General features: G+C 43.3%; 2 protein-coding genes and 1 pseudogene across 6 annotated transcripts; 2 read left to right on the top strand and 1 right to left on the bottom strand.

Annotated features, from left to right (window-relative positions):
- Positions 1 to 13641: 13641 nt before the first annotated feature.
- SFXN1 (sideroflexin 1) lies at positions 13642 to 44591 on the bottom strand. Of its 5 annotated transcripts, none has more exons than XR_010793762.1 (12): positions 44541 to 44591; positions 33381 to 33557; positions 32030 to 32200; positions 31408 to 31506; positions 28787 to 28862; positions 28110 to 28195; positions 25848 to 25975; positions 23865 to 23914; positions 22213 to 22262; positions 21574 to 21621; positions 16822 to 18296; positions 13642 to 15146 (listed from the first exon to the last, which is right to left on the bottom strand). XR_010793762.1 is itself a non-coding variant. In XM_066614946.1 (11 exons), the coding sequence occupies exons 2-11, from the start codon at positions 33542 to 33544 to the stop codon at positions 18200 to 18202; spliced, it is 969 nt and encodes a 322-aa protein (XP_066471043.1). In that variant the 5' UTR covers positions 33545 to 33557; positions 44541 to 44591; the 3' UTR covers positions 13642 to 18199. The 5 variants fall into 5 exon arrangements, 2 of the variants coding, with proteins under 2 accessions (XP_066471043.1, XP_066471045.1); XR_010793761.1 differs by having other exon boundaries at positions 13642 to 17181; positions 18111 to 18296; XR_010793763.1 differs by lacking the exon at positions 13642 to 15146 and adding an exon at positions 19275 to 19348 and having other exon boundaries at positions 18227 to 18296.
- Positions 44592 to 53262: 8671 nt separating this feature from the next.
- Positions 53263 to 53382, top strand: LOC136643442 (5S ribosomal RNA; annotated as a pseudogene).
- Positions 53383 to 68725: 15343 nt separating this feature from the next.
- Positions 68726 to 70084, top strand: DRD1 (dopamine receptor D1). Its single transcript, XM_066616947.1, has one exon. The coding sequence runs from the start codon at positions 68726 to 68728 to the stop codon at positions 70082 to 70084; it is 1359 nt and encodes a 452-aa protein (XP_066473044.1).
- The last annotated feature ends 2005 nt before the right edge of the window (positions 70085 to 72089 follow it).

Below are 72089 nucleotides of genomic sequence, written 5' to 3'. Positions count from 1 at the left end.
ACCATGAACACTGGGTTCATATCCTACGTGTGTTTGTGGGTCAGAGAGTGGCTCTAGACTTTCAGTCTTTGACAGTGCAAACCAATACAAGGTATATAGGATTGCAGTCTTCTGGGGGGAGTGGGGAGAGGCTCCTAGAAGATGAAATATGACTGCAAAGTCTGTGATCTAGCATTTAGATGATCTGCTTTTTAATTCCTGTTATATATTCCTCCTCTGTAATATTATTTGTGATTTGAGCACAATGGAAGAACTCGGGGAGAGAACAATGAAGTACGGTTTGTCTTGTCTATTCCTAGGTTCAGAAGCATGTTATTTATATATAACTTCTAAAATGCAATTTCATAAAGATGAGAATCCTTTAAGCAAGGACTAAAAAAAAATCAAAGAAAAAGCAAGAAACATAACAATGCATTTGAACAGCTGAGGAAAATCCACTGAAACTAGTGTCATTATCTGTAGTCAGTCAGCAAAAAAAGCCACTTAAAAGCAAGGTGAACTAAAAATGGTCTAGTTTTAAAGTAGCCCATATGTAGGCCTGGATGTATATCCCTTGGGAGCGAATTGCACAACCATGGCATCATCACTGAAATGGTCCAGTCCCTGGAATCTGTCAATCTGTGGAAGAAATGAGCCTGATGGCTCAATCCTATTCAGGATTAGGCTGCTGCACAGAAGGATTTAGAACAGTGCAGCAGAGTTCTGCTGTAGTAAAGTGGCTTTCATGCTGTACATGCTGCTGACAGCCATTCTGAGTGCACTACTGCAACCAACAGCAGAATGGAACAACCACCACTGGCTGGGAAAGGTGAATCCAGTGACAGTGGAGGAGGAACACAGTGGGGATGTTCCCAGGTGGGGTGAGGGGGAGGGAGGGATGTGGACTAGAGGCCAGGTTGGCTGCACTCTCATGCACCCATATCCTAGCCCCTTCCCTCTCTCCCTTTCCACCTAGCAGTGGCACAGCTAATGATCATGCAGACTGCTGCCAAGCTCACTTGCTCTGCTGCGTCTCCCCAGCCAGTGGCATAGCTAAGGCATCTATCTGCTACCTGGGGTCAAAGAAGATTTTTTAGCCCTGCACGACAAAATCAAATATAATTAATTAAGCAAATAAATAGAAAGTGTGCCCCTTTTTCGTTAGAGACACTGTGCTAGGGCGAAGAGGGAAAGTTATTCTCCCCCTGCTAAATATAAGAGGAGCCCCGCTTGTAAAAGTGTCTCTTTACTCAGTTAGCAGGGGTAACTGTATTATGATACATGGAAATGAGAGCTGACTCATATTAACACCATATTGATTCCATGCTGTATCATAATAACATCTAATTGGCTCCCAGAACAATCAGTCTCATAGATCAGTTTTGAGTTAAAGAAATCCACTTTTTGTTCCATAAGACAGTTGTGTTTTCATTTTCTGGTTAATAGGCCATAACCTTTGATAGAATACAGATGTTCCAATGAGGTTTGTTTCATTGCATTCCTCATTAAATTACCTTTCAAATGATATATAACATAGTGGTATTATTTGTACAAACAACTATTTTTTCCCCCCACATTTTGGCCACTAATGCCAAGCTCAGCTTGTTGCCCCCTAAAGTTTGTTACCTGGTGCAACTGCTACCCGTGCACCCCCTTAGCTATGCCACTGACATCTAAGACATACACCTGCAAAGGAATCCCATGGTGGTGATAGAGGCTTTCCCCAGGGAAGTTCACTTACCCCAAGGAGACCTCTGACCCCTCTGCAGATGCAGCACACTCTCCATTGGTGTGCCTGCATTGGCATGGGAGTGGGATTTAGATAGGATTGAATTGTCTGGGTAGGCTGAGATGAATTACAATGTTTCGAGATTTGCACTTTTCTCCCACAATACCTGAAACTTGAGAACCTGAAAACAGAGGTGTAGCTAGGTCATTTGACACCCGGGGCCCATAAATTTTTGTCACCCGATATGACTTAATTAATTGATTGATTATATTGTTTAATTAATTGATTGATTATATTGTTTAATTAATTGATTGATTAATTAATTATATTGTTTGATTAATTAATTCACTTTTTATACCACCCTTCCTCTCAGCAGCTCAGGGTGGTGTACATGGTTCCTCCCCTTATTTTGACCTGACAACAACCCTGTGAGTTAGGTGAGACAGAGATAGTAATAGTCATGACATGGAATGAATAATAATAATGGCCAGAAAAATAAATGCAGTGAATATTTCCCACAAGCAGTGGATGAAATTCTGCATCAAATGGTATATAACATGATGGTATTATTCCTAAAAGCCATGATTTCCAGAATTTTGGTCACTAGGGTGTCACCTAGTGTCTCATTGGCCTGTTTTGAGTTAAGGCAGTGGTTCTCAAACTTCCAACACTGGGACCCACTTTTTAGAATGACAATCTGTCCAGGACCCACCAGAAGTAATATCATGACTGGAAGTGACATCATCAAGCAAAATAAAATAATTATAAATAATTAAATTAAAGAAAAACACATAAATAAGGGGAAGCCAGCCCTGTTTCACCAACTGAATTTTCTCTGTAGCATGCCTGCAATAACAACCCCCCCCCGCGCACGCACACACACACACACACACACACACACAGATAAAGCAGTGAGATTTTCAGCCCTCCCCAGTGCCCACCTTACCAGCTCAAGCCTCTGGTTTATTCTTTTGGGGAGGGGGGGTTACTGCCTGCAATAACACCTCCCCACAAATAAATCAGTGAGATTTTCAGCCCTCCCCAGTGCCCACCTTACCAGCTCAAGCCTCTGGTTTATTCTTTGGGGGGGCGGGGCCTGTCTTCTGGAGCATTTGTTGAGCTCCACTTTCATTAGATGGGGACCATGCAGCTAGCCTTGCATTCCTCTTTGCCTGACTTGACCAGGAGCCAAGGCACGTTTGCTTACGCGACCGTGTGGCTTGCTTTCACTTTCCATAGGGCCCAATACATTGGTCTGCTTGGAGGGAGGAACTTCCTTCTTGGGTGTTTTTTAGGGACTGCTTTCAATGAATAGGAACCATTCTGGTGTCATTGGATTCCTCTCAGCCTGCCCTTTTCGACGAACTATGGCAAGTTTGCCTACTCATGAGTAAACGCACAATATGGCTCAGTTTCATTTTCCATAGGGTTCAATGCATTTTTTGGTTTCCAGTTTCCATTTGGTTTCCATTTTTTCAGCCATAACCTTTGATGGAAAGGAGATATTTCAATCCCGTTTTTTGCATTGCATTCTGCTGGAAATTCCACATCCAATGGTATATAACATGATGGGGTTACTCCTAACCTTCATGATGTTAGCGACGTTGGGGCATTTGTGGTGTTACACCCCTCCCAAGGGTGGTACCCGGGGAGGACCGCCCCCCTGCGAGCTATGCCACTGCCTGAAAAAAAGTGTTGAAATGGAAACAACTGCATTTTCTTTCCTTGCTTACTCAGGTCTCCATTTTTCTTCCTTTCCTCTGCTGTGTCCTTTGGTAACTCTGCTGTGGTCTATGGTAAGCCCCTTGGGGCAGGGACTGTATAAAGTCCCATGTAGACTGATGATGCTATTCTAAGCTGCTCTGGAATAGGCAGGCCAACTGGCCTGTGCCATATCCAGCACAGGTTTGGAGGTAGCTGTGGCACAACTAAGGGAAAGGGGAAAGGCAATGGCCCAGACACCTCAATGGGACTATTCGAATCTGCACCAGCTAAATAGCTGGTGCATATCCAAGCAGCCCAGTGTAAGGCGGGGGCTGCCCACTGCCAGCACAAACATACTGGCACAGGTCCTGGTCCTGTGCCGGGAGGCTGGCGCGCATCCTTGCGCTGGCCTCCCTTATTCCAGCCATAAACGTGCTTTATGGCACATTTGCAACATCTGGAAGCCGGCGCAAGGGACTTGCGCCAGCTTAAGTGCAATTCTGGATTGTGCTCCAATAATAGTAATAATAAAACTAATAATAAATAATTATATACAGTAAATATTATGTAATGTAAATATTACATAAATTTATAAATATTCAATAATATATACACATTTATAGTAATAACCATAGTCATACGTTGTTTGCAGGAATGCTTTGTGACATCCAACGTCTTAGTTTCTCAGCAATCTGCCCAATATTCCTAGCAATATACTGGCTGTATGTGATCTTTTATACTGTGAACAAAGTAGCCGTGACACTCACTTCCCCTCCTCCCCCCCCCCCAATTGACCAAGGTGTGTGTGAATGCTCCAGGCTTATTTCCAGTTCCTCTTCCCTACTTTGCTTGCCTTGAAAAATCTTCTCATATGAAATTATACTGTGTAGAAGACCACACTGGAAATGAAGTGCAAAGCCAAATTGTTTTTTATCTGTACACTTGCGATGAATAATTCAAGAGCTCAGACTCCTTGGAAAGCTGAGAAAGTGGCTATTTAGAGATAGCTAATTAAATTTTTTTTCTCTCTCTCTTGTGTACTTTCGCATGCTGTCAGAACCCGGACCTTCAGCTGCATCAGAATTCCTTCAATACAGCTGGGTTTGTGTAGGGAAACTGGAGGCCTAAATACTACCTTGCATAAATTAAAACAGTTGCTTGTGCTGTAGTTGGAAAGTACTCCCAAGGGCTGCTCCAGACACCAGATATAGCTGAAGCACATCACATTCCAGCTCCCTCTGAACCCATGGGTACCAGGAACTTGTGTGAGCAACTTATTGCCCACTCCCATTCAAACACTCTGCCAACATTGCACAGATTGCCCTACATCCATCATATTCTAAGCCTTGTTAGGCAAAGCCACTCCAGCTTAGTCTTCCAGTAACGCCAGCACAGCCCTTCCCAGTCACTCTGGCAGCGTCCTTGGAAACCACCACACAGACTGCAAGGGTAGTCTCAACAGTGCACAGGCAAAGAAGCATCCTGGTAGCTCACTGCACAAAGACACTGACTGGAACCCAGCAAGATGGGTTTGAGCCCAGACAAGGGGTGTGCAGGAACTAGCAAGGCACTCACCTTTTTTGCATGACTGGCCAGAAGCACCCATACTAGAAACAAGAGAAAAGCGGGTTTAGAAGTCGCACCACTTATTCCACAAAGCTGCTAACTACCCAGCCACAGGAGAAGATAATGTGCTCCTCATCCAGCATTTAATACCTGGCTGGGAGACTGTAGCCAGCAGCACAGCTGGGAGAGGGGGAAGCTTGAGCCAGGGGATGCAGTGATGTCCCCTTCACATCATCGTGTCACCCTAGTACCTGTGCAAACACCCTCCCTCCTTCGCGCATGGCTCTGGAAATGGCTGCATTTGCAACTGTACAGGACTCGGGGTGGGCGGAAGGGCGGATTTCATGGCACCTCCACACAGCAGCTGTCACCCCTAGCAGAGACGGTGGAAAACTGTCACAGAGGTGGGGCCATGGACCCCCCCGGCCCTGGTCTAGCTACACAACTGGCTGTAGCACATGGAACTATCATAGGGAACACTGCATGGACAAATCATTGGGCTGGTATGTGACCAGGGCACCTCCTGCAGGGGTTCGCCAGCTAGCCAATCACACACATGCACATGCTTGTGCTCTTTGCTTCATTGCTGGTACCTGCAGGTGTGGCTGTTGTATGCTGCCCCCTCCTGTCCCCCTGCCACTGCCTACTATATATCATGGCTGCAGAGAACAGGGGGCTCATGATCACTGAGGAGTAGCCCCCTGGAGCCCAAGAAGTCATGAAGTAAGGATGCTGCAGACTCTGAGAGTGGAGAAGACCCTGCACAGACCCACCCTGAGGCCAGCTGGTAAGAAACAACTCAGGTGGGAAAAAGGGATCCCTTAAACCAATCAAGATGCTATCCTGAATCAATACTTCAAATAAAAAAATCATGGAGAGAGTTGGAGGCATTGGCAGATATACCTCTCACTTGCTGAAGAGCAAGTTAACAATGAGTTGCTAGCATTGCAGGAGGGGGAGGGCTACTTGCTAACCAAGTAACAACAAGTGTGATCCAGTCAGGTTTTTATTAAACAGCTTCAGTGATAGACCAGCATCTGAAAGAGAAACATACCAATGTAACTCTTAGAGCCCCATCCTGTCCATATCTACTCAGAAGTAAGCCCCATTATAGCCAATGGGGCTTACTCCCAGGTAAGTGAGGATAGGATTGCAGTTTTAGTTTATTTTGGCTTTTTTATTCCTAAAACCATCAGGCAATGCTCCTCTCCCTGCCTTCCCCCTCCCTTGTCTGCAATGCTAGCAACTGATTGTGAACTGGCTCTTCAGCAAGTGAGAGCTCCATTTTCATGGGTATACAGAACACAGACAATGTCTCTATGTTATTTTTTATTTAAAGTATTGATTCAGGATAGCATCTTGATTGGATTAAGGAATGCAATTGCAGAATAGCTGGATTGCGTATATTCATTCAAATCAGTCATTCCTCCATCTGGCAATCATCAACCACGGGCTTATGAGAATTACTGCATTTGTAACTGGTGTGTGAAAGATGTTGTTGTAAAAGTATTAGATTATTAAAACATTTGCCCTTTGAGGAAATTACTGCTATATATTATGGTTTTGGAAATGATCAAGAAATAGAACATACAAATTATGATTCAGGGAACTGAAAATAACTATCAGCAAGGGGGGGCACATTACTTTTACATATTGCGTATTCTGTCAATATGTAGTGTACATACAATGAAAGGCAGAACTGGGCACAGTCTGTTAACCACTGCAGTAGATACAGCAGTCATCCAGGTCTGCCTCACCTGCCTTTTAATTGCTCCTCAGACTCCCTTTCTAGCGCTTTTTCCTGGTGCAATTTAGTACCTCTAGCAGGTGTAGAGGGGTGTCCCTGGCTCTTAGAAAGTTGCTCTAATTCTTTCCCCCCTTTAATGTAATTGCTACAAAACTCTCATGACATGACTGAGCTCTCGTGATGATAACCATTGCTAGTCTAGGGCACAGGTATGGATCAACTCCCAGCACCAGAGCTGGGAGAGGATGGGGCTGGTACTGATACTCAAATATATGCGCTACAGAGGACTAGATCATCCCACCCCATCTTCATTCTTGGTAAGACCAGGTGGTTTTGCAAACTGTTGTCCATGCCAGCAGGGTCATTTTTGCCAATGTTCAGGTAGGTTAAACAGCATATGAAAGTGCCGCGGAAGTCTGCACAGTTACATTCTACATATCTCCTTTCTCACAGTGATTCTAAAAAACAGAATAGCAGCCTTTCCATTTTCCCCTCTCACATCTTCATAGGAAACTGATTTTTCCAAGGATTATCTGCACTTACAATTTTGTTGCCACCTTACAGCCCAATCCTATGCATGTATACTCAGAAGTAAGTCCCATTAGAGTCAATGGGGCTTACTCCCAGGAAAGTGTGGATAGGATTGGGCTGTTATTCATCAGCGAATTCTGTATGAGATTGATGGTGGACACTGCTGCCAACACTGCTCACACACTCTCTCTCCCTGCCTGTTTGTATGTGTACCTGTGAAGAGAGTCCAGAATTATACTAAATTGGGGGAATTTATAACAAGAGAAGCTGAAATGCAATGTATGGTTGTTTGAGGGGAGGCTTGTTGACTGATAGCGGTGCAAACAACCTCAAAGTGCCTTTTAGGCTACCAGTAACTACAAGGCAGAGTTTTCCAAAATAATATAGATTTTATTAACAGGAAAGAGAGAGCTTGTATATAAGACCAGGTACACAGAGTTTCAAGTGGTTGTGAATGAAAGAATACTGTGTTTCATACTGTACTTTCATACTGTAACCAGGGCTGGCTTTAGGTGCTGGGAGGCTCAATGGGAAACTTTTTTGCAGGGCCCCAGGTTCACAGCCAAAGTCTGTAGAATCTTAGAGATATAAATAACATTTATTGTAGACTTTATTTCTCTGTGGTAGCATAGAGAAAGCAATCAAAACGTGCACTTAAAGAGTGCATTTGAGTTTATGGACCAAAGGGATCTAAGCATATTTTAACATAAAATTACATATATGTAAGCCTGAAAATAAACAAAATGTGTTATATTTGAAAAGCAAATAGTTGCAAAACCACTTATTTTAGTGACTGTGAAATGAATTAGTGAACATTTTAATTTTATTTTTATCTTAGCAGGAGGGGCCCTTATGTATGGGGCCCAACTGAGAGCAATTAGTCCAATTGACTTACATCTGGCCCTGCTTGTAACTAGTGCAGTTTGGACAGGCACAGGTTAAAGTGAAGGAGGGAAATAGAGTGAAAGTCAGGTTGCCAGCTGAGTTTCCTTCACCAGAGATGACCCAACAGTAGAAAAGGAGATTAATAGGAGGTTTAAACAGCTACTGAGGAATGGAGGATTTTAGAAGGAAGGAGGCAATGGTACAAGGGTTAGAGGAGAAATTACCTATCTTTAGTCTTGCTGCATGGCTTTGGTTCCCAGGAGAAAAGGGAAAATGCAGCCAAAATGATAATCCTTGGTGAGCAGAGAAGGTAGCTCCTCTGGAGGGGAGGGCAGCTAACTGAGGCAAGAGGCTCTCCAAATGGGAAAAACCTCACTAAAAATGGAGAGTGAAAGTCACTATTGGAGGGAGAGACCACCACAGCAGACAGTGTGGATGCCTTCAATGGGGCAGAAAATGCAAAAATTCTGCTTCCAGAGGAGGGATCATCTTAGGACTTTGTACAATACAAAGACATTCCTGAGTGAATAAATGGTAACTGAAACATCTCCAGAGCATGCATCCAGGATGCATGGGCTGTACTGAGTTAAGGTTTGTCCTTCCAGGAAGGTACAAATGCTTTACTTTACCCCAATCTGAGAGGTTCCTGAAGAGAGTAAAGGTATGGCAGAGTGTGGGCTGCACCTGTGTTTATGTTGTTTGTTGGAGAGACAGCCAGAAGGAGAGATGAAAAGTCTTCCAGGTAGCCAGGCCACTGGGCAGTTAAGTTTAATTTGTTCTTCAGGAAGACTTGTACTTGCAAGTGAGATTATGCCAAGGTGGAAAGACTGAATTTTCAAGAGTTTAGAGCAGTGTTTCTCAAACTGTGGGTTAGGGCCCACTGGGTCACAAACCCATTTCAGGTGGGTCCCCATTCATTTCAATATTTTATTTTTAATATATTAGACTTGATGCTACCATCGTATCTGATTGTGTTTGGGGAAATGTTACAGACCTGTACTTTTAACAAGCTACTATGTATATTCTTTTAACAATTATAGTCAATGGGACTTACTCCTAGGTATGTCTGGGTAGGATTGCAGCCTTGGATTGTTAAAAATTTTTCCTGTTTGATTATGTCACTTTTGGTCATGACATCACTTCTGTTGGATCCTGACATTCTAAAAAGTGCGTCCTGCTGCTAAATGTGTGAGAACCACTGGACTAAAATAATAATAATAATATAGGTATTTCTATACCGCCTTTCTTGGTCCTCAGATTTCTCCTTAGACTTTATTCAAGGTGGTTTACATAGGCAAATTAAATCGCCGTAGGGATTTTTACAATTTTGAAAGAAGGTTTCTATCTTTCAAGAAACCACAACATTCAGATGTTACTTTCTTGATCTGGTCGCACATTCTGGCCCCCATCCTCCCATGCTCAGAGCAGATGGAATAGCTCGGCTCAGCTTGTCAGCTGCTTCAAGGTCGCACGGTGCTGGTGGCCTCGAACTGGCGACCTTAGGATGTTATCTTCAGGCAAATGGAGGCTCAACCCTCTAGACCAGACCTCTAGACCAGACCAGACTAGAGCAGGGGTCTCTAAACCTTTGGGGCAGAGGGCCACATCAAATATCTGGCATGGTGTCAAGGGCTGGAAAACTAAATTTTAAATATAAAATTTAAATAAATATATTAGAAAGCCTCAGAAAACGTACGGCCTTCAGACAGCACAAAAATGTCATTTCTGGTTTTTAAGGAAGACCTGGGAGTGACATTTTTAGGTCTTTAGAGGGCATTCTGAGGGGAGGCACATAGCCTCCCTGGCCCTCAGAACACCCTCCAGCTGTAACTGGAGCACAGCTCTGGTCATATTTGGTTGAGTGGGCCAAAGGCTAGCAGGGGACCAGAGGCTTGTTGAGGGCTGCTTCTGGCCCCCAGCCCTGGATTTGGAGGCCCCTGGACTATAGGAAGGTGACATGCAGCTTTCCATTCTGATTTCTGGCCCTTTATTAGCGTGCTCTTGCTTAGAGGCAGCTGTGTCTCACCTCCTCCATGGCAAGGTCCTGGCTGACTCTCAGGACTGTTGGATCCTGTAAGCTAAGGAACCAAGATGGAGTTAAGAGACACTGCACATTTGGAATCTGAGGTCATTGGCAACAATACAGATGGCCATTTTACCACACATCTGCTGCTAATGTGTTGTATAAATCCTCCTTGCCATTTGACAGGATGGTGCAAGCCACAGAGTGTAGCCTAAGTGAGTTTTCTCATCTCTACAGGCTGATAGAGTCAATTCCATTTTATTCTTAACATGAAAGCATTCCCTGGCCTTTAGAGATTTAGAAGAATCCTTTAGAAGTTAGGTGTTGCTTAAGTGAGGCTAAGAAGCAGCAATGGACCTAAATAGCCAATGCTCTCTGCAAGCTTAGAGATGCCCATGTTCTTTTGATTTTCTTTAAAGATCCTTTATACTGAAGCTCAATTATAGGGTCTGCTTGACTGCAACCTAAAATTCTGAAATAAAAGTGTGAATCATAATACACTATCAAAATAAAGAGACAGGAATGTCAGTTGTTTTAATTACACTTTACTCATAACCGTGCTACTATAGTTTTGTGTATCGGTGGACAGTATACATGCTCACTTAGCCAGAGATCCCTTCTGTGAGCAAAGTAACTTACAAGGCAGCACTTCGTGTCATCTCTCCCTCTTAAGTAACAGAGGACCAAATTGCATGAAAAGTGGACAATGTGAGAGTGACACAGATACACATCTAGAGTTGGTAGGCCTGACTGAAGCTGATCCTGGAGATGTTTTTTCCCAACACAATATAATGTTAGAAATTCCTAACGGCACTGTTAAAATCTTCAGGATTGCTTTCAGTAGTCACCTGGAGATCATTGGCTAAACCTTAAGACTCCACACCAATTATGGAGGGTCAGCAACCCTACACAGCCTCTTCCATGGTAGTGAGGAAAAGGAGGGAAGCATGATTCCCACCTTCCCCTGGATTCATATGCTGAGAGTGTGAGCCTTGCTCCTCCAAAAAGATAACAGTAATTCACGATCAGGCTTATTTCCATGAATGTCTAGGAAACACACATTGTGCAGAGACCAAGTCACCTGCAAAGCAGAAAACCAGGAACACACAACAGTAGATTGTGCACAGATAAAATGTGGTACTTTGGAAGATGCTGCCATCTAGTGCCTCATCTGAATAAGAGCATTATGTCTGAAGTTGGACGCATTAGAACTGCATGGGCAGATTTGAGTTTCACAGGAAGTGAGCATGCTTTCCACAACAAGGGAAAGCCACGTGGTCAGTTCACAGGGGAAAAGCTGCGACAGCTGCTTTTGGCAAATTGTCCTCTTCTCTCTAGGGCAGCATTGTTTATGTGTTCAAACACCTCTGGAAGAGTTACAGGAATGTTGCCGTTACTGATAAAATATTACTCCATTTGTTTTCTCACCATAATTTCTTCTTTTCCCCAGAAATTGTATCAATTTCCTCTAATAATTAAAAACAGAAATTAATTTCCCATCAAGCCCTTGAAAATAAATTTATCATGAGAAGTGTGGTTTTTATATGTTGGACGCAAAGCAAACAGATGTTACCTCCTTTGTAGTTATTTGTCCCTTCTCCACAAAATGGCTTTAGGCAGGGACACAGTGATTTGTGAAATATTCCAGAGCTATGAGCTGATGCTGGCAAACGAAGGACAGAGCTATTCCTGTTATTGGCTTCCTTTCAGAATATAAGAAAAGTCCTGTTGTATCAGGCCCATCCAACCCAGCATCCCATTTCCCACAGCAGTGCACTAGCTACCTCAGGGAAATCTACAAGCAGGACAGAGAAGTTTTCCTGTCATTGCTCCCTGGTATGCATCAAAAGTTTGATTTGTGTAAGCACCAGCAGTCTATGATGTTCATTGAAATGGGCATCTAAGAACAGAACTTATTTTGATGCTCTGGTGGGAAAGCCTTGAAATTTCCCAAGGACCTTGGAATTCTGACTGACAGAAAGTAGACTGGGGTATAAATGAATTCCCAGTTCAAATCAAGGAAGAAAAATGTACACACTGTATATGTATAAGCCTTTGTATACACTCGGATATCTGTACCCAAATATATGTCTGAGAAGTGACCTGCAACATAGTCTATACAAAAGCTGTAACCTTAAACACATTTAACCCAGAAGGATTTGCCACTGAGACATACTTACAATTGAGATGAAAGTTGTAAGTACATCACTCTGTGCGTACAAACACTTGTTGGAAACTTGTTTGACACAGACCACCTGTTTTGCCAAATCCCAATCCACTGGGCCTTGTAAACCAGTCCAATCAATCAGAGTTGCCAATAAGCCAAGTTACAGTTCACAGTCAGGTTCCAGGTAGGTCAGTCCAATCTGTCAGGGTATCCAAATCAAAGTCCAAAGCCAAAGTCCAGTCACAATCCACAGTCTGATTCCCAATTCCATAAACCAAGTCAGTCTCCTCTCCTTCCTCCAACCTGCACTCCTTCAAAACCCACCAAACCCTTTCTGCCTCAGGTGCTCCCTATATACCTGAGGGAACTCCTTATGCTCTATTGGCTGCAGCTGTACAGCACACTTCCCGCTACCACCAGCACCAGCTGTGCAGCACACCTCCAGCAGTGAAGAAGGCCAATTCTATGCTTGGGATCATTAGGAAGGTTATTGAGAACAAAACGGCTAGTATTATAATGCTGTTGTACAAATCCATGGTAAGGCCACACCTGGAGTATTGTGTCCAGTTCTGGTCACCGCATCTCAAAAAAGACATAGTGGAAATGGAAAAGGTGCAAAAGAGAGCGACTAAGATGATTACGGGGCTGGGGCACCTTCCTTATGAGGAAAGGCTACGGCGTTTGGGCCTCTTCAGCCTAGAAAAGAGACGCCTGAGGGGACATGATTGAGACATACAAAATTATGCAGGGGATGGACAGAGTGGATAGGGAGATGCTCTTTACACTCTCACATAATACCAGAACCAGGGGACATCCACTAAAATTGAGTGTTGGGCAGGTTAGGACAGACAAAAGAAAATATTTCTTTACTCAGCGTGTGGTCAGTCTGTGGAACTCCTTGCCACAGGATGTGGTGCTGGCGTCTAGCCTAGATGCCTTTAAAAGGGGATTGGACAAGTTTCTGGAGGAAAAATCCATTATGGGGCACAAGCCATGATGTGTATGCGCAACCTCCTGATTTTAGAAATGGGTTATGTCAGAATGCCAGATGCAAGGGAGGGCACCAGGATGAGGTTTCTTGTTATCTGGTGTGCTCCCTGGGGCATTTGGTGGGCTGCTGTGAGATACAGGAAGCTGGACTAGATGGGCCTATGGCCTGATCCAGTGGGGCTGTTCTTATGTTCTTACCACCTGGGCTTTAATCCTGCATTTACTCAGAGCAAGGGGCACTGTGGACACCACACCCTATCTCCTCAGTAATATCTTCCGCAATTCCAATACACCACCACAATCATTTCAGTCACCAATTTTAATATTTCATCCAGGTCAGTTTAAATAGTACATTAAATGCCATCAACACAGTCAAGACATTGTGCTAGTACATTTTAAATGTGTCACAATAGAATCTAGAATCATTTTTGAAAAGTGGAAATATCAATAACTATACCATTGTACTATTTGTCAGTTTATTGCACTTCATTGGAAATATTAAAAAAGAAACATTCTGTTTCTATTAGATCAGTATAAATTTGCTGATCTTAATACTATTTTGTTCTGCTTAATAACAACAAGAAAAATGTACAATTATGCATGTGGTAGAAAAGCATTAATAGACTTTTTTTTTAAAAAAACAAACCCCACTTAGCATTTACTCCTTTGTCTTTAGCTGTATGCATGGGTCAAACAATCCTCTTTTATCATGACAAAATCCTTGTGCTAGGATTGTGTATATAATACTAAGTGCATCACTTACAAAAGCCAACTTTTCCAAAGATGCTGAGGTCTCACACAATGGATTCAACTTGCATCAGCTAAAACAAAAAGACCAAACAAAACTATGGGAAACATTGCAGATTTTAAGAAAAAAAAAAGTCAGGCCCTTTAAACCAGGGTGACCAGATACAATGGAGGGCGTAATGCCTATATGTATGCCTATATCTTATACCACTGTATAGAAGAGGGAATTTTAGCAGGTGCAGCTCAACAAGGAAGTGTTTAAATAGCTGCACCTGCCAAATTTTCCTCTTCTATGCAGTGGTTAAAGGTAAAGGTACTCTGTTCCAGTGGCGAGCCTCCCCAGTCCTGTGCCCCAGGACAAAGATCCTGGATGGCACCCCTACGGGATGCTGCTGCTCCCCGTGGGCAAATCTGCCCTCCTCTTACCTGGAGCACATAGAGCCTCATGTGACTCCAGGATGCACTGGGGAAGCCTACTGAAACTTCCCTGGACTCTTCCGACCATGTCGGGAGCCTCAGAGAGGCTTATGCATGGTCGTAGAGGCATGCAAGGCTCCACACCTGGGGCATTTGCCCCTTTCCATTAATGGCAGGTCCGCCACTGCTCTTTCCTCCATTGTATCTGGTCACCCTGCTTTAAACAGAAACTCAAGCCTTTCCTATATTCTCTGTTTTACTTGCAATTCATTCAAGAAAACTGTACAAACATATGAAGTACATTTCCACCATTTCATTTTACACCAAAATACTTATTGCCATGATTTTGTTGGCACTCACCAGAGAAACCAAGTCAGTGCAAGTTAAAGTAAAATTTCAAATCTTGAATACTAGGAGATAAAATCCACACTGAACTCAAATAGGACTTACTTCTGAACAGACGTGATACGATCAGGCTGTTAGAAAATTTTTTTAAAGGCCATCTGCACAAATCTGGATGTCCGAGGACATCCACGCTGCAAAATCGTTTGATCATAGGGTAGATTTGCCCAGAGCCCCCGACTGCACTGCAGGTGGGTTCAGATGTCATTCACCAGGCCTATGTTGTCAAAGGACCAGTCTATTTCTTGCCATATCACTCCTGTTTAAAGGCAAACAATTTTTCACGCTATCATTTTTTCCTGATACATTCAAAACAGAAGTGCAATAGAAAGGCAGAAAAAGTGCAGGATACTCTAGGAGTAGCCCCAATAAGCAGCATGAAGTTTAGCAATATTAGCAGGAATGGAGGAGAGGTTCTCCATACACACCCAAGGCTACAATCACCACTTACTCCAGTGGTTTCAGATTTTGACATTTTGGGATCCCTTTCCACTTCAGCGTCTTTGCTGTAACATTTTTAGCATAAGGAAGGAGATTCTGGAGGATGCTCCAGGACATACAGTAAGTTAATGTGGGGCTTTGACCTGCCTTTCAAGCCTCACTATTCCTCCATGTAGCCAAAATCAAACCTTACAAAATATCTCTTCCATGGATCCACTTCAGGGGAAAACAGATAGTGGCTGACAAGCTTTCAGGAAAGCTTGTCAGCTATTATCGATCATATCATGACAATAAGCTTTCAAACAACCCCAGGGCTTCCTGGAACACAATCTGAAAACCCACAACTGAGACTGTATCCCACTTTCTAGTTGCCTTTCAGAGCAAGTGTTCAGATCATGCATCAGATCTTCTTTTAGCATAAAGGTGAGGATCAGCTGCCATCAATGAGCATGAAACCAGTCTCTGCAATATGGCATGTTTCACTCTGGTATTACAATCCTGGAGAATCAGTTGTGTAAAACACATCTAGACACCAGCTATGCTATACAGTTACTACCACATTGGTAGGACAACACTCACCAATTGAGTGCATTATTTTGAATGTGTATGAAGGGGAAGGTTTATGCTGAGTCACAACAGAATACAGAGCTAGGTTCACTGAATACAGAGTTAGGTCTATTCATATCGGAATAAAAGATCTGCACTGCAACATACTTCTGGGACACTGTCTCCTGATAGTAGAGTGTTGGACATGCTGAGGTTACAGCAGAATACTGACATAAATAATTTTTTAGTGATTTATGCAGCAGCAAACCAGCATGCTTCAAAGGACAGAGTACTAGAATTGGGCTTTAAACTCCAGGTCAGCCATAGACTTGCTGGATGGCTCTTTTTGGAGCAAGTGATTTTGCTGGTCTGGTTTTTGCACCTGTACTACGGGAAACAGCAGCAACCTATTTCACAGGGTTATTGTAGAAATAAAGGTTGCAAAGCATACCATGTAATCCAAAAATCAATAAGCAATTGATTAAAAGTGCTGTGAACGTATGCTTTGTGCTTCCTAGAGAGTGAGACAGTTGACCAATAACTGTAGAAGTTTAAAAGGGTGCTGTGAGAACATACCTCACTTGGGAAAAAAAAATCCAGGGCACCCATACAATAGATTTGTTGCATGATCTTTCTATGTGATTGTATTTTAAAAGACTGTCTCAAGAATGTCACATGAAGCTTTACGATTGTCAGATATGAGAAACTAAGGCCATTATTATGGAATAATTAAATAATATAGTTTTAATTATGGGGGGAAAAAAACACGACAAGCAAGGCAACTAGAACTCCCAGCCAGTGTGACTCCATAGGTGGGGAATGGGCTGGGATCCATAATCTCACAAGTGTCCACAACCATAACCTGGCAAGTCCTCAGGCGGCAAGGGGCTCCCGCTGCTCCCCGCCAATACACAGTAAACCAGCCACAGCACAATGGGGAGACTTACCAGGAAGGGGTGAGGAGCAAGCAGCAGCGGATGAGAATACTACCCCATATAACATCATTGGCGCAGAGGTAGGAAAGCTAACCAGAAACCGGGCAATGGACAGGTGAGAGTCCTCCTTCACTGCTGCTGCTGTAGCTACAGGTATCATACAAAGGAGGATTGGTGTCTGGTTGCTGCCTAGTTCCGAGGCATCATGGCAGACATGTATACTTCCCAAAGCAATTGGAGGGGACCCAATGTTGGAGCCGCCACTGCTCTCAGCCTTCTGGATTTTTGTAGTATTTGGTCCTTTCTATCAATTAGGCAGCATAACGAAGGTTTGGCAGCAATTAGAACATTTCCTAGGGATCCAGCACACTGCTGCAGGATGTCAAGTATCATGACTGAGAGCTACATAGAGTGCTAACTGAACAGAGTAATTGCCCTGCACTTGCAGAGATAGCATAGTGTGCTAGTTTACAGTACATGTGCAGGGACATTTAACAGGAGAACACATTCAAATACATGCTGTATATCTGAGGTGGTTGGTAGGACAGTGCTGAGAGGACTGCTTTCATGCACCTTGTTCAACATTTGGATCCAATTTACAATGTCAGTTACAGTGATAGTTCCCAATGATTACCTTACCATTGCAAAAGCTTTTTCCATTTGTGAGGATTTTGTGCACTATAACAGAACTGTATCCAGGCTATAGTAGATGATCACTAATTCCATGCAACAGAGCTTTCATAGGGTAGTTGCAATTATCTAGTAATAGAGCAAATGATGAGAACTGCCCTCAGAAGTTATTTATAAGGAAAGAAAATGTATTCACTGTGCCCATCACTCTAAAATTCTCATAGCCCCATATATCTCTCACCCCTCCACAGAATTACTTGAGTTACATAAGCAGGATAAGGCAACTTAAGTCAGAACTCAACAGATATTGCAAAAAATTCACACCTTGGGCCTCTGAGGAAGCCATCTGATTCACTATCTGAATTGTAGAGACAAACACAGTAGCAAAACCAAATTTCTCTTTTACTTGTAGGGAAAAATTAAGATCAGCATCAAATCTAAGAGAATTATGTGATGTTCTTGCATCTCTGAGACTTTTCAAGGCTGTGTCAACTTTAGCTACATGAAATTTAATGTAATGGTTCTGAAAATTTGCAGCTGAAACAAATTGAAACCTACAAAGTTGACAATGCGATGATGGCATCAAATTCTGACTTGAACTTGTACTACAAAAATCCTCTTGGGATAATCAAGTAACTTCAGCCTTCAAAACTGCAAGACTGAAAGGATACACCCGGACTAAAGTTGTCTTCAAAGTTGTCACACAATTCAAAAATAAGTTCACCTAATTGTTGCTGAGGAATATTTAGCCTCCTAGTAATTATAATCCTTTGTTAAAATACACACGCTCCAGTTCAGGGCTGATCTCTTGGATCTTGGCTTGTAATTCTGGCTCCAGACGTGTTACAGACATGGAACTGAGCAGAAGAAAAACCATAAGGAAATAGAAAATGTGACTTAATAAAGACATGAACATTCAACCCATAATAAAGCACAATGGATAAATATTATGTATATAATTTTTTTAAAAAATTTGAATGAATTATATTAAATAATTTATATATTGTATTAAATATTAAATTATATACTTAATACCCTGCTTACCCTGCTAACTGGGTAAGTGGCACTTTTAAAGTGCATGCTCTTCTTTTATTTAGCAGAGGAAGAGTAACTGGCCCTCCTCACCCAGCACTGTCTTTTCTAGTGGCTGTTTGCTGGTGTTTTTTTGCATCCTTTTAGATTGTGAGCCCTTTTGGGACAGGGAACCATTAGTCGTTCATTTGATTTTCTCTGTAAATCGCTTTGTGAACTTTCTGTTGAAAAGCTGCATATACTGTTAATAATAATAATAATAATATAATAATAATAATAAATATATATTGTATATATATTTATACATATATATATATATACACACATATACATATAAATTTGAATAAATTATATTAATAGATAAATTTCATCTAAAGAGACTACAAGTATTCTTTTATAGCAATTTAGTTTCCCCCCCCATTTCAAAATGGTGAGTCTCTGTTGACTACAACTAGGCTGCAACCCTATACACACTTACCTAGAGTAAGTCCCATTGAACTCAATACATAGGTTTGCAATGTAAGTAACAAAATGAGTCAGAGACTTTAAGTGCAGTTTTGCTTTCTAGTTAACTAATGTGGTATGTTAATGTGTCAGCCAGAAAATACACTTCATAAGTGCTTTCACTTGTATGTTAAAGTTGAGTTAATAAGTCATGTATCACCAACATGTTTTAAAAATGTATTGTTAACATTCTAACTATTACTATTAACAGTGAATACAGTAAGCTTGGCATGCATAAAAACAAAGGCAAGCACTTAAAATTAGAACTCTTTAACATGTGAGCACTACAGAATACCCACCTGGGTGTAATGTATGCTGATCCAACTCAGCATAGCTTGGAACTGCTTTTGCTATTACAGCTCATAGGTCTTTTCTAAGCCAAGAGGTCAAATAATGTTAAAATTATATTGTTTTCAAATTAAATCAGCCTCAAAGGTTGCTAGAGAAGAAGCAGGGTACTTCTGCTTCCTTAAAGAACCTTGATCTTCCATAAAATTAAATCAGTGTCTAGTCATAGGAGGTATACCCCTCCCTTATTCAAGCTACTTTCCATGCCCAGTTTATTTTGTCAGTTTTGGAATCCCCAGTCATTACTTGGAGAAAAAGCCTCCACTCTTTCAAGCCAGATTCTCTGAGAGAACCTACATGTTACAACAGATGGAACAGCAAGCTGTAAGGAGGAATCAAGTTCTGCTTCCTGTTTCTATTGTTCCCCATGCTGCTCAAATTGGTCTCCTGCTGTGCCAACAACACCAACTTTAAAGTCCTCATTTGCCACATCAATATTGTTCTTGTAGCCTCAAACTCTTCCCAAACTTAAATTATTTGGACTGTGAGGACACACTCTGGCCTAGCTGATTTGGTTGTTGCAAGGGAAAGGAAGCCTAGCAAAAACAGACTGCTCATACTCAGAAAGTAAGAAACAGTCAGACTTCCTGGAAGCAGGTGGTCCCCTCCCACAAAAGAGACAGAAGTTGAAGAATGGCCTGTGAGATGAGGGGTCCCTATTCTTAACCAACTTTCCAGCACTGACATTGCTGTGCCAATGTGGCATGCACTGCATCCTGCAGCAGGGAGGCAGTCAAGAAGGCCTCCTCGAGGAAAAGGCATGTTTGTTACCTTACCTTAGGGTTGCACTGCAGTTAGGTCAGTGCTGGAAAGTTGGTTAGGATTGCGCCCTTATTGTCTCAACAAAGGATTAGAAACAATCTGAACTTTAACTGTACTCAGATAAGAACTCACATCTAGAATGACTGGGAGGCATCATCACAGGGGGTCTGGAATGGAACCCGTGCAGATACGGGGACATACCTGTATTATTGCAAAGGAGCACCCAAAACTCTCTGCATTGAGGAGGAGGCATTCTATAGGTGTTTGTGAGAATCACCTCTTTGACTCAGTTCAGGACTATGGGGTGGTAAAATATTTTGGTGAGCTACAAAATCCCTTTTCAGGAACCTCTGGTTGCCTCCAAGTAGGAAAAAGACACCCAGAGCATAGTGTGAAACTGCCAGGCTGTGGAAGATCAACATGACCTTCTACTGAATGGTTCCCCTTCTAAGTTAAAGAAATTAGAGCTATACCAGAGCAGAGAACTTCCTGTGAGGAAGAGACACTACTGGTCCCTAGCCTGTGCCTTGGTGAGAAACTCCACTGCTGTAATTATAACTGAAGGGGCAGAAAGGAATTAGAAAATGATAAAAATAATAAAAGAGGGAAGGTCTATGTGAAACATGGCTGGAAGATAAGTTCTATCAAATCACTTCCTAGCTCTAGGCAGGAATAGACTAGGAACAGGGAATCCCCTCCCTCAAGAAAGGCAGTAGAACACTTTCTACTTCCAATGTCCTGAAGAAGACTTGGGGTTTCTGAAATGGTTCTCTGATGCCCACATCAAGAGAAAGGGAAAAAGCCACTGCTCACTGGGTAAGGCAGCTGAGGAGGAGGAGGTTGGCCATGCACTGTCTTAGGTAAATAGGCACAGAAAGAAACAAGAAGAACACTTTGTTCTAGCACTTTGTTCTAGCAAAGTGAAGGCAGAGGGAGAAATACATATCACCCATCCCAGAAAGTTACAGTAGAGATGAAACAATAGTGGAAATTAGAAAATTACAGAGGTTTGTGCTTAGTAATTGGTGGGCTTGAGAACCAAGGTTGGTCCATGCCAAATGCTGCCCCCCTTCCCCAAAGATGAGGCAGCCCCTGCTCCTTCCACTCTCCAATGTTCTAAGCATTTCCCACCCCTCCACATTTATTCTTCCTCTCTGTCCCGCTCTTTCTTTTCCAGTCCAGGGAGCAGGAGATCAGTGAAGTCAAATAGGAGGACAGTGCAGAGGACCCCTCCCCCACCAACCTGTGACCTGAGGCAATCACTTCAGTTGGCTTCATGGATGGGCCAGCCTTGCTGGGAACAGCCCTTTTCAGACTAGATTTGGTCAGGTGCCTGCTAGCAGATGACTTCTAGTATAAAGCCTGTGGTTTTTCTGTTTCTGGGATAGGAAACGTGTCTGAACTGAGAAGCTTTTTCAAAGCAGACTACGTATTTTCTCATATTATGGACTGACTTGGTTAAAAGATAACAGAAAAACCATGTGGTACCTTTTCTGTGGAAACAATGCACAGCACAGAGGGGTTGCAAACACCAGACTGGAAAAGATAAACACAAAGTGAGGTTATTTGGGGTGATTAACTTCTCTCAGGCCAGCCCAATGAGGTGTGAATATTTTTAAGAGAGTCATTTGGGCACAATGGCAACAATCCACCCCACACCATCTAGTCAGTGCTACACAAATTCGAGAATTCTGGTCCTGATTAACAGGTTTGGAAGGAGTGGCAATTCTCTCTTTCACAAGGCATACATTTCCCTATGCTTTTTCTCCCCAGCTCCTCCCCCTGAAACATCTTTTTGCCCTGGGTCTTACAGCTGGCACTTCCTAAGTTTGCTTGATTCATTTGCCTTCCCCCCCCCAACCAAGTCAAGATCAGCTTTATATTTTAATTTCTATCCTGCCTTATTCCCGACGATCAAGATCTGCTTTTGTTTGCTTTGCTTTTGGAGGCTAGCCTAGTAACAAGGCCACCACCTCATTTGCTCTTTGTTATCTGAGGCCAAAGCGAAGCCTGGACAGCCTTGCTATGATAAAACTTCACAAGCCCTTATGTAGGGTTAAAAATGGGACATCGATCACAAATGTGATCAATGTAATGCAAGCATAGAAAATGTATTTCTTTACTCACCAGAAGCCAACTAATCCCACTTGAATGGGAGCACTCATCCATGGGAATCGCTGTGTTAAAAAAGAGAAACATTTCATACTCCCTTTCACTGCATATACACAACTTTTTGGGGGGTACAGGACTTTTGAAAAGCATATGGACACTGAAACTGTACAGAGAGTAAAAGTATGCATACTTTCACTATGCTTGAGTATATGCCTCATTAACTTCCTGGCAACATTCACTCTCCGTTCTAGCCTGCCAGCCTGTAAAAGCAAGAGACGTACAGTACAGTACGTACAGTCTCGTAATTGCAAGAGACTGCATGCCTGCTTGTTTGGTTAAAGCAAGTGACATTTCACATGACTGTAGTGAACACAGACAAAGACAATGGGCTGTGGGGGGCTGCAGAGATAGGGTTCCCGCTTACCCGCAGTTACTGTTATCTGCAGAGGCCCAGGAACATATCCTTTGAGGATGCTGGGGGACACTTATATAATATATGTTAGGCCAAAACACAGTGACCTGTGTGGTCATGAGTGCTAGACAGTTTGGCTGTTCGGTCACTGCTCCTTCATGTGAACTGGCTGCCAGTTAGTTTCTGGGCATGATTCAAGATGCTGCCTTTGACCTTTAAAGCCCTTCATGGTTTGTGACTGGGGTATCTTAAGGACTGCCTCCTTTCAAATGAGACAGTTCGTCCCCTAAAGTCATTGGGTGGGCCTTCTAGCATGTGCCACTACAATTGGAGGCTTGGCTGGTGGAAGCCATGGGTAGAACCTTCTATGTAGAAGCTCCAGAATGATGGAACTCTCTCCCCATTGAACTGTGAAGGGAACCCTCCCTGTTACCCTTCTGGCATAGCCTGGAAACATTTTTATCTTGCTTAGCTTAGCTCTTATGCCCCTCTTGATCTCTAGTTTTTATTGCCAGTGTCTATTTTAAAAAAAAACAAACTTTTTTACAATAAAAGGCCCAAAGTGGCCAATATTAAAACATAACACAATAAGACAAAAGTAGAAACATTTAAAGTTTTTTTTTATTTGTCTTATTGTATTATATTTTAATATTGTTAACCAATTTGGACCTTTTATTGTAAAAGGGTTTTTAAAACAAACAAACTTGCATGGAGACAGATGCCTTAGGGAGCAAGTTAATGCAGTTTTCTGCATGGCATCTGTTTCAAGTACCCCAAGTTAGTGCCAGGGCATTAGAAGTCTGGCGTGACTACACAGAGCCTGAGCAGTGCATCAGGACTTACCAAATTTAAACCTTACCTCTGCCCTGAACTTACGAGGCATTGTAAGGACTACATAATATATATGAAGCACACTCAGAAAGTGCTATGCAAAAGCTAGGTATTATTGTAAGCCAAGTCTTGCATCTAAAAAAACTGGACCTTTTGCACACATGCTTTAACCAATAGATAACCCATATTATTACTACTCAAGAAAACAATGGGGCAGATCTAATTGCCTTGACTGAATGCTAACCTTTCACATGGTTTTCTAGTTGTGTCCACAAACAGAATTCTCTAGAACAGCATAGGGAATAATTGTAGATTTATACTTGTTTTTACTGTCCTGAGCTAATTTGAGGCTATTTCACTAAAACCAATCTCTTAATTGCATTTACTACATTAAGGAAAAAATATTGTAGTAATATAGGCTTACCTTTAAAAATGCCTTCTTTTCCAAACTATTCATGATGAAGGGGGGAATGGCTACAAAGTAAGAAAACAACAGCAGTATGCTTAAATCTTACTGAATCATATCTCTCTGCTGATAAGAGCAAGAAAAAGTCCTGAGCCTTGATGATAAGAACAAGAAAAAGCAGTCCTGAACCTGACTGCTAGTGTTAGAATCAGACCCCACATACTACACACAGTTTTTGACTGAAGTTGCTTTCATGGTAGGAAGGTTTTCTGAGGTCAGTGCAAACAACATTTCTGGTCAAATAGGGCCATCTTAACAGAAATTTTGGGAAACAACTTTGCAGTCTGATAAAGCAATTCATGCCACACAATAGGCAGTAACTATCCCAGAAGACCGTTGCTGTGGAGACAGAGGAAGACAGGGCTGTATACAGTTTGCAAAACAAAAATGCATCAGCCTCAGCATCAGCAATGAATCGCATATCAATAATGATATAACTAGACACACCTATTATTAACAGTATTAACAGTATTAAATATTTAAAAAGGAAGGTGGTGTAAACATTTGTCTGAGGGCCCAATTCTATGGAGTGCATGCTGGCTCACCGCCGGCACACACTGTCACAAACATGCTGTAAGGTACTCTGCCGGTGTTAGCCGGTGCTGGTGGAGCACCGTGGAGCACCGTGGTGGAGCCGGTGCTGGTGGAGCACCGAAGCACTGCTGCTCTGTGGTCATGTGGACTGCTGAGCAGCGGACAGGTAGGTGGGGGTGTAGAGAGAGGTGGGGAGGAGGCTTTCCAGGGTGGGGGGAGGCAGAAGGAGGGTGGGGTGGAGGTGTTCTGGGGGAGGGAGCGGGCTAGGAGGGAAGCGCGACTGGTGGAGCAATGGATCCAGATCCTCCATGTTGGGCTTGCTGCCCGACACAGAGGCTCTGAATTTTACGTCGACCTTTGGGTCAATATAGAATCGAGGAGCCCCACTGTGGGGCTACTCGCTTTACCCAGGGGAAGAGGACAAAATTCTTCTTCTCCCGAGGAGGAGATGGCAGATGTCTGGAATGCGTTGGATGCAGCAGCAGCCATTTTTCGCACTGCTGCAGCCCAGTGCACCAGGCAGCTCAGGATTGGGCCGCCCGGGCCCAGTCCTATCCAACTTTCCTGCACTGGTGCAACCTCAATTCAGCCTTGAGGTAAGGGAACACATGTTCCCATACCTTGAGGAGGCCTCTGTGACTGCCCCCCCGCACAGGATCCAGTGCATTCCCCATTGGCACGACTGCAGTGGCAATGGAAAATTGGATAGGATTGGGCCCTTAGTTATTATCTCTGGCATATGGTTGCAAGGTTTTCCCCAATATCACAATAAGCAAACACACAGTGGTATAAAAAGTAAAATTACTGAAAACACAACTGCTGCACCCTGCTCTGTGCACATGAAGGATCGTACAATAACTCTCACTGAGCTCTCAGCTTCGTAGCCACTGCTATAATGAGACCACAATATAGAATGGAAGCAATCTGATGCAGAATGTCTCCTTTTGCCCGACTACAATTCTTCTACAAGTGTCTGGTAGCATGTTCTTTCCATGCTACTCTTGGAAGAAGCAGGAGTGGAACTGCACACCTGGCAACTTTGGAAAGAAGGGTGATAAGAGCAAGGGGCTGCTCTGCAACCAATGCATTATGTTCAGGATGGCTGCCACAGTTCCTAGAAGAACATGATTTTATCATGAACACTGTAGGCCAGCAATTTTCAACCTTTTTCAACTCATGGCACCCTGAGAAGGAGCTAAAATTGTCAAGGCACACTATCAGTTCTTGGACAATTGATAAGGAACCACATTGTCAGCCAGGAGCTCACATTCCTCAGTGTGTCCGACTATGACCCTCCCCAAACTTCTGCAGCACACCTGCGGACCATCGGCGGCACACCAATGTGCCATGGCACAGCGATTGAAAATGGTTGCTGTAAGCATTATGCTTTACTGAAGTTGAACTAACCCATGCCTGGAGCAGCCATAAGGATCCTTGAGATAACCACCTGCACAATGGCCTGTTGAGCAGCTTTGGCCGATTCACCCAATCGGTTTCCATTTTCGTCTGTAATGGGAATACCATACTTTAGTTCCCTGTTGAGTTTAAGAAAAACATAAAGGAAAAAGAAAGCAGAACAGCAGTCACTCATCTTAAAAAGGACCCTAGATGTTCAAAGTATTTGTTTCTAACATTCTGTTGAAGCAAACTACTTCCATATTTTTTTTAAATTGTAATTCTAGACTTTGACTTTGTAATAAATTCATAGTCTGATCTTTCCCAATAGTTGATGCAGGTTTGAATGAACTTTGTATGAGTAACTGGCAGAGGAGAGGATTCGATAATGTGACCCACTGCCCGTCACTGCTCCTGCTGCACATTCACACCCCCAAAAGCATGCAGAAAATGGCAATCCTTCTTGCGCAATCCTCTTCAATAAAATAGAAAGTGGAGGACTTGCTGGTAGTTCCTAGTGTGTCCTGCACTTCCTGTTTTATTTAAAGGGACTGTACAAGGAAGAAGGAAAGCAGTGTATAGTTAAGCAAATCACTGCCTTCCATGAAGTACTTTTGTGTGTAGGCAGCAGCAGTTGCAATTTGTTTCCTTACACCCTTATCTTACACCTTCCTCAAGCAGTCTGTTTAAACAAATCAGGAAGTGCCCTTCCTGATTGTTTTAAAGCAGTGGTTCCCAACCTTTAGGAGCCCATGGACAACTGAGACAAAAACTGGAATCATTGTGGACCACATGCAAACCCTCCCCAGCTCCCTGAACACACAAAAAATTCAATTAAATAAGATTATTTAAAGAGAAGTTGTGTGGGTTGTTGCTTTTGTTGCTGCCTGTGGGCAGTTCACTCTCTGTCCTCTCTGATGGTCCAGGGGAAGCATCTCCCAAGCAAATGCTTCCCCACGAATCACCAGAGAGGGCAGAAGATGAACTGCTCACAACAGCAGCAACCGTGCTGGCTGCGGGTGGTCAGTTTTCTATCCTCTCTGGGGGTCCATGGGAAAGCACTCACTCAGGAGACACTGGAAGTGATCAATCTTTTTTTCCTGAGATCTCATGGATCACTTTGCAGGGTCTCACGGCTCAGCTGTGGCCCACGGACCATGGGTTGGGAACCATTGTTTTAAAGGGATCATATGAGGAAGAAGTGAGGTAAGTGGATTACCAGCTTCTGATCAGCTTGCTCTTCGCAAATGGGGAGTGGACCAATATAGCTCCATCCACAGCAGGCTGGAGGGAGGTGGCAGCAAACTAGCTGGCTGATGCAATATGCTCTCATATTGACTATTAACAATGATGAACATCATTGGAACAAAGTGGCAGCAGATTTTCCAGGGGAAAGAACATTTTCATTGTCACCTCCCTGGAATACTGTGACCATTTTCATCCCCCCCCCCCCAAAAAAAAAATGTGGGTTCTGCCCCAGAATCTAAAGGCCAAGTAAGGAAGGGACAAGTGTCCAGTTATGGGACTTGTCTGCACTGGCATTTGTTTATTTTTTAAAATGACAATTGCAAGTGCCCTAAAGAAGCAGGAGGTAACTTTTCTTCAGTGGTAGTTGATGCTGTATCTATTTTAGGTACAACTCGGAAATTGAGCCATAGCTCTAAAAGCTCCAACATGTAGAAGTCAGTATGAGAGCTGTTTCAATTATCCAGGATTCAATTATCCATTACTTGCTAGGTTTTTATGTGGTGGGGAGACCCAACCCTGCATCAGGGAGACACAAAGAAGGGAGCACAGAGTTCCAGAGACAGAGAAGAACCCCTGACAGATAAGATTCTTTCGCTTGGAAATTGCTGCTGCTTTTTCTAGTGAAGTGTCCACACGCATGGTGTGGAAGGAGAATGCACCATCCTATTATTCTTCTAAGTGCTAGAGTTGTTGTAATACAACCATCGTAATTCTTTACATGTGGCAGTAGGACGATCACTTATAACTGTGCATGAGAACCACTGCGCTCTCGACCCCAGAACAGGTGGAAGGTGCTGGGTTGAGGTGAGAAACAGAAAGTATATTTTTAAAAAACCTTCTCCAGTTCAAAAAGTTTGAACAAAGTAGTTCCACAGCAGAACTCTCCTGCTTCCAAGTCATCCACAGCTAATCCATGCATGCTTGCCTCAAGGCTTCTGCAAGTTCCCAGCAGTAGGCAAGGTAAAGCATGCAGGTGCTACACATGACTAGGAAGCTTTTGATAAGGAGTCGCATGTTGTAAGTTACCTTTGCCTCATTAATGGGATATTGATGCAATTAGCAGCAGCTACAGCAGCAAATGGAACAAAACGTCCTATAAGAGGCGAGACATGCTGTGAAAAGGAGAAGAGAGTTATTTCAAGATGGACAAGTCGTGTGTGTGTGTGTGTGTGTGTGTGTGTGTGTGTGTGTGTGTGTGCGTGTGCGTGTGTGTGTGCGTGCGCGCGCCTAGTTGCTCCTGGCTCCCATTTATAAGTCTTGTCTAGTCTACTGTCCTGCTACAGTATGATCTGAGGGAATCTGCACCAGCAATCTGCATCAAAGGATTTCCTTAGGTACAACAAGAATCCAATAAGATTTGTATCAATGGTAGCTTTTAAAAATAAGCAAGCTTCTCCCCTGCAATTTGCAGTGACAAAAAAAAGTTTTTGAACATTCAGTGTTGTGTGTTATGGTGCTCTGCTGTACACTGCTTTGAGAGTTTCACCTACAGGAGCTAAGAAATATTATAACAACACTTCCAGAACTCAGCAGGCACCATGAATGATGAATTTGGCCACTGTATGAAACAAGTCTGGCACCCCTGCATTAGGTTTTAAGGTGCCACAAGACTTTTTATTGTGAAAACAATACAGAACCAACGATTAAGTCAAAGCTCTCTCCCTTTCTTTAAAAAAAAAATGAAAAGGGAAGCATGGAAATACCTTAGTTAGTGCATTAAGTCCTAGAGCCGTTGCAACAGCACCTGTGGTGGCAGAAACATAGGCTGTTCCCAGCTGGCTAAAACAAAAATAAAAACATTTGCATCCACACAGTACTGACATACATTCAGACACTTTCAAGTTCTAACACACACACCATTTATATGGACTGAAACACATGTGCTATGTGGCTGAAAGACAATGCTTCGCCAGTACGGAAAGTTAGACCATCCAGTGGGGTCAGGAAGAGTGTTTCTTTTCTCACTTGTCATCTTGGGTTCTTCTTGCCCCCCTCCCCAGACCTTAGGAACTGACAGAGCAGTTGAGACCTGTACACCAGCACCCTGACAATGTCCTTCTTTAGATGACTGTGGGCCAAGTCCTATCCAACCTCCAATGCCAATGCAACCACAATGCAGCCCCAAGGTAAAAAAAAAAAGTTCCATTAACTTGATGAGGCCTCTGCAACTGACTCCCCCACTGCAGGATGCAGTGCATCCCATTGGCACAGCTGCATCAGTGTTGGAAAATTGGATAGGATTGGGTCCTCAGTGAAAGCATTATGCTTACACTGAGAGTCAACAGCTTAGTGGTACAGCACACGCTTTACGTGCATAAAATTCCAGGTTTGATCCCCAGCAGCCCCACTAGAAAGACTTTGGTAGGTAGGGCTTTGATAGACCACTGTCTGAGACCTTGGAGAGTGACTGCCAGTCATAGCAGACAACATGGAATTAGATGGATTAACGGTCTGATGGTACAAAAAGTGCTTCCTATGCCTGACTCTTCACAATGTCTGAAAGCAAAAGTGACCCTCACTCTCCAGCTAACATGTCTATCCCTTACCTACTCTTGGCTTGTTCTCTTGAGTAATCCTGACTCATTTGTTCTCTCAACACTATAATACTGAAACAACTGTTTTGGCTATGCAAGTTGATCTATAGGAATGCTACTGGTGCAGGAGTAGACTACCCTTGTATTCTACCCTTGTCTTTTGCTCCTTTCTATGCAGGTGGCAATATCTGCAAGATATTCAAGTCTGGCCCACAAGGCCAAACTTGGGGGGAGGGGGCTAGACTCTCAATAAAAAGCAAAAATCTTTTTTCCCTTGTTGGCATCCTTCAGTCTCGGAAGACTATGGTATCACGCTCTGAACGGTGGTTCTGGAACAGAATGTCCTCTCCAGAGCGCAAAGCCTGGGTAAAGTAGGTATGGAGGATAGACTGTTTCCCATGCAGCAAATCCCCCCTCTCCACGTCACTGAAATGGTCCAATGGAAAGGCAGAGGCCAATACGGTTGGTTCCAGCGGTGTCGCAGGAGTTGCCAGAACATGACTGTGTTCAGCCATGAACTGCCTCAGGGACTCCGGCTCTGGATTTTGCCTTGGGGTTGACTCCTGAAGCCTTTTCCATAACTGGATGTAGCCACAAGGCAGTGGAGGTTTGGGATCAGAGCTTTCCTTCTCTCAGATGAGCTGCTTTCCCAGGCTGACGAGTCCCATCTACCCGGTGGTTGTTTAGTCGCCTCTTACGACAAGTACAGCCAAACTGAGGGCCTATTCTTATCCCATATCAAAAAAATCTTAATGCAGAGTCCTAATTTAGAATATCTGGAACAGTGTTAAGAGTCCAGACATTCTAAATCTGCACTGAAGTACAGAGTGCAGGGCAATCAAATTTGCCCTGAATTTCATGGACAGTCCTTCCTCTCATTCTGCTTTCACTGGGCAACCTCATTATGTCTACCACCTCCATATTCTTCCAGTATCTGACCCAATTACTAATTCACATGACATTTGGAATACCTGCCACCATTAAGGAACCAAGAGCCAGAAACACCCCAGAGGTCAATCATGTATGCCACATTGAAGGGCTCTCATTCCTACTAGGTGTAATCCATGCTAAATGACAATAACTCATTAGTGGCCTAATTAGTGATTTAAACTATGCAGATATGAAGGGTGATTATCAGCATGCAAGTAATTTATTTTTAGTCTGCGCTTTTAGTACCAGGTAGAAAGCACTTGGCAGTCATGCATCTAGTAGTACCTTAAGTTTATTACTGAGATTACACGAAGTGCTTTGAGCCCCTGAAATATGCTATAGACGTGTTAAGTATTATTGTTATTACATTAGCATCACTTCTATTTCCCATTATGTTTTACCTTGTGCTTACATGTCGTCATGTCAAGGCACTCTATGAAAGACCACATGACAAATTTAATAAGAATTCTAACCAGACAAACTGGGATCCAGTACTATTATAGCTGCCGAAAGTCATTCAGGAGCAGCAGGGCTTCTGTGGCTCAGCATTCTTCCAAAGAAGGAAGAATGCAAGTCTGTTTCATATCTGTGTTGGTTTGGTCTCTGCTCAGACACTAAACTTTCATGCTAATTCCACAGCCAGCTACCACCCTCATCCCAAGCATTCTGTTCTGGGGAAGATCCTTTAGCCTGCCACAGTTTGGTGAACAAAACTGGCTTTCACCATGCCTCATTATTGCAGTTAATTAGAGCATATTTTAACGCCTTGCAATCACGCTTGCTGAACCTTAACTGTTTTTTAAATGACAATTCACATCTATACATTGTCTGAACTGTCTGAATTGGTTTAATTACTTTACCTGACAGTAATTGGAGCATCTCCACTCCGATTGGTATAATTTACAATGGCATTGAATGACTGGTTAATCCACTGCCAGAAGACCACAGCTGGAGTAGTCCTTAAAAATAAGGAAGTTTGATTAATTTTCTTGAAAGTGGTAAGACTAACAATCTCATGCCAATAGTCTTTTTTTTTTTCAGAAGGGAAATTCCATGCTAGTAGTCAGTAGGAAAGGGACAGAGAATAAAACTACTACTATTATATCCCCACCAAATCTTTAGTGTCATCACATTTGGAATACTGAGCACAGTTCTGGTCATCATACCTCAAGAAGGCTACTGTAGAGCTGGGAAAGGTGCAAAAGAGGGCAACCAAAATGATAAAAGGGTTGGAAGACCATCCCTATGAGATCAGGTTACAGTGTCTGGGATTTTTTAGCTTGAAAAAGCTTGAAAAAGGTGATAAAGAGGGACATGATGAGAGTTATAAAAGTGTGTATGGCGTGGTTTTGTTTAATAACTTTATTTTATTTACTCTCTAATACTCTCTAATAACACCAGGCTCAGAGGTCATTCAAGGATACTGCTGGCTAGCTAATTCTGGCTAGCTAATGAACTGGCTAAGGATTTGTAATTGCTTACCTATAGAAAGTCATCATGCAGCCTGTGATAGTCATGTTCATGGGGACCTGAGCAGACATTCGTCCAATTAAGACCATCTTCTCACCAGTATCTGGGTGGAAGGCTGAATCATAGATATATTTTGCCCTCCACAGTTCATCTTCTGTCAATCCAGGGCCCACAACACCTTGTCTTGGGATAAATTGAAATATTTACCAAGTATATACAAGGTATAAGAATATTTTAGATACAAAAAGGAAGGAATGGTTCATAAACAAGAGTGGCATGTATTTTCCCCACAACACTGTGCAACTGGAGAAAAAAAAACATTTAAAATGAATGTGTTGCTTACTGCAACTGATGTCTCTAAAGCCACCATAACCAGGAAAGTAACTACTGTATAGCTGACTTCAGGTAAATGGTTGGTTCATATTAATTTTCTCTATGTGGCTGTAAACATTTGGAGAAAATATGGATCACTTATTTGTGCAACTGCTCCTCGACTTTTGATCCAAACACCCCAATTGGAAGATTAGCACTCCTGGCTAAAGCTGAGAGAGACAAAGTACAAGCACACTTGTAACATTATTGATTTTCCTCCTTCCACCCAAATAGTGCGGTGAAAACAATACAGAAGTGACTTCCTCTTTTAGGACCGTATTCATCTCTGAAATCAGCAGAGAATGTTCTTATAGCAATAATGCCTTTCCTCCATACTTGCAAGAAGACTGGTAGGGAAACATTTATATTGGCTGCTCCATAGTTACGGAATTTGATCCTGCTAATTTGATTGAAATTTGACCACAAAAGTCAAGCTGGTGACTTTTCTTGACCAAGTGCTGTAGGATGCTCCCGCGCTAGTGCAGCAATGCCAAAAAGGAGCAGGGGGAGGGGGAATTGGGAGGTTTTGTAGGGCAAAGGGAAATTATTTCTCTCCTGATCCATAATGGGTCTCCTCAGACCTATGCCAGCTCTGTAGCTGGTGGAAGTCTGAGGAGGAGTGGAAGTCTGAGGAAAAGGAAGTGGGGAAGGCTTGCAAAACCCATTGCCACCAGATCCACCACCTCCCACAGCCTCCCCACTCAGTTTCACCCTTGCCTTATCTGCTCCGGTGGGTGCGGCTTGATCCGGAGACAGCTGGGGAGTGCATCTTGCATGCTCTGTTGGCAGCCATTTTACAACAAGAGAAGGCTTTTCCGCTGTTGTCATGCCCTGCCTTTGACAGCCCAATCCATAATAGGGTTCGGGTGTTAGTCCCATTCTATACCTTTTTGAGGCTATTTATTCACTGAGCTTATCACATTATGTCTTAGGTGTCGTGTCCTGTCTAGAGTTCTTAGGATAGGCTGGGAGATAAAAATCAAAACCATACCTGTAATCTTGCACAATGTTCTTTGCTTTTTGTAATTGTTCATTGGATAACAATATATTCCTAGGATCGGTTACAGTGAAGAAATGGCTGGCTCGTCCAAGAAATGTACTTTGATCCCAGCGAGGCTCTTTGATATTAATGTTTAATGGTATGTCTGCTGACATTCTTTCCAGAAAACTAAATACAGACACAAAGACAGAAGTTAGTTTCATAGTTCTGTGCACCCCCCACTTTCTTGTACCCCTTTGAACTTCTGGTTTTCCATCAGAGATCTCTGAAGATCAAAAGCCTGATGTAGTGTCCTGCCTGAGACTACACTTCAAATCAGGTCATGCCCAAGAATACACTTCAAATTGCTTCTGCCATTAACTCACATGGTGGCATTAGGCAAGCCACTCCCTCTTAGCTTCCCAGCTGCAGTATAATTATATTATTCACAGTGCAGGGTTGTAGCAAGGGCAACCACCTTAAGCAACTTAAAGCACTATGAAACTATGGCCTTTCCGAGGGAAGCATTAATCAACCTCTCTGCCCATTCACCAAGTCACCTCAAGGAAAATTTCATCAGGAAACATGGGCATGTGGACCATCTCATACTATAATGAATCCTGACCATGTCCTCGGGCTGCAAGGCCTGAAAAGAATTCCAAACAACTGGACAAGCTATTGTTGTACAAAAGGTACATCAACAAAACCTGACAATCTATGCTACAGCAAACACAAGCAATTTTAGCCATGAAATACCTTGCAAATTAGGGCACTGAGGTGTCCTCCCCCCTGAGACCAGGTCACATACCACTTTGAACAGCTCCTCTGGACAACTCTCCAAGGATGCAGTGGTGGCAAGGAAGTACAGCTTCTTTGTTACCATCATTGCCATGGGGTAGTCCCTAAAATGGGCTCTAATCCTGTGTTCAGTTGGATTTGTTGCAAATCTTTCTCACTCGTTGTTTTGCTCAGGATGTCTGCACAGTTGCTTCACTGCCAATAATTCTCTGGTAAACTAGGGGGTTGATTTAGCTCTACTAAGTTAGGCAGAGAACACTCAGATGTGATAATATCAATGACCTTAGACCAGTGGTTCCCAAACTGATGGGTCATGACCCACTAGCCAGGGAAAGCCCTGTTGCTGTGCCCTTAAGGGGCGGGGAGGTGTAAAGGCAGTGACTCAATTGTCAGGATCATGCAGCTGCCGGGAACAATCAGTTTTTTTAAAAAAACTTACTACTGGTAGTGCCGGACTCCCAGAAGATTTGGGGAGTCGGTGGATGGCAACCTCTGTTATTAGACATTCATAAGCTTGGGGAGCCCTGCAGAAGCATCTGCAGGCTTCCTGCACCCCCACCCCCCCGGAAGCCAGCGCTGCAAGTGGTAAGTTCCTTAAAAAACCTTTTCTCCCCAGTAGCAGCGCGATCCTGGCGATAGTGTCACTGCTGTAGCCCCTCCTCCACATCAACTTTTGTGGTTCCCTACTTCCCTATAGAAGTTTGGGAACCACTGCCCTAGTCATTTCTCTATTCCAGAAACTGACCAGGGCCACAGTAAAATCCCCAGCCCCAGGAGCAGAAAAATCCCCCCAGAGCCATCAGAATCCATTAACCCTGGAGGGTGTGCCTTCCACACAGGTCCCCCATTCAACCGGGCCCTGTAACAGATATCTGTCATTACCCTATTCGACATCCTGCACTTGCCAAACTTTGAAGACATTGTAAAATAACATTAGGTACACATACACTCACTCGCTCAAACCATGACCTTTGAATTCTGAATCTGATTAAACACAGTGTATGTGGCAACATTAAGAACTTGGGCATTTGTTTTAAAAAGGAATGCTTTACTTTTCTGCAAACAAGATCCCTTTTGTAGTTGTTTAAACAAAATACTCTAATATTCCCCAGATTCTTGAAAGAGCTTGGAAATCTGGAGTGACAGCACAGGAAAGTACTTGTCAAACAGTGCAGTATTATTCAGGACATACCAGGGAAATGAGAAAGAAAAGCACTAATGAACAAAAGAAGTAGGCTGCAGAATCTCAGCGTCCGTAGTCTATATTTAATGCGCACCCACATATTTTGAATACGTTCAAAAAGTTGCTGAATAAACATTAAACAATGAATAAACATTGCAATGTTATGTTAATCAGTACTGCTTTAAAATTGAAAAAGCTAAACGGTAAGGACCGTAATACTCCAACCAGCTACATAGCTCTTGTTTATTGTAATAATTCCTTAACAACTCATTAACTGGAAGCTAAAATCAAAAACGATGCCAATTGCTGGCTGTTAATTGGGCCACCCTACCTCACACATCATACGAAGTCAACAGGAAAACTGCTTTTTAAAAGAAACAAACAAAAGCACTACAAAGGATTTAGATTCCCCCACAATAGGAATGTGCATACCGAGTGCCATTTTCCATTTAGGCACATGAATCATTTCTGCTGTAAAATGCTAGGGACATCTGTGCTTGGCATCCCCCAAGTTGTGGGCAGGGCTTCTGACAGAAAAATCCAGGGTTCACACCACCCAAAATATTCTCCCCCCAACATGCAACACTGGGGGCAATGACGTGGGCAGAAACTTCACTAGAATTGCAGGGAAAGCCCTTGGCAGCCCTGAATAGCTTCTCATCAGATCTCATTTTCTATTCACAGTAGTAGAAAGGTTTCTTGCAGCTCACATTAGAGTGATACAGTGCATATATTGACTTAAAAGGTTTCTTAAATAGATGGCCTCGGATGTTGCTTTTCCCCTGCTCATCTTCAAGATGCAGCTACAGTAGGGAGGAATAAAAATCAAAAGCATCTTTGTTTTTCAGATCTGTGTTGTCCTTCAGGAAACCACAGACTTTACAGGTTTCCCACAAGTCAAAACTTTAGGTGGCAAGGAGAGAAAAGTAACCATGGAAGCATCACAATATATAATCCGCAAGTTGTACTATGTATGATTATAAGGCATTTCATGAGGTTTAGTAAAAGAAAAAAGAAAAAGAAATTGCATTGCTTTGTATTGTTCCTCTGCTTCATGCAATAACTATACAATGGACTTTAATTTCATCACTGGATAGCTGAAGCAAATCTGACGATTGATAGTACGATTAGCCAACCCAGTAATAACAAACAAGATGTGCACCTTGAAAGCTTCACGTCTGCTAGACTCAGTGCAGGTTTTCAACCACTTTTCAACCACCACATCAAAATTCACAAAGATGTGTGCATAGCAAAATAAAAGCACAAGCTGTATCACAAAAATGTCACACATTAAAAGTATGAGCCCAACCATACCTAGGATTCTAAGAGGCATTTCCTTCAAACTGAAAAAATAGCTACCCCAGTAGCTCATCAGAAGACTGGGCTTCTGACACTTAAACATTACTAGTCAATGTCCATCTAGCTTTTCTGAAACCTCCAAATATATATATATATATATATATATATATATATATATATATATATTGCAGTCACTCTAGGCAGCATAGCTACATTGCCGAACTTCTTATATTTAGGTTTTACTAAGGTTTAATCTTTTTCACAGCTTTAAAAGCATAGCTTTCATCCTGTCTTTGGAGTGGGTGAACTACGATCTTCTTTGTTTCTTCACTGAAATGGTTCTTCCCATGCACTGCCCTTGGTTGGAATCCAAAGACCCCTGATTATGTATCTAAAACCTTCCTTCTGTATAAAGGACTTGGCAAACTTTTGTTTCTAGCAAAGCCCCTCCAATTGCACTGAATGCTGCTCTAGAAGATTTCTCAACACACATGACCCCATTAGGATCCCAGCTGCATTCTTGCTAAGACTGAAGAGAGGTACTGAAAACACCATCTATGTTCCATGTTTAGAAGAGGCAGGACATAGAGGTCTTTGGTGGCTGTCTTAGGATCCCAAAGTCTTTGTTGGGACTGTTGGCATTTCATGGAAGCCAGAGTTAAGCTTCTAGGATAGCTGTGTGTAAAATTCCCCAAGCTTTTGGAATGGAGCAGATTTCAAAAGAAGTTTCTTTGCCAATATGCAAAAGAGGTTCTTATAAAGATTTGGTGAATAAATACTTCCCGTCCAGAACGTTTAAAAATTTGTTTTAAAGATTAAATGTCTTACAGGCAGTACAAAACAGGTCAAAAAAATTATATAGTAAAAATGTAATCCAGTTTTGAAAAGGAAATACAAATCTTTAGCAAAGTTCATCTAAAGTATTTAGTACAAAGAGTACATTAGTTCTTAACATGAGTAAGAAGACTTTACCCTTTGTTTAAAGGTCAATAATGCTCCTGCAATAGAAGCTCAGCAGTAACCAAAAATTAATCTCAAATTGCAACACTTTCCTTTTTAAAAAATAAAATGTATAGGCTTTGCAATGTGGTGGAAAAGTTGTCATTTTTGTTTTGAATATACATCACTGTACTTTTGATGTGATCAGCAACAAGTATACACAAGAATAAACTCACTAAAATTGAACTGAACAATAATTCACATTCGCTTGAAATGGTTCCCTTTTAGTACATGACTAAAGTACATGACTAAGATCTGTCCCATTCATGGAGTTACAAAGAAGCCCTGGAGAAAACTTGAACTCCTTAATGTGCCTTGACAGTATGACCATATGGCAGTAGTTTTGAAACTTCCTTGGAGAGTTTGCACAGCTGTAAGTCCTTGCGGGGCGGAGGCAGTGGGGGGAAGGCCGCAATCTACAGGATTGCATTGCTCAGGAGGGCTGCAGGGACTGGGATGCACTCACCAGTCCCTGCAGCAGCCGTCCCGGGGTGGGGGGAGCCCTGCGCAAGCGCCTGCAGGGCTCTCCAGCTTGTTAGAAGTGAAAGTGGAGCGACTGCACTCCACTTCCGGTTTTGCAGAGGCTTTTGAGACAGGCTGCTGCAGGGACTGGTGAGTGCATCCCAGTCCCTGCAGCCCCGTAACTGACACGATCCTGGGGATCGCGTTGCTGCCTCTCTCTGCCTCCCCCCGCCCCTTATGGGGAAAGAGTTGCAACACCCCAGTCTGAAAACCACTGCCATATGGGGTTGTGGATCAGATGGCAAGGATGAACTTTTGTTCACCTGATGCATATAACCCCTTTGTCTTCACTGGGATTTATACACAAGACTGTGGGGAGAACAAGGTTCGGACTGAAGTCATTGACATTCTACCCATTGAAACTTCCAAATTCAGACTGCATGTTTATTCTGAAGGAAATCAGATTTCTATGTTTTGGATATACAGTGTATTTTGCTGCAAGCCTGAAATGAGTTTTGCTTATGAGTGTCCTACTATCAGAGGCAATGGCCCATAAAGCTTGGTACCCAATGACAATAAGCATTAGCATTTATATACCTATTTAGAGTTCCAAGTGCTTCATATACTTTATAGGATTATAGAGATTACTGAGATAAAACCAGTGTATCTCAGACTGAGTGGGCAGGAACAGAGCTGAGCTGAGAAACAGTGGCTTGTCTAAGGCCAAAAAAGCTTGCCTATTTTTCAAGAGTTTCTCCCAACTTGTAGTATTTTCAACTGCCCCTCAAAATTTCCAATTTCTGTGAGCTGAGGTTGCAAACCTCAGCTCACAGAGCTGAAAATACTTTTCACAACCCATGTAAGAGGCCCTCCATGGTCCCAAATCCAGCTACAAGTACAGTCTCATGGTTTAGCTGAAGTCTTACTCCAGCAGTTCCCAAACTTACCCCTGCCGCAGCACCTTTCATTCACATTGTCCTGTCATAGCAGAGTCACTGCACAAAATCTCCCATGATCTTGTGAGATTTCACACAATCTTGGTCTGATGAGCTGGGAAGAAGGGGCTGTGTGGCAGCCCTCCAGGTGAGCCACAGTGCACAGTTTGGAAACCACTGGCTTACACAAATATATAGCCGGTCTAAGCTTTAGCTCATTTGGTTTAGACAAACTTAGGGACTAAGGGCGCAATCCTAACCAACTTTCCAGCATCAAGGTAAAGGCAATGCAGCTCTGAGGTAAGGGAACAAACATTCCCTTACCTTGAGGAGGTCTCCATGATTGCCCCTAAACTGCGATGTAGCACATGTTCCACTGGCACAGCTCTGTCAGAGTTGGAAAGTTGGTTCGGATTTGGGCCTAAGTTACATCCTTGCTCCTATGGTTAGGAAGTTTCCCTAAGCCATATTCTGTGTGATACCTTGGGATCTGCACTGCAGCCTTACAAAAATAAATCAGTCTTTCAATATGAAGAGTTCCTCACCTCTTGATATTTATTCCTGAAATTACAAATGTTGGGAGGGGGGGTATATTTGAAATGGCATTTCCTGTACTACACGATTTCAACCATGATAATAATCCTTGGCATTGGTATAGGACAGTACTGTACTTCCCAAACTGTGCGCTGCGGTCTGTCCCTGGCAGTCCTTCCTCCCAGCCCTCTTAAGCACCACCATCTTGGCCAGCCAGGATCATGCGAGATCTTAGGGGGCTGTGGCATGGAACTGCCACAACAGGGCACTGTGACCAAGGTAATTTTGGGAATTGTTGGTACAGTGGCATTCCTGGAGGGTGTCTATGGGTACAAGTGACTCTGGGTAGTATGGCTGAGTGGTGCTTCTGCAAACCCAGCTGTGTCACCGTGAGGGCTGCCCATGCCTGCTGCCTCCTCTGGAGGCATTCTGAGGGCTGGAGAGGCCTTCTAAGGCCTCCAGAGGGCCTTTAAACATCACTTCTGGTTTTTGGCTAAAAACCAGAAGCGACATGTAAAGGTCCTCAGAAGACTTTGGGGTGGGGGGGCAGCACCTCCAGGTATGTGTCACCTGCCACTGCACTGGTGTACTTCACATGTATTACTTTTATGCAGTCCTTACAACAATAAATGTTGTCCTGAAAGGCAAGTCATATTGGGCAGGAGGTCTGGTCTAGAGGGTTGAGCCTCCATTTGCCTGAAGATAACATCCACAGGTCGCCTGTTCGAGGCCACCGGCACCGTGCGACCTTGGAGCAGCTGACAAGCTGAGCCGAGCTATTCCATCTGCTCTGAGCGTGGGAGGATGGAGGCCAGAATGTGCGACCAGATCAAGAAAGAAACTTCTGAATGTTGTGGTTTCTTGAAAGATAGAAACCTTCTGTCAAATTGTAAAAATCCCTATGGGGATTTAAATTGCCTGCCTATGTAAACCACCTTGAATAAAGTCTAAGGAAATCTGAGGACCAAGAAAGGCGGTATAGAAATACCTTTATTATTATTATTATTATTATTCCCATGCGCAATTGAGAAGCTGATGCTGAAAGTTAGGGGCTTGCCTAAGGTCACTTGGTGAGAATTCATGGCACAGGTGAGACCAGGGAAGTCCTGATTTGCAGCTCAGTCACTTCAGATCTGTGACAACAGCTTTCAATAAAGCTGTTCAACCACAATACTAAAGAGGTAGCTATGAACATAAAATATTAAATGATCATTTAATAACACAAATATCACCATTTAAAATACACAGGCTCCCCCAGTTATAGATATCTGAGTTATGGGCAGCCACGTAGGCGCTTTCACACAAGCACAGTACATCCTTTGCAGTGCTTTCACACAGGCTCAATAGCACACTGGGTCAGCAGTACATATAGGTCTCCAAAATGGAACCAGTAAGTATGTTGGGGACTTTGTGTAATGTAGTTTCAACCACAGTGACTAATTGACAGTACTGTGCTCCTGTCTTGTCCTGCAAATGCACTAGCTTCCTCTGAGGTAGTTTCAATGGAGAGAAACCAGGGACTGACACAGTGGTGGACCTAGCATTGAATGAACAGGGCAAATGTCCCCGGTGTGGAAGCCTCGCGCAACTTTAGGACCACACAGGAGTCTTCCTGATGTGATCAGAAGCACAGATTAAAGCAGGGGTGTCCAAACTTTTTGGCAGGAAGGCCACATCATCTCTCTGACACTCTGTCAGGCGCCACGGAAAAAAGAGTTAATTTACTTTTCAAATTTGAATAAATTTACATAAATGAATATATTAGAGATGGAACTTATATGAATGAATGAAGGTCTTGAAATAGTTCATGGATTGTAAAAGGCCTTGCACAAAGCAAGGCCAGCCTTTCCTTTACTGTCACTGCTGCATCACAGATGTGAAACAGCAAGCAGTGGAGGGAGCCCACATCCCACAGCTCTTATGAGAGGTTGAACAGCTGGCCATCACGCTGAGGAGCAGTTGCATTGGGCCAGCACAGGCTTCGGCAAGTCTCTGGAGGGCCAGAGCTCATTGGAGACTGGGGACTCTCAGAGGGCCGGACTGGGAGTCCTCGAGGGCCACAAGTGGCCCAGGGCTGGGGTTTGGGCACCTCTGGTTTAAAGCATCGGAGAAGCTTCAGGAGACTTCCCCGACACGTCCTGGAATTGTGCTCCATGAGCTCTGTGTGTTCCAGGTAAGTGGCGGTGTGGGCCAGAATCCTGCAGGGGGCACCATTGCAGACCATTGCCCCAGAGCTTGGGGCTGGGGAGGTCTGCTACTGGACTGACATGGCCTTGTTTGTGAGCCTGAACTTCAGAGCAGAAGCACAGCTACAGGAAAGACATGGGCAGGTTCTTGAAGCTCCTGTCCACTCAGCCCTTCTCCTTGCAGCTGAAAAGGCCTTGCACATAGCACAGCACAATACTGTACATGCCTACTTGGAAGCAAATCCCACTGTGTGTAATGGGACTTACCCTCAGGTAAGTATGTATAAGATTGTAGTCTTAGAATTGTAATTTCCTCTGGAAAATAATCCTAATAGTTGATGATGTTTTGGATTCTAAACATCCCAGTAAAATGGATGTTCACAGTACTGTATGCACTGAAGAACTGCCTGATACACCCTCACTTATATACAATTTTGGAACACCCAAAAGTTATTCTCTCTGGAAACCAGTAATGTGTGGTGTGGAGGTTGCAAGTGAGGCAGAACCACCCCCAAATCACCACAGCTGCCACACCTGCTTACACCCAAGGAGGCTCTCCTAACACCAGAGAAAGCAGGTGTAAGGAGAGTCTCCCCCCCCCTAAGCAGGCAGGGCAGCTGCAGTGCTTTTCCATGGACTATGATGGGGCAGTTCTGCCTCACCTGCCACCCCCTGCACCACACTTCCCTGCTGGAAACCACCTCATGCCAAGTATGTGCTATGTTAGGCATGACTTATATAAGTTTATATGCATATGCAAATTCTGGCTGTCATATTAAAATCATGGATCCTACTGCAGCACTTCCCATACAGAGCCTAGCTTTTCAATTAACTGGGTACAAGGTGAGCACAGCAATATCCCACCATGGAAAAATGACCTTTGACAAGATTCACTGGTGATTTATTATTTCCAGACACTCTAAATAAAGCTGCTCTAAGCATGATAAAAAGCAGTATACAAATATTCTCAATAATAAAAATAAATTTGCTGACACAGCAACAAAATTCTGGCATTATTACCAATAACCCTCATAAAGGGAATGCATTGCACTAATTACTTGAGTAAACCAGAAATAAGATTAAAGTGATGAATGTCCACAAAAAAAATTGCAAGCATACTCATGCAAAAATTGGGTTGAGTGCTGTAAACTATTCTGGCCACCCTGTCATAAAAAGATGCTCAGTAGTCCTGGAAGGGCTACACAGAATAGCCACAAAAATGACGAGTTTCATGCACCAGCTTCTACCTGCACAAGAGAGGTAGCTAAAGCCATCAAGATTCCTAGATTCTCTTCTCTATGTGAATTCTTGTGCTCCTAGTGAAACGCCATCTATGGCAGTTTGGAGATTCTGAAGTTGCCTTTCGGACTTCATTTGTGTCACGTAGCAAAACTGTCCCTTGGGTGCTCCCTGCCTGCAGCTCCAGTCTGAAAGAGTCAGCAGCACCGCGGATGGCTAGGAGATAGCAATGGTACCATACATCCATCAAATGTATTTGGGGGGGGGGGGGAGTAGTTGCCAAGAACCTTTTCCTTGAAACCAGCTTGTACTGGCATTTATCTGCAATGTGCACTTTCCCACAATGCACTAGGAGAAAACATATGCACCAGGGAAAAAAATTAGATGGGAAGGGGTTTTGAAACATCAACATTACAAGATACATGTGGGGGGGGGAAATAAGTGCGGGTTGTAACCTAGCAACAAGCTCCTGAATAGTGACTGACTGCTGAGGCAGCCTCCTCATCAGAGCAGCCATCTTTGGTGAGTAATTTAAAGGGAGATTTCATCATTCCAGGCTGAAGTCACTTCCAGATGTTCGAGATTTACAACAGCGACTGCCAGCACAGCAGCTTCCAGCCCTTCCAATGCTACACCAGTTCTTTGCAATGCCACATTGTATCTCCTCTATCAGCAACTACCTATTTTTGAAAGAGAGCAGTTACTTTATGGTTCTGGACTTCATTTGCTAAATGCAGGAAGTGAGGCTGCTGGAACAATTGTGTCCTCTCTCCCATCCTCACAATGTGTCAGCAAAACACACTGAGTTGTGACTCGGTATGTTTAAGAGGTGCATCTGAGGTCATACAAAATGGGGAAGAGGGGGAGGATGGGACCCAAAAGATGTGGGCCCTCTCTCCACCTGTCTGGTTATAGGTTGCTTTATGATCCCCCCCAATTTCCCCTCTGCTTGACTACAGGCGACCTTGAAACAGGTCAATCCATAGGAAAGGTGTATTTGGGGATACAGCACTCATCCCAGGGGCCATAAGCTGGAGCATGGGGCATAGGGCGCATACATGGTGCATGGAGCACGTGCATGGAGCGCATACATGGCACATACATTCCCAGGGCCTGGTGCTGGGACCCCAAAATATATGATTGGATTGTTTTATCTTTTGTGTATTCATCCCATACACCACCCCACTCCCACCCCCCACTTGATTCTGGAAGGAGGGAAGGTTGTTGTATGCGGAGCACAGGCACAGGGGAGAAGGTGCACCCCATGTCCCTGCGCTCTACAGAGGCCATGACCAACTGGGGGGCAGCTCCACTGGAGAGACACCGAAAGGCAGGCAGGCAGGCAGGAAGGCGCCCCTCTCGATCCTCCGCAGAGTTGTAGTGGGTGGGCACAGAGCGCCCCCTCCCCATGTTCCATGCACCCGCTTGTGGCAACGGGGGGGGAGGAAGAAGAGCCCCCCATTACAAAGCTGCCGCATGGAGGCAGACGTGGGATGGGGAGGGCAGAGAGAGACGCTTTGGGGTGCGGGGTACTCACAGCTGCCGCTGCCGGGCCACCACTCTGCTGCTTGCTGCTCCTCGCACGAAACACGCCGAGCCCGCCGGAAGAAATTCAGCAGCCAGCCAGCGAGGGCAGCGCGGGCAAAGCGAGGGGTGGGAGGGGCAGAAGCGCCCGGGCCGCCCCGCCCCGCCCCGCCCCGCGGAGGGAGCGGTGGGAAGAGAGAGGCAGGCGAGGGGCCCCCAGCTCAGAGTCCTGCCGCCCAGTGGAGCGCGCTCCGCTGATGGCCCTGGAAGGCTGGCGCTGGCGCGGGGGGAAAGGCTGTGTTGGCATCGCGCGGCGCCTTCCCGTGGCAGTCCCCGCTGAGTTCTGCTTGCGGAGGGAGAAAGCGCTCTGCACATGCTCAGGGGCGCTCTTGTCTTTCTTATTATTGGTTCATATGTTCATGCGTGGACACTGGCTCCTGGACACTGATGACATCGAACATAGAGAAGCAAGCCCTAGCATCGATTTTTTAAGAATAATCCTGTTGTTCTCCAGTTATCTTCCTTCCCACCTTCTTGACCTTAAAACCCATTTCTGCCCCGGCCCGCAGGTGTGCACATTTGCTCCATGTTGCGTATATGCAACGTTGGGCAGAAATGGCTTACAGCCCAATCCTATCCACACTTTCCTAGGAGTAAGCCCCATTGAATCTAATGGGACTTACTTCTGAATAGGCGTGCATAGGATTGGGCTCTTAGGCTGCAATCCTATCCACACTTTCCTGGGAGTAAGTCGCATTGACTATAAGGGGACTTACTTCTGAGTAGACATGCATAGGATTCGGCTCTCAAGCCTCCTGTTCACACATCGAATAGATTCGTGGTTTCATCTTATAGGGCTGTGGGATGTGGTGTGCCTTGGACATGATGTGCTTGCATTCATTGTACTTTGGTGTGCAGTTTTTTTAAAATCCCAGTCCCGCGCACCCAGATGCAGTTTCAGGCAAGGTCATTTTTTCACACACATTACCTGGGTGTGACCGTGGTTGATGCAGACTGAAAAGGATGAGAGGGCCATTTTAAAAGTGCTCTAGCCTGTGCAGAGTTCACATTTGGGACTTAGGAATTTATGTGCGTTTAGGTGGAGCCCTCTGCAGATGAAATGAGACAACCCTTGTACCAATTTCTGTTTCACATGGAGGACTAGGAGCCCCTTCTTGTTCAACTTTCTAGCACTGGTGCAGCCATAATACGGCCTTGAGGTAAGGGAACAAATGTTTCCATACCTGACAAGGCCTCTGTGACTGCCCCCACCACCACAGGATGCAGTGCATGCCCCATTGGCACAACTGCAGTGGCACTGGAAAATTGGATAGGATTGGGCCCTTAGGTCTCCAGACTAAAAGCTCCCTCATAAGGAAATGCGTAAATAAGAGTTAAATCTCAATTTCCTTAAATTTCCCCCCTATTGTATTAACAATTAATTTTCTATTGTTATATTGTATTTTTTATTCGATTCTATTGTGTGTGTGTGTATACATATACTTGACCAGGTACCCTTTTGTACACACCCTGTCTCATGGCCAGTGGCTTTATCACAAAGATGCACAACATTTGTTAGCAAAAACTTACACTGTAGCAGCCAAGAGGTACTGAAGATATAATACAAAACATGGGCAAACTATGAAAAATACACAACAGAGAAAAAGTAGCTTTTACAGCAGAAGAATTCTTATCTTTATTATCATTTTGAAAATTTGTTTTGAATAAGAATGTTCTTTTTGTGGAAAGGACTATTTCTGATAGATAACCCCTCCAGGATGAAGAATGCCAATTTTCATGACTTGGATGTAGCTTCTCCGAGATGGGTGCATTCTATGCATTAAAGTTTTCTATATTAATCTGAGTGCTGGGACTATGAAGCATAGTTTGGATATTTGTGGAACAACGTAATTCTGGAAATAATGATATCTGTATACAATTGAGTTTGGAACTTTATGCTGTACCCAGTCCTAAAGATGTGTAGTGCTGGTGCTAAGCTGTGCTGCCATTTGGGACATCTGCAACACCCTGCGTGGAGTCAGTGTTGGTGCTGGCCCAGCACCAGTTGGTGCTGAGCCCAGCGCTTCCTGGACACCTAGGTAAGATTTCTGGGCAGTGGCGAGGGATGTGGGGAGGCATTCCAGCGCAGAGGGAGGGTGGAGGAGGGCAGGCCAGGAGGAGGAACTGGGGTGGGAGGGGGTGGGACTAGCAGTGCTCTGCTCCGCCAGATTCTGAACTCTGTGTCGGGCCAGAAGGCTCGACATGGAGTCTCTCAAGTCTTTATTGGCAAAATAGCTGGCACAAACTTGAGAAGCCCTGTTGCGGGGCTTGAGGCTTTCCTTGGGGGAAGGAGACCTCCAAGGCCGCCACTGGATAGCCGCTTTGGCATTGCTGCACCTGGCAGAGCTACTGGCATTAGGATTGGGCTGCCAGCCAACTAGCCCCTTAGCAGTACTAATCTATTCATATACTGTACCTCTCTTTCCTCTGATGAAGTTCAAGATGGCTTATGCCAGAATAAATGTGTTGGTCTTTAAGATACTACAAGGCACTTCATTGTTGTAACTGTAACAAACCAACATGACTATCTCACTGGTAGAACCCTTTCTGTAAAATTCCCTTTTGTATAATCAAACAAGATGTTCCAAAAGCTTTTCAGCACTGCACATTTGAACACAGAACCTATTTTGAATCAACAGTCAAAACTCACCAGGTCTTAGTTCCAGAGCTTATTCTGTGAAATTTAGTATTAAGAGGAGAATGGTTTTGAGCAGAGTTATGTTCATTTCTAGGAATCTTGCAACTGAAACTCGGGAGGATGGTGTCCAGGCCAGTGGGCATCACTTCCAGCCAGTCCTATCACACCCTCATAAGAAAACCCTGCTGAATCAGGCCAAGGACCATCCACAGTGGCCCACCAATCGCCTTTGGGAAACCAAAAGCAGTACAGAATGGTGCACTTCTCTCCCACCATTGATTTCCTAAAACTAGGTTCAGAGATATACTGCCACTGGGTCCAGAATTCAGCCATCTTGAGTAGTAAACATTGATAGACTTCTTCCCTATGAATTTGTTCACTCGCTTTTAAAAACTCACCTAACCTAGTGATCATCACCACATCTTGTGGCAATTAATTACACAAACTATTTATGCATTGTGTGAAGAAGGACCTCCTTTTGTTTGTCCTAAACCTCCTATCAATCATTTTCCATTTCATTTTTCCTTTCTTGAAATTGCAGCATATGGGGGCCCCAATCAGTGCATGGAGAGCAGGCATTGAACCTCTTCCCCTCTGCTGTGGTCCCAACAAAAATGACCCCAGAAGCCATTATAAACTTCCAGAATGAAAGCTTCAATTAGCACCAGTGGTTAGAGGTGTTTATAGAATTTTAATTTTTTCAAAATTTCATTTATTCTAAGGGCACATTTTTATAAATTATAATTATAAATTACAGTTGATTTAAATGTGTACTAGGTAGGTGCTTTAGAGCCCAATCCTGAGCTCGACACGCCGGCTTAGTGCCGGAGCACACTGTCACAAATGTGCCGTAAGGCGAGCTCTAACGCATGGACTGCCGAGCAGTGGAGAGGAAAGTGGGGGTGATGAAGAGGCATTCCAGGGAGGGGGGAGGTGGGGGAGGGTGGGGGAAGGCATGCCGGGGGGAGGGAGCAGGGAGGGATGGAGGCGGAACCAGTGGAGCAACGCTCCCCCCGGATCCAGAGCCTTCGCGTTAGTCTTGGTGCCTGACACGAAGGCTCTTACCTTTGTGGGGCTACTCCCTTTACCCGGAGGAAGGGGACAAAAGTCCCCTTCTCCTGAGGTGCCATGGAAGTGTAGGATGCGGTAGGATGTAGGTGGCAGCCGTTTTTGGTGCCGCCGCAGCTGCGCACCACCTTTGCTCAGGATTGGGCTCTCAGGTGGTATAGTGTTAGCAGATGCAGCCACAGTCATTACCCATTACCCCCTAGCCAGCCCATTATTTATTTTCTAATTTTGTTCACAGATTTCCCAATTCATTTTTTTTTTTTGCAGATTTTTTTTCTTTTTTTACTTAAATGAGAAGTGCAGAAAGCTGTGTTAGGTGTTTTTTTTAATTTCATTATCATCGAAAAATCACACTTCTACCAATGGGGTGTATGGTAAATGTCCCACGAACCTTATAGAATTCTTTGAAAAGGTCAACAGGCATGTGGATGTGGGAGAACCCGTGGACATTATATATCTGGACTTTCAGAAGGCGTTTGACACAGTCCCTCACCAAAGGCTACTGAAAAAACTCCACAGTCAGGGAATTAGAGGACAGGTCCTCTCATGGATTGAGAACTGGTTGGAGGCCAGGAAGCAGAGAGTGGGTGTCAATGGGCAATTTTCACAATTAAGAGAGGTGAAAAGCGGTGTGCCCCAAGGATCTGTCCTGGGACCGGTGCTTTTCAACCTCTTCATAAATGACCTGGAGACAGGGTTGAGCAGTGAAGTGGCTAAGTTTGCAGACGACACCAAACTTTTCCGAGTGGTGAGGACCAGAAGTGATTGTGAGGAGCTCCAGAAGGATCTCTCCAGACTGGCAGAATGGGCAGCAAAATGGCAGATGCGCTTCAATGTCAGTAAGTGTAAAGTCATGCACATTGGGGCAAAAAATCAAAACTTTAGATATAGGCTGATGGGTTCTGAGCTGTCTGTGACAGATCAGGAGAGAGATCTTGGGGTGGTGGTGGACAGGTCGATGAAAGTATCGACCCAATGTGCGGCGGCAGTGAAGAAGGCCAATTCTATGCTTGGGATCATTAGGAAGGGTATTGAGAACAAAACGGTTAGTATTATAATGCCGTTGTACAAATCTATGGTAAGGCCACACCTGGAGTATTGTGTCCAGTTCTGGTCGCCGCATCTCAAAAAAGACATAGTGGAAATGGAAAAGGTGCAAAAGAGAGCGACTAAGATGATTACGGGGCTGGGGCACCTTCCTTATGAGGAAAGGCTACAGCGTTTGGGCCTCTTCAGCCTAGAAAAGAGATGCTTGAGGGGGGACATGATTGAGACATACAAAATTATGCAGGGGATGGACAGAGTGGACAGGGAGATGCTCTTTACACTCTCACATAACACCAGAACCAGGGGACATCCACTAAAATTAAGTGTTGGGCGGGTTAGGACAGACAAAAGAAAATATTTCTTTACTCAGCGTGTGGTCGGTCTGTGGAACTCCTTGCCACAGGATGTGGTGCTGACGTCTAGCCTAGACGCCTTTAAAAGGGGATTGGACAAGTTTCTGGAGGAAAAATCCATTATGGGGTACAAGCCATGATGTGTATGTGCAACCTCCTGATTGTAGAAATGGGTTATGTCAGAATGCCAGATGCAAGGGAGGGCACCAGGATGAGGTCTCTTGTTATCTGGTGTGCTCCGTGGGGCATTTGGTGGGCCGCTGTGAGATACAGGAAGCTGGGCTAGATGGGCCTATGGCCTGATCCAGTGGGCTGTTCTTATGTTCTTATGTTCTTTCATGCTGTGGTTCTGATTTTGATTAGCGCCCCCTGTGGCTTCTCTTTCAAAACAGAAAAAAGCGAGGATGCATTTAGTATCACCTCTGGTTTGAACCTCATTTACATTCCATCTATGCTTGTTGCACCTATCTTCCTTGCAATGGAAAGTAACTTTGCAGCCTGGTCATATGCATATTTACGCAAAAGTAAGTTCCACTGTGTTCGTCTAGTCTTTTTAGAATAAACAGATAATTTTAGTTTCCTTTCTACATGTGTTGGTTCCATCCCATCTCCAACAAACAAACAAGCAGAGTATGTAAGTAGGAGGAGAAATGCTGTTTCTCAGATCAAAGAATGACAGAGGGATCCTGCTTTACCAGACTGAAGATATTCCCAGAAATGTTGGCTCCACAGTTAATATGACTGGCCTCTAAGTGGCACTACAGGACTAGGTTTTCACACTAGTTATAGAAACTCAGCACAATAGCACAATAAGATGAACATTATTTTGCTCTTTTGGAAGCATCATTATGGAACAATGTTGAAGAAGTCATTGTTTTCCCTATTTCTTTGGAGAGCTTTTGTCCTGTTTGTTTGGAATCAGCAAGGTTTGGAAGGCGCATAGTCCTTTCATGGTTTCCATCCAGGGGAATAGAATGATCATAGTATGGTATCACAGTCCACCAGGTGTTTGGACTGGGGTTTTTGAGTGCTCACTAGTTCAAACTCTATCCAGGAGTTTAAGAACTGGTGAAATATGTTCATATAACATTGGATGTTCCTGTAGTGTTCACTGCAGTTGTTCAACTGTTGTCTCTACCTATGCTGAATATACCTAAGATATTTCTTAAGGGCTGTGGGGATTGCATCAAAATCACTAATGACAATAGAGGTGGTGATTGTTTTTTTCCCCCCCCAAAGGCACTATATTTCAATTTCCAGGTCTTTATATTTTACCATCTTTTCCCATTGTGTCTCATGATTTTCACCCAGGAGGGTAGAATTATTTTTTATTACTATTTTGAAGAATATCTATATACCATCTTTTAGCAAAGAAGTTTACAAAGCAGTTTACTTAGCAAAATAGATAAACAATTGACTCTCTTTTCTAAAAAGCTTCACAGTCTGAAAAGGTACAGAAGCGATACCAGCCCATAACTCTAGAAAAGATGCTATGCCAGGATAAATAGGGATAGTTGCTCTCCTCTTGCTAAACAAGAGAGGACAACCACTTGAAAAAGTGCCTTTTTGCCCAGTTAGAAGGGCAGGCTAATTGCCAAATAGTCAGTTCTAGTTTGGATTCAGCTGTGACTGACGTTGTTCCCGTGTGGTCCTTCAAGCCAACCAAGATTCAGTTCCCTACACTGCATAGCAGAACTGATTCAGTTTGGGTTCACATGGCAAAAAGTATTATTCATATTAAAATGCTCTCAATTTATATGTCACTTTTCAACTATATAGTTCCCAAAGTTGGCATATAACAGGTGTGGTCAAGTCCTTTTGAGCCACATGCAGTTCTTTTTACATATAATGTGCAGCTCTCAGAAATATGTTGGTTGAGCTCCTTTTTGCAAGACAATATTATTGAAGATAAAGAAGAAATTTTCAAGCTTTATAATTATTTCCTGGGAGCAGGGCAAGCAGGGGGCAGTTTCCAGTGCAGCCTGAAGGAAGGGAACAAATGTTTCCCTACCTCCAGGAAGCCACCATGACTGCCCCACTACCATACTATTGGCATGGCTGCATCGGTGCTGGAAAGTTGGATAGGATTGGCTCTGATGTCTTGCTTCCAGTTCAGCTGTATTATAACTATCCAGGGTAGGCTTCTTTGTACTTTCCTCTGATAAGTATTACTGGCATCTTGTGACAAAATGGTCTAGACAGAAAATTCATATGATTGGTATGGCTACATAGGCCATATGGTTCCTATTGCCCACTGATGTCTAGGTAACTTCCTGCAACAATCACAGTGAAAACATTATCAGTTAAAAACACTGAATGATCTGCAAAATCATAATGAAAACTTAACTGAGACTACTGTTCTGTATCATTACCTGAAGTCTTTAAACATGCCCCCTTTGAAGAGCAAAGCTCGTATATCATGTACACTATTACCTCATTTATCTTCTGCTTGAATACATATCAGTAGGCAGGGATCTGAAGCTTTGATGATATTGCTAAATTACCTAGAGCCCAATCCTATGCATGTCTACTCACAATTCCTCCTATATTTGATGGGGCTTCTTCTTAGGAAAGTGTGAATGGGATTGCAGCCCAACAGGATCTATGTTAGTCTGTATGGAAAGTTGATATGTGATTGCTTACTGTGAGTTTATATGCTGAAAAACTCTTCTGAATTAAGAGAATCCTTTAAAGTGGGCTTGTCTTTTAAAATTGACATTCGACAGTCCTAATGCTCACAGGTTTCTTCAAAGTATCTTGCATCTGGAAGAATCTTCATGTGGTAAATTACTGGGAACATGGGGCAAACCAACAACATTCTGTTTTTATGACAGTTGAGAAATGAGCACTCCCTAATTACTGTTTTTTGCATGGCCGAGAGGCTTGCGTTCTTTTATTGATATTTTGAAGATTTAGCCCCATGGACTGCTCAGCTGTTGTCACTGAAGAATGACAACTGTAAACACCAAAATACACTTAGGGATTGCTATTGAGTTAGCCCAGGAGACAATGCACATTTTCAAATTGCATTGAGAGGCTGCTAGCCTAGTCAAGATAAGACCTCAACTCCTTAGGGAATGACTGGGCTTTTAGAAGGAGCATAAAGAAAACTATAGATTCACTTTTTCATTTCCACTGAAAAATTTCTGCTAAGGGCTCAGCAGAGAGCAAAGGATACAATAGCCATTTAAATGTGGCCATTTAAAGCCAAATGTAAAAAAAAAATCTCTTCCTTATGGCCAGGTGCCATGAGATGCTGTACATGCATGGCAGCTCATAGAACTAGGTGAACGGATCTTGGTGTTGATTTGAGAACACAGGTTATGTGTTGCCACAAACCCATTTGGAACAATGGCATCATCATGGATTGGAAGTAAAGGGGACAGCCACTGCCAGTTTGGATGTCATCACTGCAAACTAAATGGTGGTTGGCAACCTTCAGTCTCGAAAGACTATGGTATAAGCCTACAGCACCTGGTATTCCCAGGCGGTCTCCCTTCCAAGTACTAACCAGGCCTGACCCTGCTTAGCTTCTAAGATCAGACAAGACTGGGCATGTGCAGGGTAACAGTTGCTGCCACTGTTACCCTGCACATGCCCGATCTCATCTGATCTTGGAAGCTAAGCAGGGTCAGGCCTGGTTAGTACTTGGATGGGAGACCACCTGGGAATACTGGGTGCTGTAGGCTTATACCATAGTCTTTCGAGACTGAAGGTTGCCAACCATGGACTGCAAACTATGGTTAATGAAAACAAGGAAGTGGGGATGGTGCCCAGTCAGACGGGGGAGCAGGAAGCACACAAGCCCACAGAAATGTTCTTGAAACCAGGACTTGGCATTACATCTGAGTTGAGCTGATTTGTTTGTATGTAGGTCAGTATGAGTTGGGGAAGTCTGAGATTTGAGGCTTGCCTGGATTGATTTTTGCCAGCATCAGCTGGTCAGTTCAGCCGAGAATCCATGAGTTGGGTGTATTAATGGTAATGGATGGTTGTAGAGATTTGGCATGTGGGAATGTATCAGTAGTGGTGAGGGAGGACAACAACAAGGGAGTCTGAGAAGGATACCGTTCAGAATTGTAAATATTTGAACAGTTACAGTGGTGTCCCCAAGGCACTTATATAATGTGAATTAAAACTTTAACCAGTGGATCGATTGACTAAAAGCAATGTGTTTCACATAACAGCTGTCCCTCCAAGTAGAAGGTGGATCAGGACGAGGGAGGAAGGAACACATTCCCTGAATTGGAAGAGGAGAAACATTTTCTACGGTTGACCTAGTTGGGCTCTGACCCAGAAAATGGGAACTTCCAGAAGAAGGAGCAGATCCCCATGCTGGTCCTAGGACAGACTGAAACCAAGGAAAGTCAGTAGCACTTGCAGAAGGCACCACACCTAAGGAGACTGCAAGATTAAGGGACCTGGCAACTGCTGGCTTCATTCCCAAAACAGCTCTGTAAGGACCATTCCATAGCCTGAGTCTGCACACCATTTAGCCCAATGCTATGGTTCCTGGCACCCATAGCTCCAGCAGCACCAACATGCTGACTGCCAGATCCTGTGGGAGCTGGGATACTACCGCGGAGGTCTTCTTGGGCTGTTTGTCCCCCAGGTAGACAGCAGCCAGCAGCAATTGGTCTCCTTGGCTCTGCACCCGCGTTTGAGTGGGCATAGAACCAAGGAGACCGTGTCGGGCTGCCTGGGTCAGGGGGGAGAATAGGATACAGTGTCAGAGCCTGCTGCCGTCTCTGCCTTCTCCTGGGCCTGATCTTCCCCTCCCTCCATTCCATTCTGCCCACTCCCCGCCTCCTTCCACCCCAAAATACTCATTGGCTGGTGCTGGAAGAGTGCCAGTTGGATGTCCACTGGGTGTCCTACTGGCGCTGGTCCAGTACCAGCGCTCCCTCCTCCCAGTGCTGTAAGTGCATTTTATGGCACATTTACAACACCTAGTGCCAGTTCTGGAGCTCGTAGGGCTGGAGCTCAGCACCGGTGCTGAAGGCCCATAGGATTGGGCCCCAAGTCCCATAGTTGTTTCCTGACCTGGACAATTTCCCTGCTGTCTCAAGCCCTCTCAGCTGGAAATTGCCCCTGATGTCTCAGCTCCCCACCACCACCATTGCTGGGACAAGAGATTGAGCCAAACCACCCAAGGCTGGTGGAAACAAGACAGGCAGAACTCGACTGAAGACGAGATGCTGTATTCAATTTGGGGACAATGAGGGCAGGTTCTGAACTGAAACTGCATGGAATGTTTTCACTGCATTGAGATTATTTGTAAAATGTGGGACTACACAAATCTATTAAATAAATAAATTTAACCATAGGACTGATAGTGCTTCTCTTTCATCTTCCTCCAGTTATCAAATCTGACAGGCATTTAATACGATACGTTTGGCGAAGATATTCTTATTACAGTAGCTAGGGAAAGCAATTTGTAGCTAATGATGCCAGGTCAGATCCTGCGTTGGAGCTATTGTATTCATCCCCTGGCAGCCCTGTGAGTGGCGCACCATCAACAGAACCATTTTAAGGAGGTGCTGCAGCCGAGACTCACTTGCTTGAACATGCAGGACAATTCTGAAACACTGCCCATCCCTCCTGTGAGTCAGAGGTCATTTTGATGACTCCATGATGAAAGCTGCCAACCAGGAGAAGATGTTTATCTCAATGAGTGACATCCAAAGGTCTTGCTCAGAGAGCACAAATGATAAGTCATATAGCAACTGACAGTGGGAAGAGAGTCAAGGCTATTAACACACACTGTAAATAACTAGATTCTTGTCCAGATCAATTTCATCTAAGGCAGGGAATGTTCAACGTAGTGCAGATATCACATGGGGGGGGGGAAGGTTAACATGTCCTGTAAGTTCTAATCCAATGGAGCAAGTAGCAATGGACATTAATTTTCAGAGGAGAGACTAAAATACCATAGGAGGGCATTGGGCTTCTTAGCAGAACATAACTCTCTAATTTTCACTTGGCAAAGAAATAAATGCAGGATTGCCTTGAAACATTGTTTTTTATTCTGGTTCTGCTCTCACCACCACTAACAAAGATTGAAATAATTACGCAGTAGGGTATCCTTCCGAGAATCATTTACTGTGGCTAAATTAGACTTTAACAGGCTTTTACTTGGTCTTTCATTTATATTGTCTTTCACAGAGCACAATCAGATCAGAATGAAGTTGTGTTAATTGTTCTATCGCTGATGAACCATGACAAAGCAATATTAAATCACAGCAGTGGAATTGATCACACACACAGTTAAATTAATTAAAATTCCATATAATGCATGATCAAACATTCCAAAATAACATAAAAGGGGAAAGCTTCCTAACCTCTAAATATGTAATCTCCCTTACAGGAAATAATCTTTTGAATGAACTGTTACTAGATTATTACTTCAGACAGTGCAAAGTGAGTTTGTTCTAAATCATTCTTTCTCATGACGTTTAAGAACACAGTAATTCCATTTTATGAATTGCAGACCAGGAGAGCCCCCAATTCTTTCTTCCTAATATAATCATACAGAGATCATGATAATAGAGATAATATGGACAGATGTTTTGCATCTAATGAGTCAAAGATACAGAACCTTTCCTTATAAGAAATGTTAAAATATTGTTTGCAATGAGAGGAAAGAATTAAAGCCCAATCTTGAGCTTGGTGCACTGGCTTACCGCTGGTGCGCACTGTCACAAATGTGCCTTATGGCATGTTTGCAGGCCCTAGCGCTGGTGCTCGACCGATGCTAGCCCAGCATCGGCTGGCACTTGGCTAGCGCTGGTGGAGTATCCCAGATCTGCTGCTTGGCAGTTGTGCGGACGTCCGAGCAGTGGAGAAGTAGGTGGGGGCGTGGGCGGGAGGAGGCATTCTGGAGAGGGGGAAGGCGGTGGGAGGGTGGGAAGAGGGCAGGGAGGAGGTATTCCTGGGGGAGGGAGCAGGGCCGGAGGGAGGCAGGAGGCTCACTGCCCAACATGGAGGTCTTGATTCTACATCGACCTTTGGATGTAGACCTGTTCAACCTCCTGGCTTGCCTGTTCCAGCACAAGATAGGATTGTGCCTTATTTGTCAGATTCTAACCATTTTTGTCTGGAATTAAAAGTTCTATTGATGTTTGCATGCCTCACTTCTTCCTTATAAGTGTGTTTAAGACTGTAGTGTTATTTTCCATAGGTTTATAGAGTTTATATATAAAGGAACAATAGGTCTGTGCTGCTATAAATCCAAGAATCTAAAAGCCAATATTCGAGTATTATTCCTGAAAACATTGCTTTTCTAGTGCCCCCTTCTGTAATTTTTCAATTAGAAGTCATAGGCTGCAAAAGAAACGTAATATATCCAAAAACTAGTTCTCATAAAAAAGTGGAATTAGTATTAGGTCAGCCAAATGAAATCATGAGACATTTATTTTGGATCATTTTTGGTTCCTGAATATTAAGACACCCCCATATTTCTGTCTCATAAAGGAGCTGAGACTGAGCATTAATTTTCAACCCTTGAAGTGAGAGAGCAATTAAACAGTCAGGTTGTCTGACTGGTGGCTGCAGTTCCTTGGACTTGTGTTGTTCTTGTCCCACCGTTCTTTCCTATAAAATATAGACTTCCTCAGGCACAAGCAGCCTTCCTAGCCTTGCTGTAGTAATTCCTTTCTCTCCACCTGCATAAACTTCTTGTTTCTGTTAGAAGAATTTTCTGTTTAATGAAACATTTCCTGTGTAACATTTACGACCACATAGTACAATCCTCTACTTCTGGTCACCTATGGCTGTCCTCAGATCCACACCAGCTCTTTTGTTGGCATAAGTCTGCAGAGATGGGGTGCACGTCAGGATGTAAAAAGGGGAGTAGCACCCTGGCTCATGCTACTGCTGCCACATTCCACCCCTTCAGCCCCCTCCCCACCCCCCAACCCCCCACAGCCTGCCCCCACTGCCACTTTCCCTGCTCTTGTACTGGCTGGGTCTGTTGAAAGCTGGTGCACAGAGCTGTTGGCTGTTTGCACCGGGAGCTCCAATATAATCAAAATAATATAATCCAATATAATATGATTATATTGCCATTTATAGTGGCACTACCCCAATTATGACAGTGGAATGCAGGTTCCACCATCATAAAGAGCTCATAGGATTGGACCATAAGTCCCATTAATAGATCTGAGTAAACATGCTGTAAAATGTACATGAGATCTACGCTAATGATCAACAGAATGTGTGGACTCTGAGAATGGAGAGAGAACATGTTATTCCACTCCTCCTCAACAGACCCCACATACAGTCAGGCCCCCAGTCCTGTTCAACTTTCCAGCATGAGTGCAGGTCTGAGAAGGCCTCCATTACTATCCCCCCACCACAGGATGCAACACCACATTAGCTTGGTGGCATCAGTGTTTAAAATTTAGATAGAATTGGCCGCTCAGTGTAATATATGCATAGGGCTAAGACTGCAATATCTGAGGACAGTCCAGGTTCCATACAAATAAACCCATGCAATAGGACAGAAGAACTTCGATCACATATGAAGCTGCCTTATACTGAATGAAACCATTTGTCCATCTTGCAAAGCAGCACTTTACTAAGGTTTCAGACAGGAGGTTTTTCCAGCCCTTCCTGAAGATGCCAGGGGTTGGATCTCAAAGCACGAGATTTATCACTGAGCTAGGACCCTCTCTAATCAGAATATTAAGAGATTTGTTTCTGAAACAATGCATGACTTGGGTATTTATACCCTGTGCCTATCCACCTACAGGAGGTGGATTGTGGTTCAGAATAATTTAATTCTAATGAATTATCCCCTTGCTTTTAATATTTCATCTCCTTTTCGCTAATTAACTTGCTTGAACTAACTCTTTTTTTAAAAAAAAAGAAAAAAAGAAAAGGAACAAAAAGAAAAGGAACCTGGCATTTTACTGAGCACTTCATTCTGATTCATGCCCACCAATGAATGCTTATCAGTGTCACTTTGACAGGGTGAAAATGAAATTAAAGTTTCAGTAACAGACTCTTTTGTGAGAATACTAATATCATCATTATTAATTATTTCTGCCAGAGTGACTTCATTAACTGAGCAGTGTACATAACTCAAAATGAGACACAGACCTTGCCCTCAGGAAATTGAAACTAGAGGACAAGACACACAACAAAAGGGTGGGAAAAGATAGTGGGTTAGAGGAAGAGAACAATTTAACAAGATCAACATGCAAGGGAGGTGGGTAAAAGGCATTTGCAGCCAGTTGAGATCAGGCTGGTTTTCTTTTGCTGGTGTCCTAGCTGGCATGGTGGTGATTACCCAGTGGCCCTCTGGCTGGCGTCAAGGGCCAGAGTGACTTTTGCCTTGCTTCTGCATTCCCGAGGCAACAGATGTCGAAGCAGAGTTATTTCCAGTAGGATTGGGGAAAGTGAGTGCCCCATAGCTGCTTTCATGTCCATGTGAATCCACCTTATACAGTAGCCCCCCCCCCATATCTGTGGGTACTGTATCCGTGGTTTCACTTATCTGTGGTTCATAATTTCCCCTCTCCTTTGCGACGCTAGCAGGAAGCAGGTTGGAGGACTGCAAACAACTCGATTCTAACAGGAAGTGGACAGCATAGGAGACAAAGAGACACAAGAGACAGCAGGAGAGCTGCAAATAGACACAGATAAGTCATTTGCACAATGGAGGGGAATTTGTGAACTGCTTCTGTTAGCATCCTGCCTCAGAATGCCTTGCAGTGCCATAGTAAGTAAAGGGTTTGCTGCTCTCTGTGGTTTTGGGTATCAGAGGTTGCAGTGGGAACGTATCCTCTGCAGGTATGGGGGGATGACAACTAATGTACTGAGAAAAATACTGGCTTGAGGCTTTCAGATAAGTGTGATTTTGTATATGTTAACCCAGGTGAATTGAAGGTAATGAAGGTTTATGTTGTTTCTAAATTCCATGCAACAGCATCAGGAACAGCCTTGTTGGTGTGGAAGCACTGACTTTAAAGGTTCCAGAAATTTCAGCTAGTCCTGAATGTGGTAGATGAAGTATTTTCAGACATTTGTCAGGAGGAATACAGTACACCAGTGCTCTGTGTTCCTGAGTGGAGTTCAAGGCATTGGTTATTACCAACAAAGTCCTATGTGATTCAGGTCCTGGCTACCTGAAGGACCACATTCTCCCTGTCCTCACATCATCTGTCAATCTGAACTCTACTCTGCCTCCACTGGCTACTGAAGTATAGCAGGTGGAGATGCGGGGACAGGATCTTTTTGGTAGCAACTTCTCAGCTATGGAATTTCCTCCTCATGAAGCCCAGCTGGCTCCTATACTGCCCACTTTTAAGAGGACAGTGAAGATGTTGTTTGGCATCCCTTTGATTTTGGAAAGCATAATCCCTCGGATGTGCTTGGATTTTCACTTTTGCTTATACTGTTTGCTGGTTTCAGTTTTGATATATTTTATCTGGTTTGTTTATCCTGTTTGTTTCAGCGTTTTATGTAGCTGCTGCATTGTTTTTTCCTGAAATTATAAATCATAAATCCTTTATTGGAGTAGAAAGACAGCCTATAAACTTGTAAAATATGTAAATAAATACGGGACTGTTGGATATATTTTTGAAAAATAACTTCCACTAGCAGAATTGAGGCACATCAGTAGGGAAACACTGCATGAGTAATTCAAGTCTGAAGCTGTGGCTAAACGATTTCCAGGATTCTTTCAATCTGACCCAGTTCCCCAGCTCTAAAGTCACTTAAATAACAATGGGGTTTTAATGGCTTTGTTTTATAACTCACATGGGGATAAATCAGTACTAAATCACAGAGGTACTTTAAGTTGGCAAATGAGTGTTTTATTAATAACACAGGGCTCACAATGCATAAAACGCTAGAATTTAAAACCTGTTGAGAGGTTTACATAAGCTTTACAGATGTTTTCCAATCATCCCCACTTGTTGTGAACAAAGTATATATGTGCAGCTGCATATTGGCTGCTGACAAGCAAGAGGGGTTTGTCATCAAAACAGGTCAAAACAGCAGGTGCTTGCAGCATATGCTCAACAACGGTGGGCTTTTTAGGCGGTTGCTAACAATATTCTTGTCCTTACGTGCAACACAAATGGCTATGTTACATTAAAAGATGGGATTTTGAGTTTAGGAGTCTTTGCAATTGCTTTTGCAGTCATAAACACTTAAGAGTGTTTCTGGTGTGCTCCCTGGGGCGTTTGGTGGGTCGCTGTGAGATACAGGAAGCTGGACTAGATGGGCCTGTGGCCTGATCCAGTGGGGCTGTTCTTAGGTTCTAAGAGAGCGTGTACCATGAAACTGTCACAATGACAGGCTGTGGCTACAGTACCATCAGCAGATGCCATCGTTGGGGGCAGCTGTTCCAAAAAATAGCTCAGATCTCTGGGACTCAACCGGCTGCTTGGGCACTAACATACTCAACCCACTCACTCCACTCCTGACTGTTTATCCTCTTTATACCTGCTTGGGGCTAAAAGCCCTAGACTGGTGTGGCTTATGGATGCGACAGGCTATCTGCAGCATGACAGGCAATGGTATTGACATTCCTTTCTGCCACCTGGACTTTTGGGGGAGTGGGATTCTAACTCAATATCCCAGCACATGCTCTGCAAGCAGGAGGTCCCCGTTTCTATCCTTGGTATCTCTAGGCAGAGCTACAGAAGAGTCCAGTCCTAAACACTGGAAAGCTGCTGCCAAGCAGTGAAGACAAAACTAAGCAATACAAACCTGCAGCCTGACTCCATATAAGGCAGCCCTCTTATATTCCTGTTTTTGCTCCAGTGTGGCTTTTAGTACCATCCACTGTGCACAAAAAGCTGCAGGCTTCACTGAGTCCCAGTCATCTCCCTTGCCACAGATAGGGCTCTCTGAAGCTGCTTGAGTACCTTCCAGTGCTGGATGCATTTTGATAGTGGAAACATTTTACTTCTCCTATTGGGGAAATGAAAGCTGTTTAAAATGGCCCAGAGGAAATGGTTTAATGTATTTCTATTCATTCTGAAATTTTTCTCCTACCAAGCAGCCCATGAAGGCCCCCATGAAGGTTAATGATGATATTTGCTCACCTCTTCATGCTGTACCCTTTCCTTAAGGATGATGCAAATTATGTTTAGAGGACAGGATAACAAGGCAAAGTTTTTCTTTGCAACATGCTGCGGCACAAATCTTTTTTCTTTTTTCCTTTTTTTTTAAAACAAAAAACAGATTGTAACAAGCATTACTGTTAGCTCCTCAAGGTTAGCTAAGCATTATCTGTTGTCACTGACATTAGGAAAAATTATAGGTGGCATAAAAGCAGCTTTGCAAATGCTAAACCTAGGAAATTAACCTTTGATTTTGCATGACAGCTCAGTGAGTTTATTTGTCCTTTCCTGACAGTTAACCCTCCCTCCTACACCCTGCCTAGGATTTCTTATGTCTTCATTTGCAAGCTTCACTGGAGCAAGGTTGTTATGCCAACACAGGAGATGTACTTTTAAATGACTATTTTACTGGCTTTTGGTAGTCTGTATACATTACATTTAAAATTGTTTGAATAGCAGGCAGCAAAGAGTAGTCACAGTTTCTTATTCCATAGTATTCATGAATCCTGAGATATGGTTTTGCAAAACAGGAGATTAGAAAAATAAAAATTAAAAAGGGGAAAACCACAATCTAATAATATAATTATTAGGACTACGCTGTAATGGCAAAGACATAAATCTGAAGCAGGCTCTTTCATTAAGAGAGATGTTAAGCTAAGCAGAATGTTCTGGATAGGATCTCAATTTTCACCAAGCTTTCTGGAAGGGAGCCATAATAATGGCTTCTCCTCCATTTTTAGAAATGGGTTTTATGTAGTCTAGTAGTTACACTGTTCTGGCTCCTGCGCTAATTGAACCATGTAGGCCCTTGTCAGGCACAGAAGACAGAATCAATGCTTCCTACGCATTTGTATGTGTTAATTGCTTTCAGGATTCTGTGGTGCAGTGATTCAAACATACATGCTTGCCTTGAGAATGTGTGTATTGTACCCTCAGCCTCTTGGATGTCCTTCAGTTATATTTTCCCAACCTTCTTTGGCCATTGTTAGTCACAGAAGTTTTATTTAGATCCTTGAAAACAGATTTGTCACAATGAATTTGTCGTAAATCTCACCTTCAGGAAACATCCACAAGCAAAAGACCTTTCATTAAATTGTCAGACTTGAGATATTGAAAGATTTTGTGTAGATCTTTGTGAATTAACAAAGTGGTTCATCCTTCATGACGGAGCATTTGAATGGAAAGAAAATCATACTTGGTGAACTTATTTGAAGGTTTAGGCAGTTGAAGGCTACTGTTACCCAAAATTGATTTTTAAAAACTTATTTTTCAATTTTTTGTTTTATTTATTCATTCATATCTAGATGGAAGATTGTTAGTCACTTTGGGACTAGCTAAAGGATAAAACAACAACAACAATTTACAATACAATCAACTTCAACAATTTAAAACAGCAACAAGAGATAGAAAAACAATTTTAAATTAATAATATGGTCATCAGATTTCTCCTCAGACTTTAATCCAAGGCGGTTTACATAGCAGGCTATTCTAAACCCCTGTAGGGATTTTAAAAATTAAATAGTCCAACAAGAAGCTGACGGAACATACCAAGATCCAGGTCTACAGAGCTTGTGTCCTGAGTGCACTTCTGTACTGCAGCGAGTCATGGACTCTTCGCTCAAAACAGGAGAGGAAACTGAACACTTTCCACATGCGCTGCCTCCGACGCATCCTCGGCATCACCTGGCAGGACACAGTTCCAAACAACACAGTCCTGGAACGAGCTGGAATCCCTAGTAGACATGCACTGCTGAAACAGAGACGCCTGCATTGACTTGGTAATGTCCTGAGAATGGATGATGGCTTGATCCCAAAGGATCTCCTCTATGGAGAACTTGTGCAAGGAAAGCGCCCTACAGGTAGACCACAGCTGCGATACAAGGACATCTGCAAGAGGGATCTGAAGGCCTTAGAAATGGACCTCAACAGGTGGGAAACCCTGGCCTCTGAGCAGCCCACTTGGAGGCAGGCTGTGCAGCATGGCCTTTCCCAGTTTGGAGAGACACTTGGCCAACAGACTGAGGCAAAGAGGCAAAGAAGGAAGGCCCATAACCAGGGAGACAGACCAGGGACAGACTGCACTTGCTCCCAGTGTGGAAGGGATTGTCACCCCCAAATTGGCCTTTTCAGCCACACTAGACGCTGTTCCAGAACCACCATTCAGAGTGTGATACCATAGTCTTTCGAGACTGAAGGTTGCCAACTCAGTTCTAATCTTTCATAGAACTCATTCCAGCTGGATTCCTACCCGGCCTGGCCTCTTTCTGTCTGCTTCGCCTCCCACGCTCCACTTGACAGCAACTCCTCTCTGCCACTGAGGGTCAGCTCATCAGTATATCAGCGTGTTGTCAGTTCTCAGATACTTCCAGTTGTTTTGAACTGGCACCCTCAGATCTTCAGGCATACAAGGCGACAGCTCTACCAACTGAGTCAGACCTCCTGCCTGCAATTATGCAAATAGGATAAGCTATATCAGTCATGCAGTTGAATATGGACATAATACTTTGCATGATCAACAGTGAGTTGCAAAATAAAAAAGAGCTAGGCATATATAACCTTATCTATAGTTTAGTAGCAATAGTGCATGGGTGAGTGTGGACCCAAATCAGTGGCCATTTACAAAGTTTGCCAAATGGATTTGAAGAGGAAAAAGTTTTGCAAATAAAAGGGGCAAGTGTCTAGTGCAGTGGTTTTCAAACAGTTTAGCACTGGAACCCACATTTTAGAATGACTGTCGGTACCCACCAGAAGTGATGTAATGGCTGGAAGTGACATCATCAAGCCCTATTGACTGTCATTGTTAAAGGCATATACATAGTAGCCTGTTCCAAGTACAGATTATTATTAATTATTAACTGTATTTATATACCGCTTTTCAACTAAAAGTTCACAAAGCGGTTTACAGAGAAAAATCAAATCTGTAATATTTCCCCAAATGCTGTCACATAACATGGTAGCATCAAGTCTAATATATTAAAAATAAAATCAAGTCTAAAATATTAAAATATATTAAAAAATAACATTGAAATGAATGGAAACCCACCTGAAATTGGCTCACAACCCACCTAGTGGGTCCCAACTCATAGTTTGAGAAACACTGGCCTAGTGGATAAGGCACAAGATTGAAACTTGATTAATTTTTGTGGAATTATTACACCTGAGCAAGGGATTTGCCCCTCTGTTTTCTGCTTTCAGTCTAGTCAGCACAGGAATACTGTATTTTCAAGACATTCTCTATGTGTGCTGTTACCATGTTACCAGGGGCTGGAATTCATCACACACCAACTTCCACATGCTCCGGAAGACTTTGAGCTTGTGTTTCCTCAAACAGCAGCCCTCCCACCCCACATAACAAATCTCTTCAGGCACAGAAGATGCTTCCGAAGCAGTTTGTGTTACGGCAGTGATCTGATCCCATTTGACATGCCTACAATATATTTGAAATGTTTCCCAGTTTTCATAATCAAGTAGACTCCTCCAGTTTCCATTTGGAGTAACCACTGGAGAGAAAGAAGATGGGATTTAACTTGCAATCGTTGTAATTGCCCTTATAAAAAGCAGTTAAACGTTCTAAGGACACACACAAAAATGGTTGAGCAGCAGGAAAAACAGCTGGGGGATAGTTTAAGTACTGCTTCCTTCATGCTTCTGTGCTCTAAATCAACTTTTCTTAAAGCTGCTTTTCAGTAGGAGGAGGAGCCATTGGGTTTTGAGATATACATTTACATGTAACATGTATGTCCAACACTAATCACTACACCGCACCTGAATCTGTTAGGGTGCAGATAATATGGATGGAAGAAACACTGGCAGTCTCTCAGCTACATCTTTGCCTAAACATGGGCATACCCATCCTTAAGCTACTGTAGCCCTGAGTAGAGAACATTTTCTAGGCATAGTTAGAATCACGCTGCTGGGTTTGTTCCTTCAGTCTCCATGTCTGTGAAGTTCAAATTCCACAGGGACTTATACATGTACATCCCAATGCATGTGCTCTGAATGCATACTCCGTATTTTGAAAAAATGAAGGATACAGTTTGAAAGTACAAAGCCTATACATGCTAAGGTGTGCACACATGTATAGATGGGACCCTGAACACATGGAGGCAGAGCACAAAGAGTCTAATCTGCTCTCATGTTGAAAATGTCACCAGTGCACCATTTTAAGACATTATGTCATTGTAACAGCAGCGCTGGCTCTCAGTAAGAAATGATTGGACCAAATGCAGAGATGTGACTGAAGCTGTCAAAATTTCACCAGTCCCCTCAGGTCAAGCCACCAATGTCCGAAAAGTTATGCAGAGAAAATACCTTTTGTTTTTATTGTGGCGCCTGCTGGAGCAATGCTTTGATTCCAGAAGGTGTTGCGTGCTGAGGGAGGAGTCAATCAAAAGCTCTTTTCTTCCTCCCTCTTGCCCTTCTCCATGTCTCCACCTAGTCACAACAAAAAGGGACACAAACCGTGCTTATGCTGTGCATTAATATGGAGAAGCACCTCTGGTTTTGTCCAGAAGAGGGAGCCAGGCCCACACTATACTCTGTTTAGCGTGAAGTTAGTGAACAATGAATTGCAATGAGTGAAAGTGGTTATGTGTAGCGTGTTGGGGAGGGGGGGGAGAGTGGGGACGAAGGAAACCAGCAGCAAAAAGATGAGGTGAGTGTTATTCTTTCAGCGGGGAGCCTGTACCACTAGTGCCCTGCAACAGCCATACTGTCGGATAAATGACTTCTCTGTGTTGGTAAGTTCATGCCATAGGGTAAAACCACATCTCAGACCTTGATGTCAGCATGAATTGGGCACTTTTTGTTTGTGGAAGTTGGGGGTTCATGGCTAGGTGATGGAGTTCCTTTCAGCCGTATGTGTTGGTTTATTTTTTTTTTAACAAACTGCAGCTTAGGAGAGTTGGAATGCTTAGATTTTTTTTTCCTGTGGGTGTTTCAGGTTTCAGAGCATATTTCTACATACATGTGATTATCCACCGTCACACGTAAGTGCATGTGTATGCCGAATAGTATCGCTGAACAAATGCCTCCTGGGTTTCTCCGGTGTGTACTTTTACGGACCATTTCAAAATAACACATTTGTTTCCATTTACTGTCTGAATAGTTTGACATCCTGATGATTTGGTGAGAGAGTGCTATATGACAAGCTCAAAATTGGGTGGTTAATTTTTCAATTGGTGTCTGCCTGGAACTTTCCATACACAGTATATATTTATCTGCTATAATGGAGTAAGAAAGAGGCTTTCTGTTCAGTGCTTCTCCATGGGCAAGTTGCTTGGATTTTAAGGTCAGGTAATTTTCAAATTACTCCTTTTTAATGTTACTGTCTCATGCTTGGATTTCACTCCTCTGTGATTTAGGGAAGCAACCCCAAGCAGACAGAGGTTTTCAAGCAAGGTGATGTTGCTATCTACTTGCCCAGGCAGGAGGAAGCCTGTGCGATCAGAGACCCTGGGGTGGCAAGAAGAAAAGAGAGTGCCTGGGATCAAAGATGTCAATTCAAGGGCAGAGAACAGGAGACCCTGAAAAAGCTGCTGTACCTGGGCACTTCTAAAGAGAGAGGGACTCAGACCTAATCTCTGGTGTGTAGCAACAAAGAGCTATAGTTGGCAAGTGGATCTGAGAGCCATGGAAAAGTGGTTTGACAGCAAAGGACCAAAGCTAACTTTGTAGTGCACTCGTCTTTTACATAGTATAGCCATTGGCTAGGAAACTATATCAAGGGCCAAAGGGATCTGTACTCAGGTCTGTTTCCTACTCCCTTCCTTCCTCCCTTCAATGAAGATTAAAAGGCAATATAAGCCTCTCCAAGATTGTTGCCAGAGAGTTAGAAATTTTGTGCCTTCGATTGAGAAGATTTCATCCTGATGTGCCACTTCCACAGGATGTACAAAGCGTGACTTGGGTGATGAGCATTCAGACAAGACTGACTTGATGCACAGAGTTTGCACGTGAATCATAAGGTATGGCTGGAATCAAAGGAGCTTGCCCATGCCTTGTCCTTAGAAGGTGAACTTGAATGCCGAGATCTTGAAAGTTACCTCTAGTGGTTTTTGCTGAAAAATTCACACCTGCTAAACCACACACCTGCCTCCCATTCATGTGATCAGAAAATTATACCTGATGCAATGCAGCCTGCCTGCTGCTGTGATTGTATCTTTTTGCTTTGCTATGCAATTGAAATTCTATATGATAAAGTGGAGGAGAAAGGTTCTTCCCCAACAAGAAGAGAATACCAAAAAGAAAAAAGGTAGGACTGAATTTCTTCTTTTAAGAAAGCATAATGATCCCTTATCTATTTAATGTCTAAAGATGTACATTTATTTTCTTTGCCTCTAGGACTGTGAATCTTAAACAATGTGGAACAAAATGAGGAGTTGATTCCTGAGGCTACCTATAAAGAGAACTGACATTTTAATTTCATAGCAGAATGGTACGAAGGCCGTTCTGCCAATTAGAGGGATGGAAAATTAAATTAGAAACAAAAGCACCTAATGCATTACGCTTCAATAGACCCGAAGGGCTAGTTAAATGGACACTGGATAAACTGAATCAATAGCCTATTTAAGTGAGAATACATGTAAGCTGCAAAGTGTTTGTGCCCCTGGTCTGCTGACTTTATTTGTACAGAACTCTCTGAGGATTTTCTCTGCTGGTTTGTTCCTGTTAGAAAATTCTATGAAAGTAAAAAAAAAGATTGCTGGATAAAAAGATAATGACTGTGATAGGCAGCCTCAGCTACTTCTTGCCACAGAATGCCTGATGTTTCTTAATGAGATTCCTAAGGATGATGGGATTCTTCCCAAGGGCAAAGAGACTATAGCACCAGCCTTCGGGCTCTGCCTGGTAGTGAGTAATTAACGGACACCTGATGTCTATTTTGAAAGCTCTGCAAGGACATGAGCTGATGTCATCACCAACCCCACGATATGATCTCGCCTCAGGAGAAAATATGACTTGGAACAACACCACTATGGACGGGGAAGGGTTGCTTGTGAAAAGGGATTCCTGCTTCCGAATCCTCACTGGCTGCTTCCTCTCCCTGCTAATTCTGTCCACACTGCTAGGGAATACGTTGGTCTGTGCAGCTGTGATTAGGTTTCGTCATCTGAGGTCCAAGGTGACCAACTTCTTTGTGATCTCTTTGGCTGTCTCAGACCTTTTAGTGGCAGTCTTGGTCATGCCCTGGAAAGCGGTGGCAGAGATAGCCGGATTCTGGCCTTTTGGATCATTCTGTAACATCTGGGTAGCCTTCGATATCATGTGTTCCACAGCCTCAATCTTGAATCTGTGTGTCATCAGTGTGGACAGATATTGGGCCATCTCCAGTCCGTTTAGATATGAAAGGAAAATGACCCCCAGGGCAGCCTTCATCATGATCAGTGTGGCATGGACCTTGTCTGTGTTGATTTCCTTTATCCCTGTGCAACTGAACTGGCACAAGGCTAAAACCACCAGCTTTTTAGACCTCAATGCCAGTTTTCAAGGTGTAGCCATGGACAACTGTGATTCCAGTTTAAACAGGATGTATGCCATCTCTTCCTCTCTCATTAGCTTTTACATCCCAGTGGCCATCATGATAGTAACCTATACACGGATATACAGGATTGCTCAGAAACAGATAAGACGCATTTCGGCCTTGGAAAGAGCAGCAGTGCACGCTAAGAACTGCCAAACCACCACTGGCAATGGAAATAGCCTGGATTGTCAGCAGTCCGAAAGTTCCTTCAAAATGTCCTTCAAAAGAGAAACAAAAGTTTTAAAGACTTTGTCAGTGATCATGGGTGTCTTTGTATGCTGCTGGCTACCCTTTTTCATACTGAACTGCATGGTGCCCTTCTGTGAAACTAGTATACCATCCAGGGGAGCAGAACCTTTTTGTATTAGTTCGACCACTTTTGATGTTTTCGTTTGGTTTGGATGGGCCAATTCATCGCTGAACCCCATCATTTATGCCTTTAATGCAGATTTCCGCAAGGCATTTTCAACTCTCTTGGGATGCTACAGACTCTGTCCTGCTACCAGCAATCCTATAGAGACAGTTAGTATCAACAACAATGGAGGCATAGCCTTTTCCAGTCAGCTTGAACCCAGAGGATCCAGTCCCAAAGAGTGTAATTTGGTTTATCTGATCCCACATGCTGTTATGTGCCCAGAAGATGATGACATTATGAGAAAAGAAGAGGAGGGGGAACTATCTAAAACTTTGGAGAAAGTGTCTCCAGCCCTATCAGGCATCTTGGATTTTGAAGCAGATGTGTCTTTGGAAAAGATAAATCCCATCACACAAAACGGCCAGCATAAAACCTGAGGTGTAACGTTAGCCCATCAAGATGTAATAGTCCAAGACAAATATTCAAGGTTTTCTTTTTTTGTAAGAAAGTGTACTATTGTGAGAGTTAAAGCCATCACACAAAAGTCCAGAGCTCAATCAGCTACTGTTGGACAGAAGCATAAAATCTGAAAAACAAAGAATTCTGACTTGCATATGTCGTACTTAGGATTGTTCTGTGTTGCTCTTCCTGAGTGGAAATGGATCTAAAATGTAGATTCAGAGCAGCTGCAAGGGGGTGGGGGGAGAGCCAGCTTGATAAATATTTGCAGAAGCTGAACTGGGAGAAGCAAATACACTTTACTGTATGAATCAAATGTATTAAACTAAATATGAGGTTCTCGTTTGACATGCATAGTTGTTCATGGGTGTTTATAGGTTGCGAGTAAAGTTTGGTGAATTGTCAGGGTAGGTGGATGCCTTTATAAATGATTTCTGAACATCAACTGAGCCTTATAGCAAGAGTGGAATATTTTTAATAGGAAAGAAAATGTGTCGATATTGGCTTTATTTATTTATGATTTTAAATGGCTATTTTTCATATGTTACAACAGATCTAGCTTTATTTATCTTATTTTAATATATGTCTGAAGAACAAGATATTCCTGAGGTCTCACTCACTGCGTTTTGACCAGTTTACTAGTCAGCACTTTACAAAAGGAGCCTTCGAAAAGTCAGCATCGCTTGGATCACTTATGGACTCATAGTTGTTCAAAGTGTTGCAAAGGATGATGAATCCACAACGTAACCTGCGTAACCGCGAGGTATTTTTAGTGAGGTGGGCGCTTTGATCATAGGACTAGGGTTGAATGAATGACAAGTTGTTACAGTTGGGCCCTTACAGAAACAAAATTACTGCTTTTCATTTTGAAGTTTCATGTTATGTTGACTGTGCTTGAACGTCAGCATGTGAAACTGTATATAGTATACCCTTTACATATGAATAAAACTTCCAAGGTGAATTGGTCTAAGAAGGAAACCACCTTAGTTAGCCAACAAGAGCATTTGCCATTTTGTAAAGTAAGCATCCTCCTCCCTCAGACTTCTCTTAATTAAAATCTCCAAAACACACATTCAGTGAAATGGAGGCTAGATCTACCAACAATTGTTATCTATGATAGTTACATAGAACCTCCATTGTCAGAGGCAGTGCACCGAATACAGATGTTGGATGCAAACAGTGAAGATAAGCTATTGCCCCAGTGCCCTGCTTGTGTACTTCCCAGAAGCTTCTGGATGGCTGGCAAATGGGAAGCTGGACTTTGAACTCTTGGTCTGATCCAGTAATTACCATCTAAAAATTATAAGGAGAGGTGTTGATCCCATCGGTTTTACAGAAGCTACACTCCCCATCTTGAATTATATTATCTGTTACTGTATCTCATTTGGAATGACCCAAATGAGATACTGTAGTGGCTAACTACACCCTATTAATTCATTTTTATTGTCCCTTTTGTTTGCTGCCCATTGCAAAATTGTAGTGCCTGATTTCTATTATGGATTCAGACACAGTGAATGGAGCAGCAAAAGTCACCCCTACTATGATGTGAGCTCCTCAAAAAGTTGTCGAGATTTATTTTTTAGACCTTTGAAACTAAAATTCTTGTCCCATTGTAATGTAAAATAAAAACAAAGTTTCTACTTTTAACAGAAGTCACCAGCATTGATATACAAACATATTCCAAGAAAATTACTGTATTAGGGATTTTTTCTTTTGGAGGGAGGGGGGAATTTCTGAGGAACTACTCGTCACATTCATCAAGAACTGTAGTCAGGAAAAGTGAACCGAAGAGATAAATTAGAAGAAGAATAAAAATATACATCCTGAATCAGGTCTGTGTTATTTAAGTATTGTGAATGTTTTCATAATTTTACTGCCTGTAAGCTGCTTTCATACATATAATAAAATTATTTTGTGAACATAAAGGTCAAATAAAGCAATTTACATTGCATTTGTTAAATAAATCCTGGATTTTTAAAATTT

This window comes from Tiliqua scincoides, chromosome 2 (assembly GCF_035046505.1).
Source record: "Tiliqua scincoides isolate rTilSci1 chromosome 2, rTilSci1.hap2, whole genome shotgun sequence".
NCBI classification, from domain to species: domain Eukaryota; kingdom Metazoa; phylum Chordata; class Lepidosauria; order Squamata; family Scincidae; genus Tiliqua; species Tiliqua scincoides.
This window is presented reverse-complemented; position numbering and strand designations above follow the sequence as displayed.

What these genes read in the sequence shown, in the direction of transcription:
- DRD1 (XM_066616947.1), top strand. Translation starts at nt 68,726, where the DNA reads ATGACTTGGAACAACACCACTATGGACGGGGAAGGGTTGCTTGTGAAA.
- SFXN1 (XM_066614946.1), bottom strand. Translation starts at nt 33,544, where the DNA reads ATGTCAGCAGACATACCATTAAACATTAATATCAAAGAGCCTCGCTGG. An exon ending in GACTTAATGCACTAACTAAG is followed by an intron (nt 28,196 to 28,786) that starts GTATTTCCATGC and finishes TCCTTTTCACAG; the next exon opens with CATGTCTCGCCTCTTATAGG. An exon ending in GCATTGTTTCCACAGAAAAG is followed by an intron (nt 18,297 to 21,573) that starts GTACCACATGGT and finishes TCTTCTGCTCAG; the next exon opens with TTCCATGTCTGTAACACGTC.